Source organism: Cibotium barometz, chromosome 30 (assembly GCF_041138505.1).
Source record: "Cibotium barometz isolate CiBa-2024 chromosome 30, ASM4113850v1, whole genome shotgun sequence".
Taxonomy (NCBI): domain Eukaryota; kingdom Viridiplantae; phylum Streptophyta; class Polypodiopsida; order Cyatheales; family Cibotiaceae; genus Cibotium; species Cibotium barometz.
The window spans coordinates 44,414,455-44,486,543 of record NC_141075.1 but is presented as its reverse complement, the minus strand read 5'-3'; the positions used below and the strand labels follow the sequence as shown (position 1 = coordinate 44,486,543).

The following is a 72,089-nucleotide window of genomic DNA, read 5'->3' as shown; positions in this document are numbered from 1 at the left end:
GTCCTAAGTGATGTAATTCATGGATATATTATGAGAGTAGTCATTGTAATAGCATTAGGCCTCTTATGAGCCTAAAGTGCCCGACCAGCCACAGTTTAAGTGAGCATGAACACTTATGGCCATGTATATAAGTGAATTTCTCTCATAATACAACAGACTCTCTCCCATTGTGCAATTTAGTCTTGCTCTTGCTAATCTCTCTCCCTAAAGCATGCTAGTGAGTGTGTGTGAGTGAAGTGAGGTGAGAGGAGAGACGATGACCCATAGTGCAACGCGGCGGTGTGACAATGTTCATGGGGAGACACGGTGGAATTCCTTCTTAAGGAGTTGTAGAGCTTGGAGACCTCAAGGGTTACGAGCTCGGCCATTGGAAAGATCCTTACAACAGTTTTGCTGTTCACCAGGTAATCTCTTTTTGGATGTGTTTCAAGGAGGGTTAGGGTGAGCCATAACACTTGGTTCCAGGACATCAACTAAGTGGAAGGAGAGCTGCTATACATAACTTTTTGTGATTCCTCTCCTCAATTGTCATAAACTTGTGATTTGCATCAAATGTACCAACATATTATAGCTATTGGGTGGCAATTTTCCTCTCTTGCAGCATCGATGTTTAATAACCTTGATCTTTAGATCTTGTAACATCCCGATAGGTTTGATAATAGTTCTGTGAGCCATCTTAACAATGATATCTGAGACTGCGGCTTGGCCATCTTCTCCCAGCATTTCTTGGTGATTATGCTCACTCCCGTATCACCATCTAGGACTCCCATTACTGTGATGCCCTTGGCGGTGTGACTGGTAGTAATGCATTAGACTCATCACCTTCAAAATATTATCCCAATTTATTAAGTGGAACTTTAACCATAGAATTTTCTTCTTCCACTAGGTCTATTGATTCAGGCATAAATTGAGGTATCTCCATTGTATATTAGGGAAGTGCCTTATGATTGTTAGCAAATGGGGGTAATCCTACATTGAGTTCTCCATTAAGAAGAGCTCTCATCACTTCAAACAATTCAAAATCTCCACTCAATCGGGTTGTTATAGTTGTACGTGTTAACGAGGCCATAAAATCCAACAATTTGGGGATGTTTAGTGGTGCATTCACATGACCTCCTTCCCATAAAAAAGTGTCAGTGAGATTTGAAAATCCATCTTTGAGGAGATGGGCTCAAGGTTTCCATATGGTAATTGTCCCTTCAAACTATGAGAGTGTTGGAGGCCTCAGTCCCTTCCATGTTGACAATGAGAACATCTAGAGGTTTGTGAGTCTCAGTAGTAGTCGTTAAGGTACTAGGGTGTACAGTATCTGAGACTCTCACTTGCTTGGGTTTCGTTTCAATCTCCTCTTGTGTTTTTGTAACTAAATCACTAAATTCTTGGACTTTCTCAATCTCCTTTTATGAGGGTCAAGATAAGAAACTAAATCATTAAATTCTTGGACAGTTTTGTCATATGTGATTTAGTTTCACAAATTATAAGTTCCTGTGGGGTCTCCTTTCTCGTGTTCTTGGTTTTGGGTGGTATTTCCCTACCGATTTCAGAATCGGCCCTTATGTCCAAGGAGTCTAAGTCCTCATCTAGGTCCCAAATGAAGATTGGCTCTTGAGGCATTACTAGGTTTGTCTTTTTAGTCTCTTTTGTTTTCCCATTCTTAATTGACTTTTTTCTCCTATGGCCCTTCTTCTTCTTAGACTCTTCTACTAAGGCCACAAATCATTGTTCGAGAGCATGTTGGTTTTGAGCTTGAGGTCGGGTGATAGCATTCAAAGTTGTGGGATCTATACCTTTCAAGATCTATCTTTGGGTTTGATTATTCACCCTAATCATGTTTAGGGTGTGATGATGGGTCCCGTCTATGGGCTTGTCACCACAATCTTGTTAGGGCAGTCCTTAATCCAATGATCTATGCCACAATAGTTACAAGTAGTTGGTGGCATGTTTGAGGGTACATCCTGGTTGAGTTGAGGAAACTTTATAGAGCATTCCAAAACTTGATGGGGATCTTGACAGTGGTAACATTGAAGAGGCATTCTCATTCCCATTGCATTAATGTCCCAACCTCTTCCAATCACGGTGGCAAGTTGGTAAACTAGCTTGACTCCCCCTCTTCCATCCACTACATAATAGTCGAGATGAAGCTCCATGGGGTCCTCAAAGAGGTGTGGGATGGGTTTGACATCCACCTCATATTGTTAGTAATAAATAGGATCCTCAAATCTTACTTAATTTAAGAGGTGTCACCCTTGCGATCTTAAGACTGGTGGAGGTAGTAACACATTGGGTGCATTGTGCATGCCCTTTGAAAGGGGTTGTTACGTGGAATGCTCAACCATGGCTTAGGGCTAGTGTTTGTTGTAGTTCCGGTAAGGCTAATTGTGGTCTTATTGTGTTGGTAATAACATGTAGGCATGTTCGGGAATCTCGGGCTTCGTGACTATAGTGCCCACAAAAGCTACAGTTGCCGTTGTAAATGAGCTCTTAAAATTGGACATTCAGTGGTGGTGTGTCCTTGTTGACAATAAATGGAACACCAATGAATCTCCCTCCTTGGGTACATGTGCACATGTCCAAAGATTTACTAGCCTTCATTTCTTCTTGGGAGAGCTTTTGAGAAGTCGGTCCAAGTCATTTTCGCTAAGGTATTACCTTTACAGGTTTTACAGTGCTGTTGATACGATTGTTGGCTGTTGTTGTTGATGCAACAGACTTAGAATCTGAAACACTGAATCCCCTTATCATTAGGTTATCCTCAAGCTAGATGGCATTAGATGTGACATCCTCCCATGTGGTCTTACCTCTAAATGACCATTCCATTATGAATATCTTCATGTTTAAGATAAATCGATCAAGCAGTTGATTATTGGAGAAGCACTCATGTAGGGCATAATGAGAGTTTAAATTCTTGAGATGAGTATAAAAATCTCTCACTGACTCATCTTCTTCTCTCTCAGCTTTGTGTAACTGTGAAGCCACACTCCACAAAGCTCCCTCATGCATAAACTGCTTTAGGAATAACTATCAAGGTCTGGCAAGGTTTAAACATTCTTCAACTCTCAGTGTGTCCGATACCAATCCAGCCTTGCCATCTAGTGTAAGGCTAAAGGTGTTGGTCCTTGCAAGCTCATTCCTCTCACCTAAGGCCTTGCAAGCTCGATTGAAGACCTCGAGATGTCTTCTAGGATCGCCCTCTCTATTGAACTTGTGTGTGAGCTTAGAAATTTGTGTAGCCTTTTTAGAGCTACTCCATCCATTATCTCTCATGAGTGGTCCTATACTTTTGACTACTGCTCTCCCTAATGCTTGCGCAAAAGCTACTAGACTAGTTGGGAGGGCTGCTCCTAGAAGTATCGATATAGAAAGGGCAACATGTGGTACAAAGGGTACTTCATGTAGGTGTAATTGCATGAATCCCAGAGGAGTAACATGAGTTTGATAGGTGGGGGGTCATACATGAATTCCCATAGGTATTGATGACATATGAGCCAAGGGCACTCCTGGTCTAGTCATTTGTGAGGATATACCCCTTGCTATAGGTTGCATTATCAAAATAGAGGAAGATGCAAGAAATCGAGGATGTTGGGTGGTGAAGGTTCCCCCTTCTGTGGCCCTAGAAGATGATATGGATGTGTTAACTAGTCCTGGAACCATTGTTAGGGACTCCTGCTAGAGCCACGATAATCATAATTGTGATCGAGGGCATGAAACTAATGGTTAATGTTACATGGTTGGTCACAGGTGGTGCTATTGTGAGTGGTGTAGTACCTCATCCCACCACAGAGTCTGGACTTATGCTAATAGCATTTTGAGTTGGTACCTCTCTAGTACGGTCTCAGAATGTGAAGCCCATGCTAGTAGACTCTTGGAGTCCTGTGTAACCTTGAGGAACAATATCTGCAGTTGGTGGGGCTTGGTCCACTGTGTAGCCAAGTGTGACCACATATGTGGGATCAGTAAGGCTTATTGATGGCATCTCCATCTCACTCAAGGTAGGACCTCGTGCATTGCTTGTCCCAACCTATGCCAGAACAAGTTGCATGGGCATGGTGATCCCCTAACTAAGCCTCTCCTAATCTACAATAGCATGAATATATTGCATGAACATCCAAAGTGGCTCTTCCTCGTGCATTGCTTGTCTCAACCTATGCCAGATGAAGTTGCATGGGCATGGTGATCCCCTAGCTAAGCCTCTCCTAATCTACAATAGCATGAATATATTCCACGACCATCCAAAGTTGCTCTTCTTGTCTATGGAAGTAGAGATGGCTTGCTTGATTTCCTCCCAGCTAATAGCATAAATGAGGCATGTCACCCTGGTATGTCAAGGTATCCTGAGTGGCATCGAATTTCTAGCTCTTGGTTTGCAGTAAGGTGTTTGAGAATCTTGCACCTAGATCCACCTTGGTTATGAATTCTTGTGGTCTGACGCTCTCTAGGCTGTTAACGAAGGCCAGCATGATCACAAAGATGCATGCCTTCATCACCCGCTATGATCAAGTTCCCGATCCTACAATCATGGCCACCATCATATTTTTTAACCTAATCATCACACTCCTAGAAGTCTTTCCACCACAGTGGGAACACTACCAGGAGGGACCTCAAGGCCTTGCCTTCGACCTCAACAAAGGGCCCACCTTGAAGCAGCTCTTCAGCTACTCTACGAGTGCATTCAATAGATGCCTGCTTGGCATCTCCAGAGTCCATACCTTTGAAGATATGATGGAGACGGCCTTCTGGATGAGCTACAAGGCCTTCCATGGGTCCTCACATATCTAAAATCGCGGTACGACTTCGTCCGGACCTACTCCCTCTACAACCACTAATTCCACTTGCCAGCTTCAAGGACATACCTGAATTACGGAGGGAGGTATGTTAACCACACTGGTTATATTATTTTTAAGTGTGGTTACACTTCATGTAAATCATTTTAATGTAACTATGCTAAGCACTTCATGTAACTATGCTAAGCACTTCATGTAACTATGCTAAGCACTTCATGTAAAAGATATATGGGATGACCAAGCTTACGACTTGTGTAATGCTAGTCATGAGAATGAGCCTAGGTGTACATAGAGCTAGAAGAATCAATTTTGGGACCCCAATTGTAGAATGGGCGGATGGCCATTGTAAAAAGAGAGCTCATGTATATAAGTAACTTATGAAATATGAAGAGGGACAATCCCATTATCACAATTGAGTCTCTCTCTCTATGGTGGTAATCTTGTGTATGTCTATGCTTGCTTGCTAGATTGTGGTGTGTGCATGAAGGTGAGATTCTCATTGCTTGTCTCTTCTTCTTCTCCTCCTTACTCTCTCTCTCTCTCTCACTCTTGCACACATGAAGGAATTGAGTGGGAGTTGATGTCACCATCGTAGCCCCTTCTCTCTTTTCTCCTTACTCTCTCTCTCTCTCTCACTCTTGCACACATGAAGGAATTGAGTAGGAGTTGATGTCACCATCATAGCTCCTTCTCTCTTTTCTCCTTACCTAGCTTCTGGAAGCTCCACTTGAGTGACAAAAGTGGTGATGGAGTGAGCCCTAGCAACCTCACACCGAGGAGTTAACCCTCATTACGGTTTGCTAATCCTAGTCCCCGAACGACCCTTGCATAGTCTTCTTTCTCTTCTCTTTCTCTTGTGCAAGGAAGCATGTTCATTTTTGTTAACATCAGGTAGTTAAATGTATCTTTAGATACGTACAAGGCACTCAAGACCTTTGATTATTCTATGCCAAGGGGGATGATTTAGAATTGCATACTTTCTCTTATTCCAACTAGGTAGGTGACTATGATATATAATAGCCCACATCTATAAACTTCTTCTTCCTTGGACACTCATGCATCTCTTGGCCAAGCAAGAAGCAATCACATGTGGCAACATTGATTTGTGCAGCCGAATATAGAGCAACATTCACAATTAAATGTGTATGGTTGAGAAGATTGATGGGGAGGATCTTTGTGTCTCAATAGACACCCCTACTCCAATTCTCATTGACAGCAACCAAAGTGCAATGGCAATTAGTCCAAAATCTTGTCTTTCATACCAAGACCAAGCACATTAAAGTGCACTACCATTATGTCAGAGAGAGACTCCATGCAAGTGAGATCAATTTGATCTATTACAGTAGACATGACAATGTGGCAAATCTTTTCACTAAAGCCTTATCATGTGAAAAGTTTGTGGCCTTCTGCAAAGATTTGGTCCTCATCCCTTTAGACACTAATCTAAAATCTCTATAAACGTCACATTGATACTACATGGGGGTTTGCTAGATATTTATGAAAGTACTACAATGCCATGGGAACTTTTGACCCACTGGTTTTTTTCCCATGGCCATCCAAGTCTGAACAGACAAATTGGGGCTAGTTAGTATTATATAAGCAATCACATCCGTTGTTTAGGGTTGCTACTACTCATTTTATACTTTCACCTTATACTAGCTTTGAGCTCTTTCTCATTTGCTCCTTTGCTATTTAGCTAGCCATTCTCTCTCACACTCTACACCATTATGTTCTTCTCATTGAGCATTGTGTGTGTGTGTATTCAACTCCATTATAAGATAACAATCCTTCTCCTTTCCTCTTTACCAAAGCACTCATGACAAGGACAATTCAAGACCCACTCTACCCTTTGGCCTCTTCTCTGGTATGCCAAGGGCTGCCTCTCAATAATCTAGATTCTAGAATGGATGAACAACAGAAGTAGATTGCCAATGAAAGGATAGGGCTATTGATTCACTTACAATGGTTGCATGTACTCATGTTAATCATTATGTTTCCCCAATATTGATATACGAGAAGTTAATGTTAATGAAAAGGTTAATGGTAAAGCTTATTCTTCCCATGGTTCAATGGCTCCAATGGTGCTTGCTTGAGTGTCCCTTTCAAGTCTCTTCAACAATTGGCTTCAATTTCCCTTCAAGATTGTATGTATCCCTTCTTTCTTTATCCTCCAAACCTTATGGGAAAGCTTATCCATGGAAGAAGCTCATGAAAATGCTTCTAAAACATAGCAAGCTAGTGCAAGGCATGAAGGTTAATGGATGAATCCCAATAATTGGAAAAGCTTACCACCATAAGTGTTTGCTTTAGTGAAACCCCTCTATAAAATTGACCAAATCTTGAAACCTCAATATAAATGGAAAGAGGAAAGCTATAAGAACAAGATTATGGCCCCAATTTTTGAGAAAGATCATGGAAACCCTAATTTTTAGCAAGAAGAGAAAAACCCTAAAGCCCATGTCCATCACATGTATGAGTAGAGGAGAACATGGAGAATAGGAAATAGCCTTCTCTTAAGAAAATTAATCTTATAATGAGAAACCATAATCACCAAAGACATGCTTAAATCAAGTAAGAAAGAGTGCAAATGGAAGCTTACATGAGGGAGAACCATTGCACAAGCTTAAATCACAATTAAGCACCACCACTATCACTTAAAAAAACTCAAGGAAGGATGCCACAAAAACATAGCCTCACAGGTCAAATTGGCGAAGGAAAGTGGTCAAGAAAAGGGCTCTACATGATGTGTGAGAGCTTGGAAATGATAGCCCTAAGCTTTGGTAGGCATAGGAGGTGTGTATGATGCGCTATGACCATGGAAAACTTCAAGCAAGGAGGGAAAAGCAAAAGACATGAGATGTAAAAATTTCCTCCCAAACTTCCTCCAAATTTGGTCCACGTCTAAAAATTTGGTCCAAACTAGGTTAAATTTGATGATAATACTCAATTTTTACATGAAAACATTCAAAAAATGGCCAAATAAAGTAACAATGTGCTCCAAAACTCCAAATCTGTCTCCCCCATCACCATCACATGAGATATACTTATTGGCAAGTTTATATTTGTCAGAAAAATCAAGAAAATCAAGAAAAAATCATGCCTTTTCTTGAAATTTTTGCAAGAAGATACCAAAAATGCAAGAAAATCTCTCTAACTTAAATCAAAATTGAATCAAAGCCAAGATCTGATACCAATGCAAGAGAGAGAGTAGAGAGAGAGGAAAAATAAGCACTCAAGTGGAGTACCATACATATGAACTCTATGGGGGTACCACCATGTCTAAGAGCTTGGAGGTCATCCTTTGTATTTTGAATATCAAGATTAGTTACATACACTTACATAAGTTCACTTATGTAGGCCTTAGTGTGTTCACATGGCCTTATTGTCTATGGTCCTATTTACATGACCGATCGCCAATGGCACATTGGCCCAAACAATGTGTTCCTCTACATTGTTGTCATATCTTAGAAAGCCCTCTCTTCAGTGAAGCAAAAGCATAGTGTAGACTATATTTAAGGTTTGGGATGTGTTACGTTATTTTGGGCATCTAAAATCATTTCAGACTCCTTTTGGGCCTACAACATTTTTGCAAACACTGTAGAAGTGTAAACAGTGATAATTTTTTACTATGCAGTGTTTGTGCATGTTTCACATATCTATTATATGCACAATGGTTGATTTGAAGTGTCTACAGAGTTTCAAGATTTGCACATATATGATGGTAGATGTATGTTGATGTGATTGGTTCACATAAAGTGGCTACATAATAGGTTTATAATACCGTTGGTTATTGTGTATGTATCTATTCAACAGATTATTAGAGATTGTAGGATTGATGTGAGTGCAAAAGTTACTGCAAGTTCTATTTAATACAAAATACAAGAACACCTTCCAAGCGTGGAAGTTTAGGATGACAAAATTCCTCGTGGGAAAAGGATATTAGGAGTTTATTATAGGTAATGAGAAGGAGCCTAGGCTTTTCAAAGAAAATATAACAGGTACATGCTTTTAAAGCATGGCATGAGAGGGCCATTAAGGTCATGTATTGGCACTTCATTAGTGTGTCTGATTCTATGACTGGTTATATACAAGATGCAAATGACACCTAAATGTGTGGGATACCTTGGTTAAGTTGTATAGCACAAGTACTAAGACTAGGAATATGTAGCTAAAGCAAAATCCCCATGATGTACAAGAAATAAGATATGTATTAATGATTAATCATTAGATTAAAGGGCTTACATATTCCCTAGCCTCTATTGGAGCACCAACTAATGATGACTTAGTGTTGGTTACTTAGAATGGGCTTGGAAAAGACAATGATCAGTTTTTGGACGTCTATCTAAACTCAAGCAATTTTCCAAACTTTCAACACCATATAGCCCTTTTGATTAGTGAGGAGATGAATGTCGGGAGTAAATTATCCTCCAATAATATGTAGGAGTAGACTTCTACTCTAACACATGTAGAGGTAGAGGAAAATCTTCACCTATAGAGGCCGAGATATAGGCTAATATGGAAAAATGAATCATGGGGGACAGTAACAACAGGATTCCAATTCGCAAACAAGTGGAAGCAGCCACATTAGAGTCAGGGAGAGCCAGAGATGCCAAGGTGGATGGCAAAGAATTAGAGTGAAAATAGCATGGACTGCTATTATTGTGGAAAGCCAGAGATCATATAACAAAGAATCATAGTGAAAATAGTATGAACTACTATTATTGTGGAAAACCAAGGAGCATATAGCAAAGAATCAAAGTGAAAATAGCATGGACTACTATTATTGTGAAAAACCAGGGAGCATATAGTAAAGAATCAGAGTGAAAATAGCATGGACTACTATTATTGTGGAAAACCAGGGGGCATATAGTAAAGGATTGTTAAAATACCATAATGATATAAAAATTGGAAAGTTGCAGCAAGGAACTATGCCCCCAAAGTAAACATGTTGAAGATAGAAGTGAGCAACTATTTGTGATGTAGCATCATATGCTTAGTTCCACGACTACATATACATCATATGCTTAGTTCCACGACTACATATACATCAAATTCAAGTGATGTATGGTATGTTGATTTCGGTGCATCTAATCACATGACCAGCCATGGTGAATGGTTCAGAGAATTGAGGAATTTGGAAAAACTAAGTTTAGGAAATGATAGTGATATAGCACACCTTATTATTGTGCATGTTGGTAAAGTTACTTTGTCTATTGGTCAAATAATCGAGCAAGGTCTACAAGTGAGGTTTTCCTTGTGGATGTTATGTGGAAGATTTCAATAACCACTGTCACTTGGTTGCACAAAGTTGGCATGATGTTTACATTGGATATAAGCATGCCTAAAGTGAAGGCTACACATGCAGTACGTGTAGTTGGCAGACATTAATATTTGGCATAAACACACTGGAGTTGCCAATATTCAACAGTTGAAGAATCTGCAAGCCTAAAGTGTTATTATAGGTTTGCTAAAATCCAAAGTGGATGGAATGCATAGAGTATGTGAAATGTGCCAATTGGCAAGCGGGATAAACATGCATTGTTGCATATGATAAACATGTAAGTCAAAGACCTTTGGAAGGGAACCAACAAAGATGACATTAATCAGAGGATGCCATTATTATGTATCTTTCATTGATGGACCACACTCGAAAAATGTGGGTATACTTCATGAAAGAGAAAAGTGAACTATTTACTTACTTTTAGAGCTTCAAAGATATGGTAGAGAAGGACAAAGGCATGCATATAGAATGTCTAAGATCAGATGGTGGGAGATAATATTTCTCTAATAAATTCAATGTCTACTTGAGAGAGCAAGGGATAAAGAGGTAGTTTACATGCAGGTACACGCCATGGCAAAATGCGATTATAAGCTGAAAAAACAAGTATATTTCGAAGGTTTCAAGTGCATTGATAAAGAGATGCCTCATTTTTTCTAGGGTTAAAGCAGTAGCAACTCCAGTTTATATTATGAACAAGACACCCACTACAACAATTCATGGTATATGATGCCTGAAAGAAAGCTTAGTGGCAAAAAACCAAATTTGGCACACTTGAAAGTGTTTGGGTGCATTGCTTACGTACATATACCAGATGAGGTGAGAAGTAAGTTGGATCCCAAGGTAGGAAAATGTATGTTCGTTGGTTATTTCCTTGAGCACAAAGGTTATAGATGTTATAACCACACTACGCGTGAGATGTGAGTGAGCATGGATGTTATGTTTGATGAGATGAGTAGCTAGTATATACCAATGAAGAATTCTACAAAGGCTAAAGCAAAGAATCAGATTGGTGTCTTAAATGTTGTGAGCACAGGCACTCAGTGGACCTAGAAAGTCCTCTAGCAGCGGCAAGTCTAGTGTGGGACCTTGGTCAAATCGATGCCTTTAATGTTGTGAGCAGCAATCACACACACTTACTAGACTGGGAAAGTAGGTCTAGTGTGAGACCTTGGTCACGTAGGTTAAGGCATAACGTTAGACATTTTGAGGTGTCATATGGTGGTACTACAAATGCTAAAAATTTAGCAAGTTCACATGTATCACACAAGGGAAAAGAAAAGGTGGATCAACCTTTATAATGCCTAACGTTTTAGCAAGTCACTCCTTTGTTAATGGAGATAGTGACTCAAAATCAAGCCTTTTAATGAGGAGTTTAGGATCCTAACTGTTTGTTACACTTAGTGTACAAAGAGCCAAAGTAGTGCTAAGAACATGTGGCACTAATCCACATGTACGCAAGTCTTCTAGAGTCAGTATCTAGTAGATAGGTTGAGATATGATGGGTATATAGTCCATCATTATGCATATATGGGTATACAGTGATCCACATGTACACATGTCTTCTAGAGTCAGATATTTAGTGAATAGATTGAGATACGATGGGTATACAGAAAATCATTATGCATATATGGGAAAAGCTATACAAGAGGTAGAGCCCACATGTTTTGAGGAGGCACTTGGATATAAGCATTTGGAAGATGCCATGGATGAAGCTATACAAGAGGTAGAGCCCACATGTTTTGAGGAGGCACTTGGATATAAGCATTTGGAAGATGCCATGGATGAAGAGATAGCTACATTAGATGCTAATGAGACATGTGATTTGGTGCATTTTCTTAAGGAAAAGAAGGCAATTGGATGTAAATGGGTCTACAAAGTGAAGCATGATTCAGATTGTTCTATTAGCAGGTATAAGAGACAAGATTGGTTTGCCAAGGGATATGCACAAACATATGGCATTGATTTGAGGAAACTTTCAGACCAATTGCTAGGATGGCAACCGTGAGAGTAGTCATTGCTATGGATGTAGCTAAGAAATCGTCTTTACATCACAGATGGATGTAAAGAATTCATTTTTACATGGTGACTTACAAGGTGCAACCAATTTACATGGTGCAACCATTAGGATATGAGGATCATGCACACCTGGGTTTTGTTTGCAGGTTACACAGAGCCTTGTATGGCTTAAAGCACGGCCCAAGAGCATGGTTAGACAAGATAGGGGAGTGCCTTGTCACTATTGGTTTTCATATATCTAATGTTGGTTTTTCACTTTATGTGAGAAAGGTCGACAGGAGGATTGTGCTAGTGGTCATCTATGTTGATAACTGTGACAATGACTTTCACTTTATGTGAGAAAGGTCGACAGGAGGATTGTGCTAGTGGTCATCTATGTTGATAACTGTGACAATGACTTTCACGAGGTAAAGATGCTTCTTAAGGATAAGTTTGAAATGAAAGATTTTGGTGAGCTACGATACTTCCTAGCGGTGATTCGATCACGTGACGGGATTTGGCTTTTGCACGGGTAGTATGCTTTGAACATGATGTCCAAGTATGGGGGGATGACAAGGTGTAAGCCAATCTCAGTGCGATTGCACACAACACGAAGTTGTTTACAAATACAGGTGATCTCTTGGAGGGCCCTCCTACGTACAGGTGCATGGTAGTAGGCAATTTAATTTACAAAACTATCACTAGGCCAGATTTGAGCTATTCCATTGGATTGGTGAGTCACTTATATGAGTCTCGAGGGAGCCACATTTAGATGCAACTAGGAGGATATTGAGGTACATAATGACACCTCCGCATTAATGCCACTGGCATGGTTGGTTGGTTAATATGCCGGTGGTTATGGCATACTTATAGTGCCAACTCATATAGTCGGGTTCACACCATGGACCTCGTATGTTTTAGTAATAGAGTACTATCCCTTATAGCATGCATGCTTATCTTTATGTTATGGTCATAGAGAAGTGAAGAAGAAAGAAGAAACTTCAACCATCCATCTCTCTCTTGTGTGCTTATCCACTCGTGTGTGTGTGCGAAGAAGTTTGCTTGCAAGAAGCTCAAGTCCCTCGCATTCTTATCATACCTCTGCCAAGTTTTTTGAGTACACTACTTAGTGGTATCTAGGTATCCTCCTTCTAGAGATAAGAAAGCATAGAGATAGTTTACTAAGAACTATATAGATAATTAGACATTCACAAAACCACCTTACTGCTGTTTACCAAGCTATAGAGGATTGCAAGAAGAGAGTTAGGGAACCTTCTAGCTTTGAATGATAAACCAATCTAGGGTATCCCATGAGAGTATATACGTGTGCCCCTTGGAAACTTTTCTACCAACACACAACTCCATGTCTAGCCCAGTGGAGTCACGGAGGATGTTGCCACCACATTGATAGAGACAAGAAATTAGAAGCCCTATACTAAATAACCTTAGAAAAACACAGAGAGACAATAAGCCACAATCATGCTGAGGTATCAAGCTGCACCATGGCCCAGAGACATATTCCAAAGGAGAAAGAGCAAATATTACATGGATACTTGAAAGTATTCATCACAACCATACTTAGCATTTTCCTATTAGTAGGTAGTCGATAATTGCTATAATCCTTTGACATTTTTTCATAGCAATGGGCATGATAGATACTCTTGATGTATTTATTACCTTTGTCCTTGTATTTTTCTACAAAAATTACATGGGTACTTAAAAGTCCTCTCTAGCTTTTGGAGTCAACCATTCTCAACTTCTCTTATCAGGTAGTCAATAAGTTGTTTTATTACTTTGACATGTTTTCATGCCAATGTGCATGATAGATACACTCTTGAAATCATTACTTTAGTCTCATAGAACCTTTTGTAAACAAACCCATCAAACACTAAGGAGCTCTTGAGGCGGACTAGACAACATACACAGTCTGCACCAAAGGCACCACATGCTCGTGGGATTACTCTAGATAAAGCATAGGGAGCCTATATGAGATGATAGATGTTGCGCCCTCACTATGATCATGTTGTTATAGGTGCTTCCTGATATCCATACTGTGCACCAGCAAGTGGTTACTTTTATTCTCACATGACTATTTTGTATTTTTCACATGATCTTAGCATGTTTTTTAATTATACCACCCTTAAATCTACCTTTTACAGTCAATCATTTAATTGTTTGATCTTATTTCCTTTTCATGTTTCATTCCAATGTGCATGGTAGATACACTCTTAATGTTTTACCATAGACCCTTGTGGCCTTTTGTAAGGCATTAATATAGTTTATATTTTTTTTAAGATTGACACAGAGCACTTTGCAAATGGATAGAAAAACTTTGCTCCTATCATAATAGCTCTACATCTTTATTAAGGCTTCATGTGAAGGTTTTCCTTCCTCCTTGGCCAGTAAGCAAGACACACCTTGGATCCTAATAACCATTGGAATGTCATGATTGGCCAAGATTTATAAAAAAAGCCTTAGAGGCTGAGATTAGCTCTTTGCAAAGAGGCAGAGACAGGGGCCATAGTCGGACCACATTTTCATCCTCAGGGCTCCTATTGAGGAGGTGCAAGCAGGAAAGCAATAAGTCTACTGCTGCTTTTAAGAATTTCGAAAGGTCTTTGATTCAATACTGTTATCATGTCTCTTGGTCTGCTTGCAAGGTCTCCACTTTCCACCATAGATGATATGGGGGATAATGGCATTATATAAATATGTGACTGGCCAAGTTCTAGCACCAAGTCTATCATGCAAGATTATCTATACAATCGTTGAAGATCATCTATACAATCAAGGTCAGATAGACTATTCTCCTTAATCCTTTTTGGATTGTACATTGATGATATTTCAAAGTTCATGCATACATCGGAGGGCACAAGATCTTGACTAGCTCAAGCAATGACACCTATCCTCCTATTAAAAAACGACACAGTCCTTATCTCAAACTCAGTAGAGACATCTTGATGCACTTAAAATCTTTTGTGGTGAGAGAGACCTCACGATGAATCTTGGTAAAACAAAGATCACATCAAGTGGCAACCAAAAACAATCTTTCTCATACCAAGGTAATGTGATTTAGTTACTTCATACATTCCATGGTTATCTATATTGATCCTATTTTTAGTATGTTGCTGGCTACATAGAACTGAGAGGGTATGGCACATTGGCCCACTTGAAGACATTGCTTCCGAGCTCATTTTCAAGAGCCAACTACCAAGAGTTGGCTCTTTGACACCTTGGTGACATCAACCATGATGTAAAATGCCTCTTCTTGGGGGGCCATACTTAGGAGAGGAAAACTAGATGAGGATAGAGATTGCAAGTGATGATGTGCTCACGTATGATCCAGAGTAAGCCTTGATACCACATGAGATTCTACTAGCTGAGTTTGGGGCAGCCCTAGTAGTTCTTGATACCCTCTTCCAAACTATCACCTATATATATCATGCATACACACTACACAAAGATTTGGCTTGGCACTTGAGTCTTCATGACAACTTGGAAGGTAGAGATGGAGGAGCATTTTCTGCCTAGATGCCCATTCTAATATAAGATACGCCCGAGATTTCATTGCCTCTTTAGAGAGGGGTTTGGTCCTCTTTCACATGTGTTGCACTACAAAGATTTGAGATGTTGGGACTTACATGTGCTAGCGCTGCACCGCCATAGAAGAGGCCTTGATGAGGCTACATGCAAGGGGGTGGGATGAACAAGATACCATGCAAACCTGCATTACAAACTTCTTTGGCCCCCACCAAATCCCATTTATAACGATGCCAGAGGGAGCAACATATCATACACGACACACTAGATCTCAACATGAGAGCGGCTCTGTGTACACGTGGAGTCACAAGAAAGAGAAGCAGTCCCTCAACAAAGCAAGACATCCCCACCCCCAAAGATTTATACCCTCTTCCTGTCAGCTCCAAATTTGGGCCATATTCAAGCACAATAGAGAGGCACCGACACATGAGGTTAACGTTGATACTATGTACTCTGCCTATGGGCAGGATAAAAGATTCTGCCTATTTTATTAAATGTAAAGGGCTTGCATAGTGCACATACCCTATTTTCGATAGATAGGTTTTTTAATTTTATTTACATGTGTTTGCACTTAAGTCTGCTCATACCTTTTGATCTAATAGACCCTCCGGGTCGTTTACTTAGTATACGTTCTCTCTCTCTCTCTCTCTCTCTCTCTTTTCAGATTACATATGAAACATATTAACACTTTTAGTCTCATAGACCCATTGGGTCTTTAGCAGACTCTTTTTAAAAAACATTTCTTTGTGTGTGCGTGCAGGATGTTAAATAATGTCACTAAAGTTAAGAACTGTGTGCATGCAGACAGCTGGCCATTTGCTTTGCATGACCTCTTTATCATAACTTTTGCAAAGAAACAGGTGGTCTTTTTATTTGGAGCTAAAAGGCATTTCTATAACCTCTCGAACACAATTAAAAATGGGTTGCCTTATTTCTCATGTACGGATTTGAGAGTTGTCTCAAAGACCAAATACTACCTTACCTGCACCTGTTTAGTAACTAATGTCCTCTCAGACCATAATCCCACTCAAGGGCTTTGAAAGCAATGCATCAAATTTGGAGAAATTTATGAGGTTAAGTGTATCAATTAAGACCCCAAGGCTCGACTTCGTAATTTTTCATGATGCTTGCTCCCACGATTTCCTGAAAGTTTGAATCCTTGGATCATTACACCCAAAGAACTCCTCACTTCTTTCGGCCATGTCTTCCCAGTTCTGTATCTGTCTTGTGTTCTCCCTCCTTAGTTCCAGGTCTTGAATTAAAGGTGACCTTGAGGTGCTAGTGTACAAGGTGGCACTAACCCCTTGAGGTGACCTTGAGGTGACCTTGAGGTGCTAGGATCCCAGACTCCTCGCTTCTTTCCTAGCCATGTCTTCCCAGTTCCATATCTGTCTTGTGGTGTTCTCCCTCCTTAGCTCCAGGTCTTGAATAAAAAGGTGACCTTGAGGTGCTAGTGTACAAGGTGGAATGCTTGAGGGTTTTACTTCAGACCTCTTAAGGATATCTTTGCTTTTTCGGTCATCAGTAAAGCAAAGAACTGCACTCTTGCAGAGTACTTGCGCCTTAGAGGGAACCACAGGCTTGAAGTTCTGCAGCTTTGAATACTCACTTAGCAAATGAAACATGTAATCATACACATGATCCATTGAAAGGTTCCTCCAAACAAAGTCCTGCCCTGCCTTTCCTATTGCCTTTGCCTGGCTCAAAAAAAACATGCAAATGTCACTTCTAATGTATTACAAAATCCATCACAGAATAAAAAATAGAAGAAGAAAGCCGTGCATAAGATTCAAGAATTCAGATGAGGTAAGGCCTGCTAAGAGATGAAAATAGTTTTGTTTTTAGTTCAAAGATTAAATAAGGAGGTATAAAGCGGTAAAATGGACAAATACATGATCCTTCTTGGAGACAGAAAGACAGGCTTCACACAATCAAAGCAAAAAAGTGTCCCCTATTTTCACTCTTCATACAACCAAAGCAAGAGTGTTATAAAAAGCCACTTACTTTCTCTCTTCACACAATACAAGGATTTTGGTTCTTTTTATTACACTGCCCGCCTGGGTAGATGGATTTTACTTCAGTCCATCGATGGCACCCCTGCCGCCCAGCCACATTGGCAGGCCCAGGGTGTGCCTTCCTCCTCCATCAACGACTTCTGGCAGTGGCTATCACACAAATCAAGGGTTTTGGTCCTTTCTTCAATTACACTGCCCACCTGGGTAGACGGATTTTCCTTCAGTCCATTGATGGCACCCCTGCCGCCCAGATATATTGGCAGGCCCAGGGTGTGCCTTCCTCCTCCATCAAGGACTTCTGGCAGCGGCTATCGAGAAGCTTCCAGCCACAGAAGGTGACACTTTTTCTTTGACTACTGACCCACAGGAGCCTCATAGTTGGCACTTGGTTGGCAATCCCTGGATGACGGGCCAGTTGCTGCCTGTGTGGCGCTCCCAAGGAGAGTGAACGGCACTGCCTTTGGGATTGCCCCAACGCCCAGCACGTATGGCAACGCACTCTTCACATTTGATCCAAGTGCCGCCCGCAGTCACATGGGGTACAATCGCCTGGATAGCAGAGGCAGGCCAAGCCCGAAGGCCTCTGAGCATCTGGTCTTCCAGATATGCCACGCTGTGATACTAACAAATAATCTCCCAGGTGGTGTCAATACTCAGCAAAGGTGGTGTGTATCGTAACTGGGGGGATATCCTGAAGCAAACATCTATGAGGTATGCCCCTACGGACAAGTATAATAGGATCTACTCCCCTGCCCTCAAAAAAGTTGTGGACAAGACCGAGTATACCATGCAATAGCACCCCAAGCAATACAGATAGGATCACTCCTCAATCTGCCCAAGAGCTGGGCTATATATACCCACATCCTCTGCACTACTTTGCACCCCCATAAGCAATGATACACTGTCTCGGATGGAGCTGGCCATCTAGGACAAGAGGGGTCCACGCCAAAAATAGATCTCCATTGGTTGGTAGGCAACCTACCATGTAGAAACAGCCAGAAGTAGGATATTTGGCTCCTCCAGTGAGAGTGCCAAAATCTCCTCTCAATGGGGAGGTGTACTGAGGCCTAAGAAGGTGAAACCGATCCCGTCAAGTGGGAATAGACTCCGTTGGACACCCACACGCGTAATAGCACAACTTAAATTTCACAATATAAATGGACAACTCAATAACAACTGAAAACTGAAATGAAATGAAATGTTGATCAATAGACACCAGCACTGGGGTCAGAACGGGCCGACCCCCCCCCCCTCAATATATGATATATTATTGGGAGTATTTAAGTGATACAATGTTCCATGGGTTCAATGAACCAGATGATGTCCATGTACAACTGAGATGAATACAATTACCAAACAAGAGACTTGAAGTAGACGTTCGAAGAAGAGCGATCCACTTGAAGAAGTCTAATCTCTACGGTCCTGTGCCTTCACTGGAATCCGCAGAGAGCGCCCACTGGTGTTCCAAGACCACTCACAAACAGGCGCTCCTGTACTAACGCCTGGCTCTCCCGATCTCGGCACCTATGGACCGTGGTTCTCCAGAAGCTTGGACTACCCGGCACCGAACGGGTGTTAGCAGCAGAGAGTATCCCTTGTAAGATTTACACCAAAGACCTTTGCTTAAATCTCAATCCACTTACCTTGCAAAATAATGGATATGGCCTTCAAAAGTACTAGGCTCCCACATATGAAAGGAGAAGTCTCTATTACTGCTGTTGCTGCCAGCCCGCAGTGAGAGAGTCACCTGTAGCTCGCTAGTGGGAGAACAAATATCAGAGGCGCCTGAGTGCAGCTGCATAGGGGCTAGAGAAGGACACCTCCCTGCTGGCAAGAGAGGTGAGTCTTGTGTGCAACCGCCTGCAAGGTGGAGAGGGTGGCGTCTGGGCGCAGCCGCCTGCTGGCCAGAGAGGAAGGAGATCTATACGCAGCCGCCTGCAAGGTGGAGAGGGTGTCGTCTGGGCGCAGCCGCCTGCTGGCCAGAGAGGAGTGAGATGACCTGCGCACAGTCACCTGCAGGGCAAGAGGGTGGCGTCTGGGTGCAGCCGCCTGCTGGCCAGAGAGGAGTGAGAGGACCTGCGCAGAGTCACTTGCAGGGCAAGAGGACAACCGCCTGCAGAGCAAGATGAAGAGGTCGCCTGCACAGCCGTCTGTGGGTAGCCGGATGAAGCGGTTGCCTGCACAGCCGTCTGCGGGGTAGCCCGATCAAACGGTCGCCTGCAGCAGCAAGAGCAAGAACAGTCGCCTATATGTAAGCGATGGAGAGGTCGCCTGTGCAGTCAAATCCCCGGGAGAAGGTGGCCATGCATAGCCGTCTATATGCAAGAGGAGAATCACCCTGAGCGATGGAAAGGGCACACGTCCAACAGCTGGCCGGCCCACCTTGCTTGCATGGAGGCAGCCAGTTCCAAAGGTTCCATGGTGGGGGGTGGGTAGGTGGCCATGCACGCACCCCCACACACATGAGGATAACCCAAACGTGGGTGCCCAAAATGAGTGCCCACCCTTCTAAAGGTACCATGAAATATTGGGAAGGGTGCCCACTCATTAATGAGTGTGAAACCGCAACCTTATAAAAAACAAAGGTTAAAAATAATGCCATGAAATAAACAAATGCAATACACTTACCACCTGTTCACACGCAATAAAACTCGTCAAGACAGAGCAAACTTCACGACTCACTGGGGCAGGCGTCCCCGCTCAGTAAGTGGCACGTCAAACAAGCAAACACAAGAATACAAGTCACGCGAAAACAGTTCCAAACATGCAAAACATGAATGCATGTGCAAACAATATCATGGACATATCTCCCGTTCATGGAACAAGTACTGAACATTTCTGTCGGGCACAATGATGGCACGACAGAAAACATAAATCCCGGTCTTCCTATGGAGTGACAGTCCCGTAGGTAAGACACAGATCCAGGCACGAGCCTCCCTATGGAGTGACAATCCCATAGACAAGACACGGCACAAATACTAGCTCTTCCATGGCGTGACAATCCCATGGATAGAACACAGTCCAGGTCATACACGGATGGCACCAGTGTGGCTCCCGTCCATACGACACCATCCTGCTAACACACGGGTGGCACTAATCTGGCTCCCGTCCATGTTATGCAAAAATACTGGCCCCTTCACATGAGACACCGGCCTGGCCTCAAGCGAACAAGACACAAATCTGGGGATGGACCAAATGGTCGGCTAATTGGTGACATCCCCTCGGGCTTCTAAAGAGTTGTCCTCAATCGAAAAGCCTCAATATATGCCTACAACAGGTGTGGGTAGTCAACAAAATAATCCTCATTTACCCACTTTGAATCAATGGGCAAATAGTTCTTGAACTTCACAAGGTATCGCCGGAAAAGCTTTCTTGCAGGTAGCTTTCTGTCCTTGTGAAAGACAATCTGTTCTGGCTGGAGGATCTCCTCAAGCTCATCAATCTCTGGCGGATCTTCAGTGACAGGCTCCTCAGGATCTGGCCCGACATATTTGCGAAAAAGACTCACATGAAATGCATTGTGAATCTTCCAATGACTAGGTAAAGCAAGCCTGTATGACACTTCATTGATCTTTTGAATCACCTTGAAGGGTCCATAATAGCGAGGAGAAAGCTTAGGATATGATCCTTCTCGTCCTGGCCTCTTCCGAAGCCTAGCTTTCTCAAATTTCAGCAAAACCCAATCACCTTCTTTGACTTGCATGTCCCTTCTATGCTTGTCAGCAGCGATTTTATGCTTATTTTGTGACCTTGCAATGGCTGTCCGTACCTGTGCAAAGGCTACATCCAAGTCACGAACATACTCATCAGCTGCAAAAATCTCATCCTTTGTACGAAGGATGGGTGGCAAAATCACCCTGCCATAAATAATCTCAAACGGGGCCTTTCCCGTGGAGGCATGGATCGTATTGTTGTAGGCAAACTCAACAAGTGAAAGATACTTCTCCCATGCAGTCTTTTGATCTGCCACATAACATTTCAACAAATCCAACACGGCTGAATTTGCAGCTTCACTTTGGCCATCCGTTTGGGGATGATAAGTTAATGAAAACTCAAGTTTAGTGCCCATGTTATCAAATAAAGCTCTCCAGAAGAGGCTCGTAGTCCTGGGATCTCTATCCCCAACAATGGATTTAGGCATACCATGATGCTTGAAAATATTAGCAAGAAAAAGCTTCACCATATGATCAACTTTAATGGTTTTCTTGACGGGCAAGAAATGAGCTTGCTTGCTAAACCTGTCCACAATGGTCCAAATAGCATCATTCCCATGCTGGGATCTAGGCAAGTCCATAATAAAATCCATAGTAATACTTTCCCATGGCTGCGGCGGGGGAATAGGTAATGGCTGAAGTAAACCTAGAGGCTTTTGCCTATCAAATTTCACTTTTTGGCAAGTAATACATGCACGTACATATGCCTCAATGTCTTTACGCATGCTTGGCCAAAAGAAATATCTCTCAATCATGCGTGTAGTAGGCATGATACCTCTATGACCAGCATAAGGTGGAGCGTGACATTCGTCCATAACCTTTGGACGCATATCCTTCACCACACATAAGCAGTTATCCTTCATAAGATAACCCTCTTTGATGACATAAGAGGCATGTGAGTGACCAGCCATCAAATCAGTCCATATATGGCAAAAATCAGCATCCAAATGATACAAATCTCGCATAGCAGATAAGTCCCCATGAGAGGCCACTGAAACTGCAGCCACATAAGGCCTCCTGGATAATGCATCTGCCACCACATTTTTCTTTCCCGGAGTATGCACAATCTGAAAATGAAACATGGAAAGAAAGTTTGCCATTCTCATCTGCTTCTCTGAAAGCTTTGTTTGAGATAGAAAATATCTCAAGCTTTGATGATCTGTCTTGACTACAAATTCAGCCCCAAGAAGATAATGTTTCCATATCTTTAAGGCATGAATTACAGCCAAGAGCTCTTTCCCATAGATATCCATATGAAGCTCAGCATCATGCAAACGACGGCTTTCATATGCAACTGCATGACCTTCTTGATTTAGGACAGCCCCTATACAATCGCCACAAGCATCACATTCCACTACGAATGACCTCTGCAAGTCGGGAACAATCAATACGGGTCCACTTATGATAGCATGCTTGAGTTGCAAGAAGGCATCTTGCTCCTTTGGAGTCCATTGGAAAGTGGCTTTCTTCTTTGTGAGATCATGTAGAGGGGTGGCTATCATAGCAAAATGCCTTATGAAACGCCTATAGTATAAACATAATCCCAGAAAACTACGTACTTGATGTACGTTTTGCAACTCTGGCCAATTCCGAATGGTGTCTATCTTTGCAGGATCCATTGTTACTCCATCCTTGGATACAATGTGACCCAAATAATGTATCTCTGAAAGAAAGAACTCACTTTTCTTGGCATTAATGAAAAGTTTATGCTTCCGCGACTCTTCGAACACTGTGACCAAATGAGTTCTATGTTCCTACTCATTCTTGGAGAAAACCAAGATGTCATCAAAGAATACACCTATGAATTTGCGATGGGGTCGGAATATCCTATCCATCATACGATTGAATGTGGCAGGAGCATTGGTGAGACCAAAAGGCATCACCAAAAATTCATATAATCCAAAAGCTGTCCTGAATGCAGTTTTGTGGACATCTTGTGGCACCCTCGTATTTGGTGATAACCACTCTTCAAATCAAGACGGCTGAAACAAGCCGAGCCATCAAGCTTATCCAAAATGTCATCAATATGCGGGATTGGGAATCTATTCTTGATGGTGAGCTTATTTAAAGCTCTATAATCCACACACATGCGGAATGACCCGTCTTTCTTTTGAACAAGAAGCACGGGAGAGCAATAAGGTGAGGAACTTGGCTGAACCAAACCTTTCTCTAAAAGCTCATTTACCTGCTTCATGATCTCTTCTTGTTGTGCAGCACTCACACGGTATGCGGGTTTGTTAGGTGGAGAACTGCCTGGCACAAGATCTATGCAATGATCCTCGGGCCTTTGGGGAGATAATTCACCTGGCAATGCATCAGTAAAACAATCATTGAATGCATGAAGAAAATTCAGCCTATCGTGAGTCAAAGCATCCACATTTTGATGACTTGGTACAATGCTATCACGAACAAAAACCAAGTATGCAGAAAGACTCTTTTTCATTGCTTTATTAATCTGGATGTGAGATACAAGTGGGATGGAATCCCCTTCCTTGCCGGCATCAATGATATGCATGCGGCCTCTATGCATAAAAGAAATCATGTTTGTCTTGTACTCTTTGCGAGGCTCAAGCCTATGATGCCATGGCTTGCCAAGCAATACATCACATCCATTAAGTGGTGCAACTAAGAAATGCTCATGATCAAGGTAACCCTGGATATGTATGCGCAACTTCCCTATTAGTGGGGTAACCTCCACCTCTTTACCAACAAAGGCAGCTTCTGCTTCAATTTGAGGTCCCATGTTCTCAACCTCAATACCCAAGGCAGCTGTCGTTCCATGGTGGGGGGTGGGTAGGTGGCCATGCACCCACCCCCACACACATGAGGGGTTCCCTTTCCCACCATGACCCAAACGTGGGTGCCCAAAATGGGTGCCCACCCTTCTAAAGGCACCATGAAATATTGGGAAGGGTGCCCACTCATTAATGAGTGTGAAACTGCAACCTTATAAAAAACAAAGGTTAAAAAGAATGCTATGAAATAAACAAATGCAATACACTTACCACCTGTTCACACGCAATAAAACTCGTCAGAAGACAGAGCAAACTTCACGACTCACTGGGTGGCAGGCGTCCCCGCTCAGTAAGTGGCACGTCAAACAAGCAAACACAAGAATACAAGTCACGCGAAAACAGTTCCAAACATGCAAAACATGAATGAATGTGCAAACAGTATCATGGACATATCTCCCGTTCATGGAACAAGTACTAAACATTTCTGTCGGGCACAATGATGGCACCACAGAAAACATAAATCCCGGTCTTCCTATGGAGTGACAGTCCCATAGGTAAGACACAGATCCAGGCACGAGCCTCCCTATGGAGTGACAATCCCATAGGCAAGACACGGCACAAATACTGGCTCTTCCATGGCGTGACAATCCCCTAGATAGAACACAGTCCAGGTCATACACGGGTGGCACCAGTCTAGCTCCCATCCATACGACACCATCCTGCTAACACACGGGTGGCACCAGTCTGGCTCCCGTCCATGTTATGCAAAAATACTGGCCCCTTCACATGAGACACCGGCCTGGCCTCAAGTGAACGAGACACAAATGTGGAGATGGACCAAATGGTCGGCCAATTGGTGACAGAAGGGGAACTCTCTTGGTTTGTCCAAGCATGAGAAACTTGGCGTTACGCAAAGTGTGGCTGAAGATGCTCCTCATATGGTTAGTACCCAAAGGGGCAGCGCAGCTCTCCCAGAAAAAAACCCCAGCCACAAGTGGTAATACTCATCTAAAAATGTACCAGTGCTACAGTGGTTAGGTATAGCTGCATCAATTTGTGCAGTCCATCAGTGACTCCCTCTGAGATTCCGGGCAGATGTCTCTCTCTGATCATCCGGAATACTTTTAAAGTTCTTCGAGTGAAGTACTATCGTTGCACATCTCTCACAGCCAGGCCACTGCATATATCCTGCTACACCCAGGGGTCTGCCAAAATTGTTTCTGATATGGTTGTTCCACATAATTGACTGCCTATGAGCCTCATGTACTGAGCTTGGAGGTTTAAAATATCTGCATGGTACTCCAAGCCCGGATGATGGAAGAAACCATTGGGGAGGACGGGGGGCACGGTAATCTGCCTTGGAGAAAATAAAACATGGGTTGTGCCTCCAGTCACCACCGTTGTCAAGCAAACATCTAAGAATAAGGCACATGAAGAAATCCTTCTAGGGCTCAGAAGCACGAAGGAATGCTCTAACCACCAACTCACAAAGCAGAGCTTCACACTAGATCTCTGGATCAATTATGTTCAATCCCCCTTCGTGCTTGGGAAGGATAATAGTTTCCCAAGCAACTCTGGCCTTGGTATCTGATGTGCCATCAAGCCCTGACCATAAAAAGCTATGGATCATCCTCCGCAACTATCTAATGCATCTACAGTCATAACACCAACAAGAAGTGGCATACCAAGCTGTGGCAAGCAACACCTAGTTTATCACCAAGGCTCTAGACACAAGATCGAGCTTCTTGGAGCTCCAATGAACGAGCTTTCTCTTTATGCTCATGAGCACAAGGGCAAACTGCTGGTGGGAAACTGTAATGTTTATCCCGACCTTGCATCCAAGATATCTAGCAGTGTCACCTCTAATCCATGTGAAGTGAACATTGTGCCCCAATCACTCTTCTCATAGTCACTGACCCAATGTTACATAGCCCGTCGTGGCTATGGGGAGCTCGACCGGCTTCGCCCACCGTAGCGTTGGCAGCGAGCGAGCCGGAGTTCAAGGGAGAGAGTGCCAGGGCGTAATACCATGGGCGGCCGGGTATTATTGGGTAGGCATGCCATCATATATACCAGGCAGTGGGGAACCTTATCCCCATTCCCTCTATGGTTGGGTGGTGATCCAGAGCTCTCCTCCCTCTGTCATTACAGGAGCGTAACATTGGTATCAGAGCAAGCATTCCGTTTGTCAGGGTCCGCGCATGACCAGGGGCTAGACCCACTCCAAGGTTTTTCAATCATTCACAATTTCTCAAAATCTTATCCATTTTTTATCGGCAACACAGCACAACTGTGTGTGGAGGAGAAAGCAGTTGTCACCGAGGGGATCACCTTATCCATTCGGCAGCATGGTGTGTGGAGGAACGGGGCGCATGAAGCTTGAAGCCACACAGGCCGTATGCACAGTAGCTGAAGCCTCCAAGGGGAACAATGTATGGGATTTTTTAAGGAGGCCGTTTCAGCGCTTGGAGAGGCTACAGCAAGTTTGGCATCTATCATCGTTGTCTGTGCATTCCAGTGCCTCCACATGGCCATTCTCTTCTACTTGCAACCCAGTGCCATCATTAGTTGCTGCCGGCACGTGCTGCTGCACTACCTCGCCCAGAACGGCCATCTCTGGCCAGCGGGAAACTCTACATTGGTGAAGCTGCGCAAGGAAAACGGACATCACAGGGGGGGAAGCTTGAGCAGCCGGCCAACACTATGGGAAACAAGCTCACAGTCGCATCATGAAGCTCTCCTTCTCTAAGCGCAAGAAGCAAGCAAGCCTCTCTCCAACGTGTGCAGTAGCAAGGAGGGAACGCTGTCACCTTCTCTTGCCCTCTTCCAACGTGCGCAGCCGCAAGGAGTCTCTCTCTCTCTCTCTCCAGTATGCGCAACAGCCTAGAGAGGCGCACAAGACCTCTCTCTCTCCAATGCGTGGGCAGCCACCAGCAGAAGAAACAAGATTCCTCTCTCTTGCGTGGGCAGCCGCTTGGGTGTGTGGAGAGCAGAGGCTGCCATAGCCGCCAAGGAACAACCATCTTCTGCGCAGCAGTCCAGCAGCCACCATTCGTTGGAGGGGACCGACTGTGTGGAGAGGAGATGGTTGCACCATCTGGGGGGGTCAGGAGCTTGGAGCTTGAGCAAATTTGAGGAGTCGCACACAGAGACATCCATTGTTCTCTCTCTCACACACCCGTGTGCGCAGCAACCATAGAGGGAACACTATCGCTCTCTCTCTCTCTCTCTCTGTCTCTCTCTCTCTCTCTCTCTCTCTGCGCCGTAGAGTGCCGTTCATCCCTTCACGCAGCCTCACCTCAACGCGCAGGAGATTGCCATCGACTTTGTAGAGCCTCGACCGCCGACACATTGACATCGATGAGACCGCACCTCCAACAGCCTGCACACTCTAGGACTTCGATAGCTAATTCCAATTTCTCCCCTATGATTTATTTATTTATCACATTTTATTATTTATCTGTAATTTTTTTTATTAAAAAAGACTTGAAAAATACGATTCCAGCATGGCTAGTGGGGCAATTCGCCACCGTAAGTGGATTAGGGGGTTCTCTCATATGTTGTTCTTCGTGTCCGGCTTGTCTTGACCGTATTTGTCACGCAGTGACCACTCGCCAAACTGAGATGACGTAATCTCCTTCGAGCTCGCAAGGGATCAGGGATGTTTCCATTGATGTAGCTCCTGATGTTTCCCTATCTGTAGATGACCCCGTAGGTCCATCCACCCGAACAACGTGGACGAGCAACCCTTGCAGGTGACGACACAAACAAGAATTACTCCGAGGACGGTCTTCTCGATAAGGATGCCTATGGAGATGATACTCGACCCACAGATGTGGAGTTAGAGGCTGACATGGATATATTGACGGGGTCCATAGCCCGGTTGTTTGCAAGGACCAACGCATTGGAGAGAAATCAGGGCCACGAATTCCCACACAAGTGTACAGTGAACTCCAAGAATAGATGATAAGCTGCTGGACACACCGCATCCATAATCCCCAACAGTGGACGGTGAACACATCACGTCCCAAAAGCGTCGAACAATGAACTCAAAACAAATCCACTTCATAATCTCTACTACACAAAAGATAACCATGTTCTACCAGATGTCTAATGCTTAGAACTCCGAATCACGGTCCCCATGCACCAGTAAGTGGAGCTGTAATCAGCCCCCTCTCCCGCCCACAAGCCTCCTCTGGCTGGAAGCACATGGGAGAGGAACTGCATGTGTACTAGAGAGTACACCATATGGGTCCTCCTGAGCCGAAAACGTCCTGGGAGCCCTAGAAGTGGTACTAAAATCTGTATCGATATCCTATGTCGTGTCTTTACCTTTTCTCTGAGATGAAGCCTTGCCCTTGGTATTGTCCTTCTTCTTGGACTAACAATCGTTGGACAGATGTCCTTTTTTCCCGCAAGACAAGCAGCGGCTCCGACCTTTCTTTTGAACCGAGGAAAGTGCCTAGTCAGAACTGTTGACTGACACCTTCAACTTACCCTGTGAAACAAGAATGGACGACTCCTCCAAAAGTAGGGAGCTAAGATCATCAAAATCCAACTGAGTGGATGTGACCTGGCACCGCAAAGATCGAGAAATCACATCGTAGTCCGGGGGAAGCTTGGTGAGGATAAGGACAGCCAGCTGAGAAGAGGACAAAGCAGCACCCATAGCCAATAACTGGTCATGAATAACCTTGGCCTTCATAAGAAACGACTGCATGGAATTGCCTTCAAGGAATAACAAACCATAGAGCTATCCTTGCAAGATAATTGCCCTCATCGACGAATCTCGAGACAAGCACGGAAGGCGCCTTCGAGTCCCGATTCTCCTAGTCTTGTAATTCCGCAATAAACTCATCCTCTTGATCCTAAGTCCACCTCCTAGAGTTTTGAGAACGCTCACGCTTCCTTTCAGTGCCTTGAACAATATCCCACAAATCCTTGTGGATGAACCAGATCCGCATTTGAAGCTTCCAATGGGCAGAGTTGGGTCCTTTCAACTTGTCATCCTTGTTCGTACAGGGGGGGGGAGCCATATCCACAGCAACAAGAAACATAGATCTCAGCTCTCAAACACTTCTCTCAAGTGCTTTCCAACAAAGTGAGGCTCCAAAACCAATCAGCCCCCTCTCAAACCTGAGAGAGGAGGAGGCTGGACAGCAGCAAAACAGTCCATCGAAACCACTGGGAATCTCCTACCGGAAGGGTAGGGACTCATGGAGGAAGAAGGAAATGTACAGCCACTTGTCTGGCAACTCCACATGCAAGAGAACTCACCAACAACTGATCCGGAGCAGAATTTGCAGCCAAAACTCCAACGCTTGCCTCTGTAGAAGAAAACGCAGCCAAGAACCTAGCCGGGTTGCCTCTGAAGGAGAAAACGCAGCCAACAAACTGGCCGGCAGTAAGGGAAGGGCTGGCTGGACCAGAAAACGCAGCAAGGCAAGAAAACGCAGCCACTGTTTGGGACCGATCTGCACAGCCAGGAGGAACTAGGGCAAAAAACACAAGACAGATGAGAAGGTGGGTAGATTTGCAGATGATGGAGCAGCCTGAACCTAAGTGAGTGATACCATGTTGGAGAATGCACAGGCGGAAGCATAAACAAGACGAGAGAGAGTAGAGAGAGCTTGTGCACAAGATCACCTTTTATATTTGCTTGATGGCAAATGGCCAGCAAGAGAATGTTGGATTTGTGCAAGGGATTGGATGAGAAAGTGAATAATGGGGGAACTCCTTATATAGTGACTTGGGAATTAGTCGGCTGCTCCTAGAGCTGGCCGACTACTCCACGACCACATAAATGAAGGAAAAATATATAAAATACCAAATAAATGGTACAACCCCAAGACACTGAGATGCATAAATCCTAACACTAAGGACTCGGTAAACATCTTTCTACAGAAGTGGTCGGATATCCACGACCTCAAGCAAGCGCCAGAGGATGTGAGGCCCGTAGAGGCTAGCCTGTCATTGATAAGCAAGGCGTACAAATGGTGGATAAGTTTGGCCGAGAGCGCCAGAATTCCGAGTACCTAGGTAGAGTTCGAAACGATGTTTCGGAAAGAGTTTTTGCCTGTGAATGAGTTGTAGAGGTCCTGGCGTGATTGGGATAAATGCTCGATACAGGGCATCTCTCTCACGGAGTACATCTCCAACTATCGCGAGTTTGTGTTGAAATTAAAGGGAATCGATGAGTTCCAGACTTTATGCGGATTCATGGGAGACTTACACCCAAACTATGAGGCTTTTGTAGAGCCTAAGCAGTCGACAGATTTCGGTGAGACCATAAAGTATGTACAGATTTATGGCAACGTTTCACGTCGCTCTAAATCCGGGCTTAGCAAGACAACTGAGGGTAAAGAGGACACCAGCTTTAAGAGAAAATTCTTTCGGGGCGATAGGAAGCAAGGGAGCCAGAATAAGTAGTAGAGAGGGTAAAGTGGACACTGAACGAAAAAACTATGCCATTTTCGAGAGAAAAACCAAACTAAATCCACTAAGAAGGAAGAGTACGAGAACGCTAGAAAGGAAAATCTATGTTTTAACTATTTCGAGGCTAGACATAACAAGGCAGCATGTCCAAAGCTGAGAGCTGGAGGTAGTTCTAGCGATGCCAAGAAGGATGGTGAATCCTCTCGGCAGCTACATACTATCTAGTGCTTACCTCTTAGTTCCATAGAGTTCATAGAGGTGACTGTAGGACACATGGATAGTACCCACGTTTGTAGTGTTACCCATACGATGGGCAGCCATCAGTGGGACCACATGATTTGGTCCGCTTGTATGGCAGGTTAGGTGACCGTAGAGTCACCGTCATGATTAATGATGGAGCCACTCACAACTTCCTTAACTACACGTTAGTTAAGAAGTTACAATCGCCAGAAACCAAGAGCGACCATAAGTACACTGTATCATTGGCTAATGATCACGATAAGACTGTTTGGGACACAGTGGTCTTGGAGATACCTTTAGCTATGCAAGGCTATGAGGCCTGTTTGGATTTTCAGGTCATGCACTTGACCAGAGCTGATATTTATCTAGGCAGGGAGTGGTTGTATAACCTCGGCCCTATCCTAAGTCGTAGCTACCAAGACAATAGCCTAGAGTTTGTGGATAAGGGAAGAGTGGTGAGACTACAGGATGAACAGGAGGTTCCACCTGCACCCATGATTTCATCCCTAGAGTTGTGTCGTGCCATCGACATCGACGATATACAGCAGATATATATTTGTACTCTCGTACATCAATTTATTTCATAGATGAAATAAATGTGACTGATAAAATTTCCGTACTTGAAACTAATTTAAGTTGTGATAACTTAAATAGCCTTGATCAAGACCACTGTTTTCCAAAACCTGTTTTGTCTTCTTGTGAACAAAACATAAATACCAAGGCTAAAACCAAGACAATAAAACAAAACATAAATACCAAGGCTAAAACCAGGACAATAAAACAAAAGCACGCAGTTGCTTTGAGTGATTTACTGCGAGAGTTTAGAGATGTGTTTCTCGATGATCTCCCAGATAGAATTCCACCATCTAGGGAGCTTAACCATGGCATTGATGTGCTACCAAGGGTCAAAACCTATGAGCAAACCTGCTTACAGGTTAAGCCACTCCGAGGTAAAAGAAGTGGAACGACAATTAGCCGAGTATATGAAGAAAGGGTTTATACACCCGAATTCATCACGATGGACATCACCCATTCTTTTGGTAAAAAAGAAAGATGGGTCTATGCGGATGTGTATAGACTACCGTGCTCTTAATCAAATTACGATTAAGAACAAATACCCAATGCTACGTATTGACGAGTTATTTGACCAACTTAATGGTGCGAAATACTTTTCTAAGATTGATCTTAGATCGGGATATCACCGAGTTAAGATAAGGGAACATGATATTCCCAAAACCGCATGTAGAACTCGTTTTGCTTGACGAATGCTCCAGCAACATTTATGACACTGATGGACAAGGTTTTACGTCCATATCTAGGAAAATTCGTAGTAGTTTTCCTTAACGACATACTTATATATAGTAAGTCAAAAAAAGAACACTTACAGCATTTGCGCTCAGTGTTCAAACTACTTAAGAAAAATAAGCTATTTGAGAAGGAATGCAAGTGAGAATTTTTTGCTAAGGAGATCCACTATTTAGGCCATATTATCTCCGCGGATAGATCCTGACAAGGTGGATGCCATTGTCAAAAGGCCTAAACCTAGAACTCTCGAAGAACTGCAGATTTTTCTAGGTATGTCAGGATTCTACCGACAGTATGTAAAGGACTGTGCAAAGATCGCAGTCCCCTTAACCGATGAGTTAAGGACAAAGGATAAAACTATTCGTTAGGGAGATCCTCACCATAGAAGTTTTGAGAAGCTCAAGGTGGCCGTCGTGACACCACCAATATTGAGCATTGTGGATCCCAATAAGCCGTTTGTTTTGGAGACAAACGCTAGTGGAGAGGCCATTTTTTTTTACCCTGTTGCATTTGAAAGCAAGAAGCTTGACCGTGCCCAGCGTAACTAATCGGCTTACAAGCGAGAGTTACTTGCTATTATTCATGCTCTAAAAAAGTGGCGACATTATTTGTATGGCGCTACATTTGAGGTCCGGACGGAACATGAAAGTCTCAAATAGCTTTCAAGTCAGAGTGAGTTAAAGGGTAGAAAAGCTCAGTGGGCAGAGATCCTTGAGGAGTTTGACCTTACACTCCGTTACTAGAGAGGTAAATTTAACGTAACAACGGATGCACTGAGCCGCATGCCGATGGTGAACAAGTTGAGTTTCACCACCTTCAAGAGTGAACTCTCGGAATCACTACATGGTTTATGTGAGCATGATTCATCTTTTTCAGAGGTATGGCACACTGTACGCGACCGCACTTATATACAACAGCAGCCACCTCCCTTGTCAGAAAGGAGTACTAGTCCATAAAGATTAGTCAAGGTTTATACAGGAAGAGGAGCGAGTGCTAGTCCGGAGTGACTTAACGAGTATCTTGGGTTATGTACCGAGACGGAGAGCTCGGGGTTGGACCCTTCAGAACCATTTGACACTAGTTCACTTGGAGGTGATAAAATTCGTCCGGCGGGGTAAGGGGGGGAGGGAGGACAAGTCTAGACACTATTCTATTAACGATGAGTACCTGCTCTACAAAGGTAGAGTTTGCGTACCAACTAATGGTGATTTTCAAGCCCAAATTCTTATAGAAAGTCACGATAGTCGAAGTGCTAGTCATCCCGGGATACAGAAGACCTATGCACTAGTCAAAAGACAATTGGCCCAGTTTGTTTAAAGACATCCACGACTTCGTGCTGAAATGCAAGAAGTGTCACATCAATAAACATGAGCGCCTCAAGGTTAGAGATTTGCTGGCATCCATTGGATATTCCCAAAGGAAAATGGGAATGTATTTCCATGGATTTCATCAGTGCTTTACCTAGAACGAATCGAGGGAATGATTCAGTTTTGGTAGTGGTTGACCAATTGGCCAAGATAGTCAAGTATATACCTACTTAAAAAACAGTGAGAACTCTTGAGTTAGCTAGGTTGTTCATCGAACATCTCTACAAGCTATAAGTATGAGTACAGCTGATCATCCGCCGCAATCTAATGGTCAAACATACGAAAATGTAAACAAAAATCACACAAAATCAGGTGAAACAAGTTTTATTGAGAGGTTTTTGAAAATTTCCGAAACATTTCAAAGATGTCAAAAGCTAAACGCAATTTTTTGGGTTCTATGCATGTCTCTTTTAATTCCTTCGTAGTCCCGTGATGGGAGGGAAGCCCTGATTGAAATTTCCACTAGCCAGGTGCAGAACAGGCTCTCCTCCTGGCTCGTTTACAGGCTGGACATTCCAGTCCAAAACCCCATTTAGGACTCTAGTGTGTTAACACATCCATTCCTTACATCTCAAATACTCTCAACCTCTTGAAAAAAAACCTTTTTGCCACCATGGGCAATCATCACATGCTCAAAAGTAAAGCTTTCTTTCCATAAGGGAAGACCATACACTTGGAAATCAAGCACCCTTTTTTTTGATGCTCAGGACTAGTTTTCTCCATTCAGATATAGGGGATCGATGTCTGAGTCAAGATGAATGCATGTAAAATTAATACTAAAAACTGTATTAAGGATGTTTGTGGTTGGCTGCGGGGTAATAATGCAAGTCATTTAAAATCATTTCATGTCCTACATGTCATATAATATTATGTTTGTGTTTGGGTGCAATCATGTGTAAGTGGAAAGAAGAAAATGAGAACACGCACCTCAGTCTCATGCTCATTACCCCAATCTACTGCGAATTTGATGGAGGTGCATAACTCATCCTGCCTTATTGGCCAATAGTGAACCATCGGAATGAGCGCCCGAGTGAAAAACTCATGGTACGTGGGGCTTGCTACAAGTACAGGCGAATCACATGCAAATATGTACTTAAAGCTCACAGACCATGCATGCCCCTCTGCATATATCTTGAATCTGCATAATATCGCAAAACAAGCAAATCAAATCAGAAACATAGATCATTAGTTTGCAGAATCATAGGCTAAAAACTGAAATGTAAGGACTGTAGTCAATAAAGCAAGGAGTCTAAAAAATCCATCTAGCATATTGATGCAAAAAACCTTTGAAGCTTTTAGAAGCTCCTAACAAAGTGTGAGAGCTGTTGGATCTGACAGAAACTGTGGGAGTTCTGTAGCAAGTAAAAAATTTCAGATGCTTATCTAAAGACAGGCCAAATCCCCACCATCAGCATAATGCTGATTGGCCTGCTCACAACAGAGAAAAATGGTTCTGCTGCTTCTGGGACTGAACCACATGCTGCCTGACTTGCCAAGGGCCTGGGCAGCCGCCTAGAGCATGTCAAATAGGGTGCCAACCCCCATCACGTGTAGGAAACACAGCCATACCAAAAAAACACAGGGCTGTATGCACAGAAAACAGGCCGATGTTTAAGAAAAAGCTTCAATCATTTTATTTTTTTTAAGGCCGATGTAAGGCAGATGGTTTTTTCGCTATAAATATTCGATGAGTTCTTTTTTAAAGGAGGAAAGCTCCAAACAAAGCAAAAGCACACCTCTTTTTTAGGAAAAAAAAAACAAAACAAAAGCATGGGAGGGCCTAAATTTGAGTATAAAAGGAGGGCGAATCTCCTTGGTCAAGAGGGTGGAAAGAACTCAGCAAGCTTCCAAGAGCAGGATCTGTACTTAAGATCATGGGAGAGCAGGATTTTGCAGCACTTCATCTCTACACTAGGCACACAAGATTCTCCTTGAGTAGCAACAGATCAGCTTGGGATTTATCATGGCTGATAAAGCACAGTGTGACCGTGCGATGGGATGAGCCAGCTATAAGAGAATGAGATTGCCTAAAAATTGTCGAAATATCAAGTAAATCTCCTTGGGGAGCACCAGTACTACTAAAGCGGAAGTTGGAGAATGTGTCAACTATAAAAAGTTGAATAATTTATGAAGATTGACCTCCAAACTAGTTATCACCAAATAGAGATAGTTGAGGAAGACATCTTTAAGACGGGATTCCTCACGCGCTATGGCCATTACAAGTTTCTCAAATTACCTTTTGGGCTCATGAATACTCCCATTACTTTTCAGCAGATGATGAATGATCTCTTTAGATATTATTTAGGGAAATTTGTGGTGGTGTTTCTAGATGCTATCTTGATATACAGTCCTGCACGCCAAATGTCTCCAGATCGTAATAAGAGATGGAAGAAGAATTCAACTTTGGATTGCCTAAGCATGGATGACACTATCACTTGTCCTTCTTGGCTACTTTTGACATGTGTCTTCTTGATTTCCTTATTCAAAGATTTGTTGACTTGAAAGATAAACTCAATCCCACCTTGATCCCACATGAAGGCTCCTCAATTACACAAGTCCAAAGTCTCCTTAGTCCACATAGGACTTCTAGAAGGATTCTTCTCTACCAAGAAGAACACCTTGAGTGCATCCAAACCTGCATTTTGCTAGATTCAATAAAGCATGTGCTATGTCAAGCCTTTCAAACACTTTTTCAACTTGTGCAAAGTGATCAATCCTCTTCCCATACACACAAAAATCATCAAGGAATGCCCTCACAAAGTGACCAATAGAAGGCTCAGAAACCTTGCTCATGAACCTTTGAAATGTAGCAGGAGCATTACACAAACCAAAAGGCATCACACGATAGGCAAAACTACCCCACGGTGTAGTGAAGGTTGTTCCTTAGCTGATCCTGCTATGCAATGTGTACTATACCCATCTCCAAAACTGTACCACTCATTGCCAAGCACTTCATCAAGAATTTGATCACTAAAAGAAATAGGTTAATGATTCTTCTTAGTCCACAACATCCAACTTTTTAAAATCCACACATATCCTCAACTTTCCATTCTTATTTATTGAGATTACAATAGGAGAAACTCAATCAGACTCTTCCACAGGAAAAACAAACCCAGCTTGAAGAAGCTTATCAATTTCTTGCTTTACCACAAGTGAGAAGCTAGGGTTCATGCAGTAGGATCCTTACCGTCCTAGTTGTGCCCCATCCACTAGATCCACTTGGTGTTCCATCATTGTGACTTGTCTGAGATGCTTGTAGTCAACTACAAAAAGATCAGCATGATGATGAAAAAGAGAAGAAATTTTTCCTTTCATAATCAGTGATCATGTCTCCTAGCTAAATGGATCGAAGTCGTTCCTCGATCTTTGTATCAAATGAACAATGTCTATCATTTAAAGGCCCCACCTTTGGAATCACCTCAAGTGCATACAAGTCCACCTTTGAAGTCGTTCCTAAGTCTCTGTATCAGATAAATAGTGTCTATCATTTGCAGGCCCCAACTTTGGAATCATCTCAAGTGCATACACGTCCGCCTTCATGTCTTCATCCATCTTTGTGTCCAAGTCACTTCCACTTGTGTATTCTGAAGAGTATCCATACTCATCATCTTCTTCACTCTGCTCACTTTGTGAAACAACAACACTAGTGGGTGAGATAACAATTTTCTTCTTATGGGGATTCATACCAATAGTCGTGTATCCTTCACTCCAATATTCCCTTACATGGACTCTTTTCAAATCAAGGCTTTCCAAGAAGCATAGGATAAAAAGTTTGAGTCCTCTTCATAATTTGGAAATCTAAAGAGGTTGATACTCCCATGTCAAAAATCACCACATTAGTCACAACACCTTCAAGTTTCACACTTGCCTTGTTTTCCATAACCACCATCAGCAAGAACATTCTTTACATGCAAACAATTACATACCACATTAACCTGAGTAGAATAGATATCCACTTCAGCCTCCACTGGCTAAGCTGGCACATCCCTCTTTCTCCTTCTAGCATTGATGCCACTTCTCAACTGCCTCCTCAAAGAAGAAGCCAATGCAACAAGTTGTCCATATGTAATGTTTTCCTTCTGCAATCCCAAATCTTCCACAATGGAATAAGACCTTGATCCTTGGAGAGGCCAAAGTCATCAACTCCCAAGTGCCTTCTTCTTCTTCTTCTTCAAATGTTGCTACTTTCACCTTTTTTCTTCATTTTCCGCTTCCAAAAAGGCTTTTCCTCTTCTATGTCCTTATCCTTCTTGAGTCTCTTCACTTGAGCCCACACATCAACAATAACTTTACCCTTATCTTCAACAACACATTCTTCTTTGGTAGCATCTATTAAATTTACTGGATTGGAGAAAGAAGAAGCTATCATAGGACAATCTCTCTCATAGTGCCCTTTCTCTTGGCACCCATAGTATGTAATGCATTAAAAATCATGAGGGCCATGATTTCTTACTGTGTTTCCTGCTTGCCCTAGGAGAGGCCTTCTTTCATGAGCTTGTAAAAGATCAAGCCGCAACTGATCCATCCTTGCCGTGAGTTGAGACACCACCGCATCAAGTGCATTGGAGGCAGCCGTACTTTGTTGTTGTTCATTAAAGGTGACTACTTTAGGAGCATTAGAAGAAGGTGTAACCATTGATGTAGGCAAAAGCGGCAATACTTGAGGCGTTGATTGCTTTGCATCTTCCTCCTCAAGACTTGATTCCTGACGTAGGGCTATCTTCAGGGCCCCAGCTAAGTCTTTAGCACCTTCATACTTGACCATTTGCCGTATCCAAGACTTCAACGTAGAGATGAATTGCTGCAAGATCAACCCATCAATCCCTACCATGACTGATGAGGCTTCCTTGACCCCAGTTGACCCCAGCTCTGTGCAAATGACGTTCGATGCACTCTCTCGACTTAGTCGTCCGTTCAACATAACCCTTCACAGAATCGTTGCTTTGAGAATGATGTGAGACCTGAATTCGTAGTTGATCATACTTCTCTTCAGATAAGAATTCATCCAACAAGGCTGCACTTAGCTTTATCCCAGTCACTCAACACTTCTTCCTCTTGCTCTTCTACCCACTTAAGGGCCTTTCCCTCTAAAAATGAAGGTAATAATTCTACCTATTCTGGAAACTTCCTATCCCCATTACCAATGCAAGCTCTTTTAAACTCACGAAGATAAGCTTATGGATCCTCTCCATGACTTCCATGAAAGACAGGTATTTTTTCCATTATGACTTAGATGGTGTAGAATAATAAGAAAAAGAAAAAGAGAAGCAACAAGATCCCCAAAAGTAATTATCTCCTATATATATATGAAAAGGACATAACACACCCCTTACTTGCAAACCTATCTGGCATACTGGGCACACTATATGTTGTATCTATGAGTCACACCCACAAGGAAGAATCCTCACTCCTCTCAAGCAAAGGGTTGACATACATATTGGACATAAGAGGTAATTGATGCATAGAGGGGGACAACACATATCTTCATTTCTTCTTGATTAAGGCTCACAACCTTAAAACAAGTTCAACATATGCACATCCCTGTTACTTCATATTTAAGTATAGGAAGGATAGAGGTTGAGGTGATTGTAAGATTTCCCTTAATCTCTTGGTACCAAAAAGAAAACCAATGTGTTGTTGATGACAAATCTTCTGACTCGCTAGAAGATTCACACATAAGGTAGGGGAGGGTTGAAAGGGTTCATTAGGTTAGATGGGAAGATTTGGACAAAACATTGAATGTTTTTTAACCTCCCCTTTGCGCTTCAATCAATGGCAGTGAAGAACCCAAAATCGATGACTTTGAGATAAAACTCCTTTCCTTATCCCTTGAATTTGATAAGGTCCCAACAACGGAACCAAAATATGTACACTCTCACCAATCTAAATTGCTAGGGCTCCTCATTTGTGACCTTATTGGGTGCACAAATGTTGAAGTACAATAATAAGAGAGGAACAAGACTCAATCAGACACATGCTAGAAGAGGTAATAATGAGGAGACATAATAAAAGAAAACACAAACATAAGCATGAATCCCTTCACATATATATGTAGACAAGCTTGTTAAATTAGTACATCACCATCAAGACCCAAGGAGACTAGAATTCCATGACACACATCAAGTAGAAAAGAAATAAGCTACAAGAGTAGGCTACAAGAGTGAACATCTACAGAAACTCTATGCCTCAATATTTCTAATGTGCCACAATGTCTACAATATATCTTACAAGTGAGCAGCAAGAGGCCTTCTTATATAGGAGATTTCTCACCCTCTTCTCAAGATACAATAATAGAGAGAAGAAGTATTCAACTTTGGATTGCCTAAGCATAGATGTCACTATCACTTGTCCTTCCTGGCTACTTCTCGCATGTGTCTTCTTGATTTCTTTATTCAAAGATTTGTTGACTTGGAAGATAAACTCAACCCCACCTTGATCCCACATAAAGGCCCCTCAATTACACATCCAAAGTCTTCTTAGTCCACAGGCTTCTAGAAGGATTCTTCTCTATTATGCATATTTCCACACTCCTCTAGATGCTCTTCACATGCCTCCGCAAGCTTGGCATGTGTTATGCATCTTGTTTTACTAGAATTACCATTCCATGTAGACATAAGCCCCATTAGCTCTCTTATGTCCCTTTCTGCCAGCTTGATCCATCGGTGAGTGGCACTAGCGTTGTCACCCTCTGCATGCACTTTTGCCTCCTCAGCCGGGGCAACTAGTCACGACACCGCTCCGCTTCTCCACATGGATATGGAACCGGTTGTCCGAGTTTCCGCAGGTGAAGTTTCTATCAAGCCTGACTCTGTTCTACTTGGTGCTTGAAGCTGCAGCATTGGTGCATTTTCATCCTACTCCATACATTCCTGAATCTCTAGCTAGTTGTCTGGAGGCAGTCCAGCCATGCATGACCTTAGATACTTGTGTGCTTTTTTCATTGCAATCTTGGAGGCATCCGAGGTTTTATAGAGATCGGTTAGTAGCCGGACTTTATCTTGTGCCAAAGCTTTCTTGGCATTCCGCTCTCCTCTGGCCCAACTCTCGAATTCCAAAAGCATGGCATCCTTGGCTTCCAGGTCCTTCGTGTGCTTATCCCCCATTGCCTAGATCTTGACCTACATCTACGCTAGCGCTGCCTTGGAGGAGGTGAGGGCTATTAGAACTATGGTTCAGCTGATCAAGATACTCCATCACCCAGCTAAGTGGGCCAAAACACTCTCTGAACAAGTAGTCGTAGCTCCCTCTGATCTCATAATATACAGGGCATCTGCATATGTAATGCTCCTCTGTCTCTACCTCTCTGTGGCATAATCTGCATACTCTGTCCTCTCTAGGGGTCCGTGCTGCTCTCCCTGCCTCAATCTCCAAAGTGTGAGAGGAAACTCTGATCTGACCAGTCACCCTCATAGCGTGAGACATGTGTACATCCATATAGCTTGGGTGTATGACAAATCCATCCTCTATGAATCTAAGGAAATGATCTATGTAGTACTGCATCTTGGTGGGAAGGGAACCCGACCAAGTCTCCCTGGTGTGCATCCGGATCAAATCCTGTCTCAGAACTCTATTCCTCTCCTCTCCAGAGAGTGTAAAGTATGGGGAGTCATCATCATACTCCAAGGGCGGTAATCTATCCATGTTGATCCCATGTGCTGAGAACCACTCATCTACTACAGCATACCATGATGGGTGATAGCCCTCTGTGGCAATACTCTGTGAGGACTCCATGGCCAAGCAGGGCAGTCTCTCTGGACCCATGCCTCTGATGCGTATGATGTAGGCTATGGTCTGAAATAGAGCCTCTACCATCATGGGGGGCATTACAAGCTCTGCTCTGACGATCTCATGTGGTACTGGTGGTAGAGACTCTCCAAGACTTCTCATGATCAGCAGCACATTCGTGGAGTAAACTGGGATGGCTCACGTTTGCGACGGAAGATGGAGATTGTTGACAGAGCAGATCAATGTCGTATTTGCTGCCAGCATTAGGACTCATTGCTCTGATTAAGCTGATTTTTGCTGAAAGAAAAAAATGCCCAAATTGGCTTTCCTAAGTGATTTCTTCTTCTGTATTTGAGTCATTTTGCTTGTAAGGCCCATCCTTATTCTTTTTCAGGATGCGTGCTGCTGTACTGCTGCTTACAAATGTCGATTTTTGCTGATGTGTGTGTTTTTTTTGCTGCTATTTGCTACTGATGTGCGTGCTTCTGAGCGCCGCCTTGTGGATGCGCCTTGCTGCTGCGGGCTCCTCTGATGGGCGGCGTTTGCTGCACAATCTGACTGAGCTTAGGATTAGCCTAGGCTAAGCTAAGCTTGGTATGGAGAGGCGGGCAGCATGACAAGAGTAGCGGGAATCATAGGAAGAAGGTGGGCAGCAGAGAGAAGGAAAGAGAACCTCGCTTTGATACCATATTAGAACTATGCTTCAGCTATGGAGGCTTGAATGCAAACATGGCTTTGGTGTTTAACAATAACCAAAGAAAGAGAAGATAATAAAAACACGACTATCAATGTGTGAGACAAGATGAGAAAACTTGCTTGCTTTATTATCATTGAGAAGTATGCCATTAAATAGGCAAGTACAAGATGCTAATACAACTCGTGTGATGCTGAATAGGTGTGAGTAGATTCCTCCATGAATCTCTCCACCTTTTCCCCTAAATTAGCTCCTTGATTTATGTTGAGGTAGAAGCTCCCTTGACTTTTCCTTGTGGTTACTTCATGGTTTTATCTGCTTCACTTTTTACAAGAGTGTGTGCACATGCCTTTATGCTTTTGTACTTGGATAAGGCTTGTTCTCCAACAAGGGCTGCAGTAAGCTCATCCACAGAATCCTATTCTTTAGCTCCTTTCCGAGTTCTCCTGGGCGTGTTAGTGCTTGCCTGCTTCTCAAGGGCGTTTATACTCTACTTGTCATGCTTCTGTTGCTCTCTGAATTCCTGCACCAGACCGTCTAGCTCTTCAATGTAGGCTCTAAGTGCAAATTCTTCACTCGTCGTGTCTTCCAAACACTTGGTGGTGGCCAGCACATGCTCTCTCAATTCATGCTGAGGAATTGTATCCATAGCAGTGTTGGTACACAGCACCAACTCTCTCTCTCTCTTCTTGGCCAAAGCGGTCTTATCCAAATTGTTCTCCGCTTGCCCTTGGAGGCGTGGGTTCTCCTGCATTGTTCGAATCACTCCTTGTGCATTCTTCACAAGCTTGGTGACTTGTTCACAGACTCTTTGTAGTCCGACCCATTCTTCTATCTTCAACTGGTTTTCCAGATCAGATCTCTTCTCTGTCAATGCCTTCACTAATCCTTACGACCTTGTTACTGCCAACACTCCAGGGGATTTTCTTGCAATCTCCCGGGTGTGGCATCCACTTTTGACCATGTTCATGTCGGATACTTCCAACACTCCTGGGGGCTTTCTTTGCAATCTCCTAGGTGTGGCAACTGCTTTCACCATGTTCACAGTCAAATATTGCCAACACTCCTCGGGGCTTTCCTTGCAATCTCCTGGGTACAGCATCTGCTTTCACCATGTTCACAGTCGGATACTGCCAACACTCCTGGGGGCTTTCCTTGCAATCTCCTGTGTGTGGCATCTGCTTTCACCATGTTCACGGTCAGATCAAGTCCTCCAGGAACTGCATCTCTTTGTTCTCGTGTGTCTTGCAACATTATTATAGCTCTAGGCATGCAAACCATTGCACTCCAAACACACTTATTGCTGGAAACAACAGACTCTCTTTCCCATTCTGATTTGCTGCAATCCAAGTCGGATATGAGAATATGAATTAAAAGACAGAATACTTGACTCAACGTAGCAGCTCATTTGGGAGAGAAGAAAGTACTCATTCAAGAGTGTTTGAATACCCCATAAGTGAAAAAGGAAAGGGAGGGCATAGTGACCTCTCTTGCTTGCAGCAAAAATAGCACTCGAAATAAGCGAAATTTTCATCTAAGATCCGAAGAGAAGTTGTATATAACATTGAGAGCTACAGCTTTGCTTTTTACAATGGGTTAATCCAACACTTGTATGAAGAGTTATGCGCTCTGCAAGTCTGGCCAGTTTTGCAGAAATGTGCGCCCTTCAGCTGCACCTGCTTGTGGCAAAAATCATGGCAAATGAAAGCAAATTTTTTACCTGATGTCTGAACAGAAGTTGTAGATTTCTTGAGAGGTACATCTTTGCTTTTTAAAGCATGTGACTCCGACACTTCTATGAAAAGTTATGTCCTCTGCAAGGTTCAGCAGTTGTGAAGGGATTTGCTTAGGGCTGTTGCTTCTTCTCTTATTCTTCTCTACTTCATCTTCCTCTTGAGAATAAGAGGGTAGAGAGTAAAATGGGCAAAGAGATGAGAGTGAAGTGTGCTATCATAATGAATAAGATTCTAAACTAGAACCGCAGGATCACAAAAGTATTTATGGCTTACTTGCTAAGCCCATAAACAAGGCACTAAAGAGCTAAATGGAACACATAATGTGGGACTCTTATGCAAAACACACATGTAGGAGCAAGATCAAAAGCTCCCCCAGCCTCCCTAGAGCACTCCCACCGCCCTCCAGCTGCGCCAAACCTGGAGCAACGAGAGCCGGCCAACTCCGTCTGCCGGTTGATTCATCATTTTTCGGAGCCGGTTGAAATGACCATTGCTGCCTCTCCGGTCACCCCCCCCCCTCCCCGATGTTGGGACAACACCTCGTGTATGCATACATAACCAGGGTCGCGTGCTAGGTCTGCCACTATGCGAACCACCAAATGTCGAATCCCGGAGGCATCCACACTCCCGGTATCAAAGAAATAAGCCAACTCCCAGAGTCGGCCTATCACGTCTGTCATCTCCAGATCGCTCACATGGTGAGAAAACTCAACTGCCTGAGTCTTCAAAATGCTAAGAGCGAGATCCAGAGTCCACTCCCGGTCGCTAGGGCCATAGAGAGGGAAGGAGAAGGCCACCGCTAAATCAAGTGCCTCCCCTCGGGCCGGAGGTATCACTACATGAACTCTGATGGGTGCTGGCTCATGGGGGCCCTCCGCTCCAAAAAGCCGTGTGAAGGAGTAGTCAAAAGCCTCCGAGCGCTGTCTAGTGTCGAGACTACTCAGCCGACTGCGGATAGAGGATATCCGGGAAGCCCGAATCGGCATGGTAGGTCTCCTCTGTGGTGCTCGAGCAAGGTCGGTGCTCAGTGCCCGCCGGACTGCAGGTGAGCGCCAGGGTACTGCCAGGGCCTCCCGGGGAGCTGAGGCGAGCGGAGGGGGAGGAGGGGAGGGAGAGGGGGGTGGAGAAGGAGCCGCTGACAAAACGGGAGCGGGAACGGGAGGAGGCGAAGGTGGAAGCGAGGCGGGAGGGGGGACGGGGGAGGGGGGGTGGGGGCGAAGGAGGGGGTGCTGGCATCTCCTGATCCTCAGTCTGCGCGCTGGGGTCTCCTCCTGGAGGGGAGCAAAGCTGTTCCTCACTGGAACCCAGTGATGCTGAGACTGTGGCTGCTGCTGCATCGGTCTCTGGGCATGCTGCTGTGGTTGTCTCCCTCTACGGCACACCTGTCACACAAGCTGCCACTCTGAGGTCTCTGTGGGCTGAGCAGGTGTCCCGGAGGCTGCCTGCCGAGCCGCATCTGTGGACGGGCCATCGGGGGCCTGCTACTGCGGTGAAGGTCGGGGTCTCCTGCGAGGGCAGGCCTTGGCCATGTGGCTGACCTGCCTACATATAAAACACTGGTTCGGAAGCCCCGAAAACTCCACTCTTTGATCGATCCATCCCCCCCCTATCCTAGGTAGCTGAATGACCTTCGGAAGGGAGGAGATGTCAAGAACCAAAACTCTGACCAAAGGCAGGCCAGCTGCTCTAGCCACCACTGAAGCTGCTGTGGGGCCAGTCTCAAGCACCGAGCCCACCAATGCTCCTATCCTAGAAAGGAGCGGAAGGTACTCGCGGTCCAGGGAAGCAAACTGTGACAAGGAATAGGCGCTCTCCCTGCTCGGCCGCTACTGGGTCGAAGCCATGCTGCCAAGGTCTGAAGAATGCCCGAGCGCCCCTGATGTCAAGGGGACTCATCGCTAGGACCTGGGCCACGCTCTGGGCTGTCTCGAACTCAATCTTGTAGTGTCCGCGGCCCAGTAACTGAACGTCCAGGATCTTACCCACATCTGCAAGAAGGCGGGCTTGGAGAAGATCCCGGATCTCCCCTCTGCTGGGACGAGTGTCGACTAAACGGCAGATGATGGAATGTGCCTGGAGGCGTTCCACCTCTGCGACGAGGCTTGCTTCCTCTTCTAGCAAAAGAGAAAGCCTGATGGGGGTATCCTCAGCGAGGGGGCTGCGGAAGAGTCCCTCTGAGGTGGGGCGGGAGGAACCTCCATCAGTGTCTGAAGCTAAGTCGAAGGCGAAGCGAATGCGGAGAGTCCTGCAAGAACCGAGCTGCACAAAAGGCGGAGCGGGGAGGGGCGGAGAGGGAAAGGCGGAAGACAGAGAAACAAAGGGGGGCGGAAAAAAAAACACAAATAGAGGGGGAGGGGCGTAAGGCAGAGGCGGCGAAAGGGCAGGGGGGGCGGAGGAAACGCGAAAAGGGGTGGGGGGGAGAGGGCAGAGGCAGGCGGAGGGGGCTGGTCGCTGAGGAAGGGGAAAAGCAGGGGGGCGCGAAGGAGACGGAGCAGGGGGCGGCGGGCGCGAAAGAGCAGGGGCGGGGGGGCGCGAGAAGACCAGGCGGGGGGGGGGGGGGGGGGAGCAGACACGAGGGCGGAGAGGACGGGGCAGGCGGGGGGAGCAGTCGTGAGGGAGGGGAGGGGGGTGTGTGTGTGCAGGCGGCAGCGCGAGCAGGGGGGGAGCAAAAGCTTCAGCGAGCAGGTTTCAATTCGTTCTTTTAACCTTCCTGTTCTCTATCTCATGCTAATGTCATGGCATGACCAGACAAATAGATGGAGGCCGGCAATACCATGGTTTTGTCCTCCATTTGCACCACTTGAAATAAGATGCTGACAAAGTGCTTGTGTAACTTCCTTCTGAAGACTTTCTTCGTGGCTTTGTCAAACCGTAGTTGCTTCTTGAACATAGCCAAGTGATCTGCCCAAGCTTCCCATTCTTCTGCCTTAGCTTGCTGCTATACTGCAGCTTGCTCAGCCCAATCCTGCCACTCATCTGCCAGGTGCCTCTCCATGACCTGAAGTTGGGTTGTCTGGAGTCACATATGAGCGTACCTTTGCATATCCAGCAGCATTTGCATCACCTCTGGGAACTCTAAAAAGGAGGGTGCCTCAGCTAGGGATGATACTGTTGTATGGAAAAATGACCCATCTCTTCCCCTCCACATTTGTTCCTCAATTAAGTTCCATTTTTCTCTTTAGGGTGGAGTATGAAGGTCTTGATCATCAGATGCCATGTCTACCACCCGACAGCATTTCCACCTCCACATTTGTTCCTCTGCAAAGTTCCAGTTTTTTCTCTTCAGGGAAGTCTGAATGTCTTGGTAATCAGATGCCATGTCAGCCAACCGACAGGAGAAAAAACATTTAGTTTGAAACATTGTTATCTAAGTCTTGCTTTAATACTAATGTTAGGCTTCTGGTGCAAGAGTGTTGTACTTAATCAAAAATTAATGCACTGAACCGTGTAGACAGCACCACCGGGTTTTGAAATGTGAGGAAAGAGAGAGATCAATCCACATGGCACGAGCATTAGGCCCCCCCCAAACCCAAAACCCCCCACCCCAAAAAAATATGAATGAGACAAAAGCTGTAAATACAAGCTACCTCTCTGTGCAACCAGGCCCTGCTGTCTTGTGTGCCATGAACCTGTCAAAATGCTGCCCAACTTCTCTCCCTTTCTGCATTTGGTCTGCTATCCAAACATGCTTCATTTATTCCCAGTCTCTCATTTTCATGGGCCAGCTGCCTTGGAAACTTCAAAACCCACAACAAGTGTGCACCTAAACTAACACATGCATCCCTAACCCCTAATCCTTCCCCAATAACTATGGCACAGGCATATCTGAGAGAAGATGCATGTGACAACATTTTACATTTTTTCAAGCTCTCTTAACTGCAATACATCCATAAGTAGTTGAACCACTTCCATAACAAGATTTGGCATATTTGATGAGTGCATGCTTCAGCTGCATAACATTGCCTTGCAATTTCCAACTAGCACATAACCAATGGAATATTAAATGTAGTCTTGGCTGACTATGGCCAGCTTTAAAGTGGATTTTGGGCAAAGAGAATACACAGAAACACACTACCATGAATTCAGATCAGCATTGTAAGAAATCAATGCTCCACCCTCATCATATTTGATTGCGTGGGAATCGGATAGATCTACATTGTAAGGCCCCCATTTATGAGGAGAAGGTTTGTCATAAAGTAGCATGGATGCCCAGCACAGCCTGGTTTGGACACCAGGTTGAGGCCATATGTGGCCAGATGGTGGTTGAGAGATGGCTGAGGTGGTTTGCAACAGGAATTTAAAATTATTCTCCATCTCTAGATCTTGTTCTCTATAGACTATGAAGATCTTGCTCTTTTGGAGCGGCATCTTCATCGACTCAAGGTTGGACATAAGAGGTGGTTCATCTAAGGGTGGACATTAAGTGGGGGTGTTGGAAATCATCATAATTGACTCTGCAGGTACTGGCTAACTCTTCATTGTAAGGAGAGACCACGTCATAAGGTGAACACTACATGCTCAAATGCCAACCCCAATTCTAGTCGGGTGGTGTGGTTAGTTGGGTCAGACTCAACGTAAGGTGGCTGAGACAGGCCGACTTAGCATATGACCGCCCTTGGATATAGATGGGTTCGGTAGCTTCCATGATATTCAAATTATCAGTTTTGAGATCTACCTTCAGTGCTCCGTGCCTCTGTCTCAGTGTCTTTCCAGATCGTCATCTAAGCTCCCTCACAAGAGCGCATGGACGGAAGGCAATTGCCATCAGTTGTACTCATTGGTTTGCAACATTATTCTCCATCTCTACCTTGCTGGATTTCTTGTCCTCTGAGAAGGTCTTGCTGGTTGTGCTAACGCACAAGTTGTATTTTCTTAAAGGCATCAGATAGCAGAGACTACTATCAGATCAAGATGGGCATTCACTTCTACTACCAATAATTTTATATGCATGCACCATGACTACTAGGGACATGTGCACAGTAGATGAGAGACTAACCATTGTGAGCCCTAATCTATTAAGGAATAGGTTTATTGAGTGATTTGACTAGTAGGGATGCACCAAGGTAGATAAGGTGCGTGAAGGCAAAGACCTGTGAGAATGTGCACGCTGTGAAAAAAGAGTAAATTATGGACAGTAAACTTGGAGCAAGAGAAATCAGTACTACTTTAGGCCCCAACCACCATGCATACCTACTCAGTGATTTTTTAATGCATTATGGCCTTATATTTCAAGCAAAAATCAAACACAAGGCATGTTCGTACCTGTGCTTACATTGCTCTGAGAGCTTCGAATTACTATAACCAGCCATAACCTCAGCCCACCAATCCTGTTCAAAGAAAAAGTGTGAGAAATTACACAATATAAACCAATAATTTTTTTGTATATTCTGTGTAGCAGATGTACCTGCCGAAATATCTCAGCCCCCCAATCATTTTTCTTAGAGGTATTACACTTCAAAAGATCTTCACGAACTTTCGAACCAACATCAGGATTTCCTTTCCAATAAGCAGTTGGGCGTCTCTCCTCCCACTTAATATTCTTGGAAGCCTTGTAGATGTTCTCCACTTCTTCAGCCCAAGGAAACATATCAATCTGAGGCCTGAGACAGAAATTGTACACTCCAAGTCACCTCTCTCTCTCTCTCTCTCTCTCTCTCTCTCTCTCTCACCACTTTTGGTCTCATAGACCTATTGGGTCTTTTGAAGACATTTAATATAACTCTCTTTTTCTTCTAGAGCTCCGTAGACACATGGAGTCCTTAGTGAGATCCAGATCAGCTGTACTTGCTGGAGGACCAGCACAGAGAGCTCTCACCGACTTCTTCCATACCAGCACTCCGAGGGCCGATCCACCCATCATACCCGAACCACAGGCTAGTGCAGGAGCTCGACCGAGAGGTGTGACACTCGACAGAGCCATTGAGTTATGTAGAGCTCGACACCCCAGACCCCATGGCCCTCGCCCATGGCCACGCCACCATAGGAGGATCCGGGCCATCATCTCCCATCATTGCAGGACCTTCTCGCGCCAGCTCAGTTTTACCACCTTGAGCACCAAGTCACAGCGGCCCATGAGGGATGTATTAGGGTGATATGAGAATTCTCTGCTCATGCACCTAGATCAGATTTTATAGTTGTAGATTTTTGTTATCTTTCTTTATTACTATTTTGTACCCACGATGATGTACCTCATGGATATGATGTAACCTTCTGGTCTCATAGGTCATTTTGGCCTTTTGAAGACGCTAATACAACTTTCTTTCTTTCTTTTTCTTTTCTCTCTCTCCTGCACACCGAGGACGGATTCATCCAGCCACTACCTGAGTGTTCACATGTCCCATGCCATTCGGATTGCGATTGGCCAGATACGGATTTCATCCCACCACCTTAGAGTGGAGACAAGTATACGTGAGCGCGTCTTCAGAGCCGGGGAGCTCATACAGAGACCCAAAGAGGAGAGGATCTACCAACTATGCCACACAGAGATTGAGACACAGGAGCATTACATATGGCACTGCCCAGTATACTATGAGATCCATGGGAGGTTTCACTATCTGTCTCATGAGGGATTTGGTCCACTCTCCAAGATCATTGACTTCCTGAACCAGTATTCTTGCTTGAGCTCCGCACACATAGGGACACCTTCTTGAGAGATCTTCAGCCCCAGTCACCCCAACCCCTTCCTCGCCAGCCAACCATCACCAGTTTCTTCTGGACCATACAGTGGATCCTGTGGACCCACCTTGGGCTGCTCCAAACCCACCTCACCCGAGAGGAGTTACCTCGGACCGGGCCTCCGCCGATGCCCCCGGCCCCCCAGACGTCGGCCACGATCCCCTCATGAGCTCCAGATCCAAGACATGCTCCACCGCCATCGAGCTACCTTTCCATGTGACATACCTAAGGGAGACCTTTCAACCATACTCATTTGCCCCATGCTTGATATTTTGGAAAGTGGTATGCCATCTATTGGGGGCTGATGCTCCTCTCATGTTCCATGTTCCTGGTATTCCATGATGACTTTCCATGGACAGTTTTGTACCAACCCAGTGAGATAGCTATGTTTTGTTTCTATTTTATTTTCCATTCCATGATGACATATGCCATGGACATTATTGTATCACTTTGGCCTCATAGACCCATTGGGTCTTTAGTAGACACTAATGGTGGTCAAAACACAGCAACCAAACACTCTCCTATGCATTGTGTACAATGGGCAGACAATAGAGGCGGTGTCATCTTTCAAATACCTTGGCATCGACATACCTGCCAACTATAGATGGAGCCAATGCATACAGTGGAGTTGATACAAGGTGGAGCAAATATTACCAATTTGAAAATGATTGCAGCCACAATGATACAAGAAGATGGCACGTACACCGAATGTTATTTGATGCTTATGTGCTGCAAACAGTATTGTACGGAGTCGAAGTATGGGGCAGAAGCATCTCACAATCAACTTGGGATGATATTGAGAAAATGCAAAAGTCCTTCCTAAGAAGACATCTGGGTGTCAAAGCTACAACGCCTTACTCAATACTACTCCTGGAGACAGGCTGTCAACCAATTGAATGTCACGCAATGAAGAGGGTTTTCCGATACATAATCAAGATCAAACGTATGAATGATGATAGATTACCCAAGAAGGCTTGGGAGACAAGCAAGAGGCCACAAAAGAATCATAAAAGTAAGATGCTATCTTCCGGATGGATGCAAGGCTGGTTCAAACGATGGAAGGTAGACAAATACCTAGAACTGCCACATGAAAATATGGATATGGAAGTTTTCCATCACGCCCTCCTACAGACACTCCATAACAAGTGCCAATCAGCGGAGAAAAAGGCTAAATTTGAAAACTATTGTGATGCCATTAATCCTGATTTTTGGTCATTCTACACACAAGGAGAGGACAACACTCAAGCATACATAATCACACCAATGCCACCCCATGCACGCAGGAATATAGCATGTCTTCGGACAAGATCACACAAGCTTGAGATTGAAAGAGGAGCATGGCAGAAGGTGCCAAGGCAGGGAGGAGAATCTACAAATTTTGTGCAAGGCCATGGAGACAGAAGAACATATGGTCATGGTTTGTCCTCGATATACACATATTCAAGGCGGTTTCACCAAACTCCGTGAAGGCCACACAAAGCTACCACAAGTATTGCTTAAAGCCACACCCACTGTTTTGGGGGCATTCATCACTCAACTCTTCAAACATAGAGAGGAGCTTGAGTCACATTATGCCACACATGAGCTTGTACTAGTTTGTTGGTCCCATGGGTCATATTTGGCCCCCAACAGACGATAATACAATCTTCTTCTTCTTCTTCTCTCCTCCATGAGGAGATATGCCATGGACATTATTGTATCACTTTGGCCTCATAGGCCCATTGGGTCTTTAGTAGACGCTTAATCTCTCTCTCTTTTCTTTTTCTTTTCTTTTTCGTAATAGAAGATATATTACCAAAAATTACTTTACAAATGGCCACATGGCCACCATGTGATGTACTAGCTTTCCCTCACTAATTACTCCGAACCACAGGTGTAGCTCGAAGTACCCTCATCCAATATATAGCCATGTCATTCTCCACCAAATGAATTGACCGCCAAGGAAGAGACTTGCCACAATAGTAGCCCTTTTATACGACCTATGTGAGCTGGAATACCCACTTTTGTATCAAATATGAAGGCATTCCTAGTTAACCAGATATGCCACAAACCTGTCCAACTGAAAAAATGAAAGAAAATTAAATGTTCTGGGTTATCCGGCCCATTTGGAATCTTGCCAAAAATCCAATTTTTAACCTTTACGGGCCTATTTGTCAACGGAATCCATACACGAGAAAGGAAATCCCACACCTTCTTTGCCACCGGACATGAAATGAAAAGATGCGGACAAAACACACAATTACCAGAAGCAATCTGCCACTTTCGCAACTGGTCCCCCAATGGTAGGCCTCCAACCTCCAACTAGCATGCGCCATAGGAACACCTTCCCTTGATATGGAATCTTAGACCACCAGCCCTATAAGATTACTTCCTTCCATCAGGCCCTACTTTTTCCTGATGTTCCATACCGTATCAGCCTTCTCAGTGATCTAGCGCATGTCTTCCACCATCATATGGTACACTTGATTTGTTGTACGCTGGACAATGTCCTAAGGCTTTCTAAATGCCCTCCAACTGAGAAATATCACCAAACGGTGTAAGGCCAGCCCTCACCTTCTCCCATAACTGTACATATCCGCGTGGAACCCGAAAATACTCTCTCTCTCTCTCTCTCTCTCTCTCTCTCTCTCTCTCTCTCTCTCTCTCTCATCATTGTGTTTTTTTTTTCTGAGAAAAGATCCTTTCATTAGTTATAAAAAAACGCCCACTGGGCTACAAAACCCTTTCCTGCTTATAAGAAGGCAGAGCAGAGAGCCAATCAAGGCAGCTAGGGAGACTCTCCCTAGGTGCAAAAAGTACAAATAACTGAGAGGCTATATCATACAATAGGAGGGGGGAAAATCCAAACAGGTGGCCTGTAGTGCCAGCGGGGGGTACCCGCGTGTAGAGTATAGAAGGGGTCGCTGCGCCAAGTGGTGTGGAAGGCCTGGCGCCGCAAGATCGCTCGATCCGAGTCGCCCCGGATGCGGTTATACTGTCCTCGCAGGGTGTGAATCAACTCCTGCCAGATCCCCCGAACAGTCTCTGCTGGTGGCTCCAGTCTCCCCTCAAAGGCCCTGAAACAACGGGCTCTCCAGGTGAACCATATGGTGAGGCTGCTGAGGAGCTCCCATCGTAGATCCCTCTCCTGTGTCCAGCCGGCGGACGAGAAATCCGGTGAAGGAACAAGGCGAGGCTGGCCCCTAATGAATCTGATGGCCTGGCTGTCTTGCTCCGTCTCGTATCCCAGAGCAGGCCCTGATGAAGTCGACCAAGCAGCGGCTCCCCACATATACATGCCCTCTGGAGAGAGGGGGGCCAAAATGCACAGCATCCTCAACCAAATCTGCTGCGTGTGTGGACAGTCCCATAGGCAATGTCTCTGTGTCTCCAATGGGTGGCCGCATCGGACGCAGGCCGATGGAAGGCCACTGTAGACAAGCCAGGTGCCAACTGCAAAGCCCCTGTGGGCAACCAGTCACTGGAATGTCGAGACCCCGCGTGCCTGTCGGCTAGCCCAGAGCCTGGTCCAAAAATTCTCTGGGAACTCCTGTGAGAGTCCCTATAGCCGCCAATGCTCCGATGCAGCTGGAGAGACCATCCTCCTCGCAGTCAAAATATGCCTCCCCAACCGAACAGTATACTGGAAAAAGGTGATCTTTGTGGCCTCGCGGGACGCATAAGGATCATGCCACTCGTACTCGCCAGGGTCTCACTAGAGCCGGGCCAAGGGGCGTGCAGCACATGCCCATATGCGCCAATCAGAGTCCACATCTGCAGGGTCTGGATCAATAAGCCACTTCCGAGAAGCGGCGGCCACTACCCGTATCCTCTGAAAGATGCACTCTGCAACCAAAGGCGACTCCGCCTCCACTCTCTAAAGTCTCTCCTCATCCTGTATCTCATAGTAGAGGCATCTACCATCCTCAGTGCAAGCTCTGACAGCAATCAAGATCTCCAACTGTGTAAAGGCTCCCATCCACCGTGGGGCCGCTAGCTCGAAAGGCGTGAACCACTCCTCAGTGAGTGCCTCCTGAATGTCATCCATTGGGTCTGGTTTAATGGATGTACTTTGGACAAAGGTACAACCAAGGCTCTGTACAATGCATTGAGAATGAGTGAGGATAATGTCATCTATTATAATAAAATCTAGAGAGTGAGCTGGAGTTCTAGTTGTTGGAGAAGGAAATGGAAGGCAATATGGGAGATTGAAATGCCAGCCCCCCTCTGAAGTAACTCAGCCTCTCCGCCTAGATCTCCTCCGAGAGACTGCAAAAGGCCTGCCAATCTCCAAAACTGCGTGCTGGGCCTGCCGCCAATGGTCCCCAGGCTAGATGAGGCCGAGAACCTAGCATATGACCTTGCACTGTGCGTACCGCGGGGCTCCAGATGAGCGGCTGTCTGGCCCGCTCCTCATCACAAGTGGGAGGTCTCTGAGAAAGCCCCAGTCTCAGCAACTCCCAAGCTCGCAAGATGCTCAAGGCAAATATGTCCTCCCATCCTCTACTGAGGCCTGTCCTCCTCATCTCTATGAAGATCCACCGTATCTCTGGTGCCCAAGTGTCCCCTGCTGGTGGGGGAGCTCTAGCCTGTAGCCGCTGAAATAGAAGCTCCTTCCAAGGCTCAGCGCCTGGAAGCAGCCCCCGAACAATAAGCTTCCCCAACAAAGCTCTACTCTGATCAGCTGGATCTATAATGCCCAAGCCCCCCTGGGCCAACGGAAGAGTAATAACTGCCCAAGCAACCTTAGCCCGGGCCGGCTGACCATCCCGCCCAGACCAAAGAAAGTTCCTGATCAGCCTCTGTACCTGGCTGATGCAAGAGCTCGAGAAGATCCAGCAAGACATGATGTACCACATAGTCGCTAAAAGCACCTGATTTGTCACCACCACCCTCCCAGCCAAGGATAGTCGAGCTGTACTCCAATATAAAAGCTTCTTCCGAATGCTCAAAAGAAGCAGGGCGATCTGCTGCTCAGGTGACAAATCAAGTCCAATCTGGCATCCCAGATACCGCACTGCTGTGCCAAGAGGAATCCATCTAAAACCCGGGTCTGGGCTCCATGCCGGAGCGGGAGCGCTACTGATCCAAAAAGCCACTGTCTTGTGCCAATTGATCAATGCTCCCAAAGCCACACCAAAAACCTGTAGCGACTACTCTGCCCTCTGTAGATTGGCCTCCTGGTCATGCAGAAACAATCCCGTGTCATCAGCAAACTCAAAATCGTGCAGGTCCTCGCCCCGGACTGGGAGCTAAAGTCCTCTCAAACCAACCTCCTCTGCTGTCAGATACATGCTCATACCCTCTGCAAAGGAGAGAAAAAGGAACGGGGCGAGAGGGCATCCCTGACGGACTGATCTGGTCAACTCAAAACTCGGCCCCCGTCCTCCTGCCATCAACACCTAGTTACGAGCTGTGGAATATAGAGCCGCCACTCCTTGAATCCAAAAAGGCTCAAAACCCAGGCGAAGCATAGTGCCCTCTAGGAAACCCCAATCGACTCTATCGTATGCCTTCTCAAAATCGAGAAGCATCACGACCAAGTCCTCACCGAGAAATCTAGCTCGGGCCGTCACCTCCCAGAAGGTGAAAATGTTGTCAAGGATACTGCGCTCCTTGACGAATCCTGTCTAGGTAGCATGAATCAACTCCCCAAGGAAGGGCTGGATCCTCAAACTCAAGGCCTTTGCTAGGACCTTGTAGACAGTATTGAGGATCGTAATAGGCCTCCAATGCCGAATATCATCTGACACTCCCTCCCCCTTGGGGATAAGAAAGATCAAGCCCTCTGAAAAGCTCTGTGGCATCACCCCAGTGTCCAAAACATACTGAAAGCCCCTGCGGAGGCCTGGCCCCAAAAGGTCCCAATAGCGCATAAAAAAGGCAGGCGTCAATCCGTCCTCCCCACGGCAACTATGACGCGGAAGGACCCTCAAAGCCTCAACAAGCTCATCCTCTGAAAGGGGCTCACCCAAAACTATGCGCATACGATCTGTGACCCTCCTCTGCACATGGGCCCACACAATCTGCCTGCAAGCATCACGTGCCTCCGTGGTTGGCTCCGCTGAAAGCAGATCTCTATAGAACTCAGTGGCAATGGCTCTAATCTCCCCGGGCTCAGTGGCTAAAGATCCGTCCTGCCTCCTGAGCTGGCGTACTCCTGCTCGAGCATGGCGGGGTCCGGTGATCTCAAAAAACTCCCCAGTCACACCAAGCTGCGTCCACTGAGAGGCCTGGCGATGATAGTAGAACTCATGTCTCTGCTCCTCTGCCTCTCTAACCTCCTGGCGTGCCTGGCTCAGCTGGGACGCCACCCACTCACATGTAGGCAACTGCTCCTGGAGACGCTGGAGCGAAGCAAGGCTACGTCTCAAGCGACGCCCCCGCTCTCGTGTCTCTCCCAGCCGTGTCAAGGCTATAGCGTGCAAAAAAGAGCTGAGCTCGATGAGTCCCTGGGCACACTGGCCTGCTGTATCCATGTCAGAGCTCTGGCTATCATGCCATATCCTCTCAATGTCCTCAGAAAGACTGGGATCTGTAAGTATCCTCTCTGGGATGCTCAACTGCAAGCTGGTCTCCCGCGTCCTCTCCTCACGTGTCAGAATAACTGGCGCATGGTCTGAAAAAGAGGTGCCAGCGAGAATGCCAACGGAGCCACCATGCTCCCCGAACCTGTCGCCCACATAGAAGCGATCAATCCGTGATAGATTAGTCCCTCCCTGCCGGCGATCCGACCGAGAAAAACTAAGACTGTCCTGAGAGCAGGAGAAAGCCTCATGCTGCCATGCATCAGTGATCCGCAATGTCATACAAAATCGCTCCCAAGCTGCAAGCTCCGTGCCGTGCACTGTAACATGACTGCCTCCCACCCTATCGGCCGAGTCCTCAAGCATGTTGAAGTCTCCCCCGACACACCAATGTGCGGCCTCAGGCAATGCATCTGTAACAAGGGTCCAGAACTCTGCTCTGGCACTAGCATGGTTGGGCGCATAGACATTGAGCACACCAAAGTGCTCGTCGTGCATCCTCAGAATAACATACTGTGCTCTACCAGGCACAATGACCCCACGATCCACAATGGCCTGCCACCATACATCCGCAATGACCATACATACTCCTCCCTGCCCACCCAAGGGGCCAAAACCTGCAGACCAAAATGTGTCCCATCTACCAAGCATCACCGAACCATATCTCCGAATCCTGCTCTCACTCAAATGGTGCTCCTGCATCATCAGAATATCAATACTGCCCCCAACCAGGCATCTCTGAAGCTCCTGCCTCAAGCAACCACGATAACGTACATAGTGTGCGCCGCCAAGGCCCTGTACATTCCATGAGATGATCCTCATGGATGACTTGCTGAGGTGGAGGCTGTCTTAGCCATACGGCGGGCCTTCGCAAGCGGCTTGGATGGAGAGTAGTCCCCATCTGAGCGGCTACGAATCTGCCCACCCGGTGTGCTGCAAGAGTCTCGAACCAGGCGCCGATGGCTGTGTCCCATGGTGACTGCCTCCCGCTCAGAGAGAGAAACGTCATGTATGCATACATAGCCAGGGTCTCGTCCTAGGTCTGCCACTCTGCGAACCACCAAATGTCGAACCCCGGAGGCATCCGCACTCCTGGTATCAAAGAAATGTGCCAACTCCCAGAGTCGGCCTATCACGTCTGTCATCTCCAAATCGCTCACATGGTGAGAAAACTCAATTGCCTGAGTCTTCAAAATACTAAGAGCGAGATCCAGAGTCCACTCCCGGTCGCTAGTGCCGCAGAGAGGGAAGGAGAAGGCCACCGCTAAATCAAATGCCTCCTCCCCTCGGGCCGGAGGTATCACCACATGAACTCTGATGGGTGCTGGCTCATGGGGGCCCTCCGCTCCAAAAAGGCGTGTGAAGGAGTAGTCGAAGGCCTCCGAGCACTGTCTAGTGTCGAGACTACTCAGCCGACTGCGGATAGAGGATATCCGTGAAGCACGAATCGGCATGGTAGGTCTCCTCTGCGATGCTCGAGCAAGGTCGGTGCTCAGTGCCCGCCGGACTGCAGGTGAGCGCCACGGTACTGCCAGTGCCTCTCGGGGAGCTGAGGCGAGCGGAGGGGGGGGGGGGGGGGAGAGAAGGGGGTGGGGAAGGAGCCGCTGAAAAAGCGGGAGCGGGAACGGGAGGAGGCGAAGGTGGAAGCGAGGCGGGAGGGGGGGACGGGGGAGGGGGAGGGGGAGGGGGAGGGGGAGGGGGAGGGGGGGTGGGGGCGAAGGGGGGGGGGGTGCTGGCATCTCCTGATCCTCAGTCTGCACTAGGGTCTCCTCCTGGAGGGGAGCAAAGCTGTTCCTCACTGGAACCCAGTGATGCTGAGGCTGTGACTCCTGCTGCGTCGGTCTCTGGGCATGCTGCTGTGGCTGTCTCCCTCTACGGCGTCCCTGTCCAAGCTGCCAATCCGAGGTCTCTATGGGCTGAGCAAGTATCCCGGAGGCTGCCTGCCGAGCCGCATCTGTGGGCGGGCCATCGGGGGTCTGCTGCTGCGGTGAAGATCGGGGTCTCCTGCAAGGGCAGGCCTTGGCCAGGTGGCCGACCTGCTTGCATATAAAACACTGGTTCGGGAGCCCCGGAAACTCTACTCTCTGATCGATCCATCCCCTCCCCTATCCTAGGTAACTGAATGACCTTCGGAAGGGAGGAGATGTCAAGAACCAAAACTCTGACCGAAGACAGGCCAGCTGCTCTAGCCACCACTAAAGCTGCTATGGGGCCAGTCTCAAGCACCGAGCCCACCAATGATCCTATCCTAGAAAGGAGCGGAAGGTACTCGCGGCAGAGTCCAGGAAAGCAAACTGTGACATGGAATAGGCGCTCTCCCTGCTCGGCCGCTGCTGGGTCGAACCCATGCTGCCAAGGTCTGAAGAAGGCCCGAGCGCCCTTGATGTCAAGGGGACTCATGGCTAGGACCTAGGCCACGCTCTGGGCTGTCTCGAACTCAATCTTGTAGTGTCCGCGGCCCAGTAACTGAACGTCCAGGATCTTGCCCACATCTGCAAGAATGCGGGCCTGGAGAAGATCCCGGATCTCCCCTCTACGGGGGCGAGTGCCAACTATACGGCAGATGGTGGAATGTGCGTGGAGGTGTTCCACCTCTGCGGCGAGGCTCGCTTCCTCTTCTGGCGAAAGAGAAAGCCTGATGGGGGTATCCTCAGGGGCGGGCGAGGTGGCTGCGGAAGAGTCCCTCTGAGGTGGGGCGGGAGGAACCTCCATTAGAGTCTAAAGCTGAGTCGAGGGCGAAGCAAAAAACGGAGGGTCCTGCAAGAACCGAGCTGCACAAAAAAGGCGGAGCGGGGAGGGGAAGAGGGGGAGGGGCGGAAGACAGAGGGGGGCGGAAATAACAGAGAAGAGGCGGAGAAAAAAAAAAGGGGGGAGGGGGGCAGCGGGAACAAAAGGGGGGGGGCGGGGAAAGCACGAAAGGGGGGGAAGGGCGGGGGCAGGCAGGGGGGGCGGGGCGCGGAGGAAGGGGGGGAGCGGGGGGCGCGAAGGAGACGGGGCAGGCGGGCAGGGGGTGACGGGCGCGAAAGGGAGGGCGGGGGGCGCGAGAAGCACAGGGGTGCGGAGGGGGGGGGTGCGAGCAGGCGGGGAGAGGCAGTCACGAGGGCGGGGAGGATGGGTGCGAGCAGGCGGCGGCTCAAGAGAGGGGGGGGGGCGAAGGCTTCAGCGAGCACGATTACATGTGCATAGTGCCAATCTCCTCTCTCATCATTGTGTTGTGCAATCTCTCCCCATTTTGTTGCGCCCCCCTGCTGGTTCGCCGCCTACTGCCCCTGTCGTCTTACCAAATGCATCATGCAACTAACCCGGACCAATGGTTGAACCCTCAACCACAAGCCACTCCCACCCTAACACCATCGCACATCGGGCCGGCTCCCGTCTTCTTCTCCCGTGTCCTTGATCACAGCTTGAGCTGGGTGATTGTGACAATGGTGCAAGACTAGTTTCGAGGCTTGGGAAAGCTTGGAACTAGGCAGGCTGATTGACGAGCTGAGTTAGGGAAATACTAACGGGCGGGCACCCAAGTATGGACGGGCGGGCGCCCAAGTGTGGATGCCCGATGACCGGCCAAGAGCCTATAAAAGGGTGGCCAAGGTTAGTTTATTGTAATATAGAGAGTCTCGCGAGTTTGTGAGAGCTCTATGGTCTTGGAGCCTGGATCTAGTGCAGACGTGCACCTGCTTTATGCAGCTGAGGCCGGCAGCAATCTCGAGGCCCGCGAGGGCAGCTTCGTGGAGGTATGGGACGTCGCGAGGAGGAGATTGGTCGGTACGTCATCCTAGTTAGCTCAGCTCGTGGCTCGGTGGGGACAGCCAAGACTGTGGGCTCGAGGTGAGTCAGGCCTGCACCCCCTTGTTGTTTGTTTGTTCGTTTGTTTGCAGGTTTTGAGTCTCGAACCAAGATCGATCACGAGGGGATCCGTGGGGATTTGAGAGTGGTATCAGAGCATACCTCGTGAACGAGCAAGTCGATAGGTAGAGAAGAAGAGGTCGAAGAAAGGTATGTGTTAAAAAGCTTGCTGTTTTTTCTGTGCATACTGCTGTTTTCAGATTTAGTATGTGTTTTTTCTTCATCAAAGAGACCCATGTTGATGGGAGATGGTAGTTAGGAAGGGTTGATTGCTTTGCATGAAGAAGAGGCCTGAATCGGTTGTGCAGTCGCATGTCCTGTAGAGAGAGGAAAAAGAAAAAAAAAAAAGCACGTTGCACGTTGCTTTTCGTTGAACGAGAGAGAGAGCGAGAGAAAGCGAGCCACGCGCATGGTCGTGAAGAACTGCTGGTCGTGAGCATCTGTACGTTGGGCAAGTGTTGGCTTTTGGTGTCTATGCTGGCGGCCAGGCTTGTAGTCGGCCAAGTATGTGCAGGCGCTCAAGGCTGCGTAGCCAGGCGGCCAGGCCAGGCCAGGCGGCGAGGCAGCGCCTATGCTAGGCGGGCATGTACCCTGGCTAGGCCAACAAGCCGGCACCGAGTCCACGCACGGCAGGCGCCCAGGGCTACGCTGCCGTGCTGCCCAGGCCCACGCCGACTGGCGCAGGCGCACACGCAGGCTGGTGCGAAGGTATTGGCGACGGCAGCAGTGACGGCCGGAAAGCAAGGTTGACGGCAATACTCGACGTCAGCAACGCAGCAGGACAGCGCCGGCTATTCCAGGAGAAAAAAAAAAACAAGGAAAGCCACTTTTTTTTAGTGCTTTCGTTTTTCATGATAGATGGCTCTTGGAGAGAAGTGTGAGCAGGAAATCATCGAGGACTCGGGATACAGAAGACGGTGTGAGCATTTGTGTGATAGGATCCTCAATTACGAATACTACCACTGCATGTTACAGGATGATGTACCAATCTTCTACTCCATTCATGATAGATGGCTCTTGGAGAGAAGTGTTGAGCAGGAAATCATTGAGGGTCTGGTGATCCGGCCAATGAGAGTGGTGGGCAAGACAAAAAAGCACATTTATATTGATCCATCTCAAGGGATGATTATGAACTCTTGGAGCCTTTGGTTATATAATGAGTGTCCTACCATATACTTGTGTTGAAACCCCGGTGAGTGGGAGTGAAGGGATGCTTTTAACCCCATGAATGCATGTCCTTCTTCAGTTACACTGTGCGAAACGCCAGACTTTCATGGCAGCCTGACTACTCAAGTCACTATGCAAAGAACACACTGCAGATTGAACATCAATTGTATTTGTATGCATCGAATTTTCTGCACCACGTGCAAACAAGTGATTCACATTCTTCCCCTTTTGAGTTTGTATTGAAGAGGAGAGTGCATGGCCGCAACAAGTGGCCGCAATAAAAGCGACGAACATTCTGTTTGTATACGATGTCCAAACTTTTTACAATTGAAACAAGGACCTGCAAAATTTTCCCATTTTAGCTTAAAGAAAACTTTCTGAGTTGGGATTCCTTGCATTTCAACATCCATCGCTACCCTATCAGGGGTTTGTTTAGCTGTATCCCAAAGGATACAGAATCTGTTTACATTGCCAGAAGATCAAGGATATAAACCAGGAGATCCACCACTTCCACCCACACAGGGCATCTGTGTTTGATAAAATTCTGATGATCCTTGGTGGGAAACCAAGGGTAAACATTCACCATTTGTTGTCCAAAGAACAATGGTGACTTTAATAACAACATTTGTTTATACTTAAATTCAGTGAGAATCACCTCATAAAAACCTCTTACCGCAAAGTAAACCCCTTTTCTAACAACATTTGTTTATACTTAGATTCAGTGAGAATCACCTCATAAAAACCTCTTACCGCAGAGTAAACCCCTTCCACAAAGCATCCCCCAAGCATGGCTTTTATCCATTGATCAACATTTGCTGCAGAAGGTATTTTACCAAGGAGAAAAAGAATCACCGCTTTTTGTGATAGTCTCGTTACAAATTCAAAGAGAACATGACCCAAAATTTGCAAACGAAAATCCGGCACAGGCACATCCCATGCTTGTCGGATATCTGCAAAACCTTCCTCAAGAGTGTCGTAGAACTGCTGCAGTTCAGGATTGTCACAACGGAGAGGCTACAAATCAGAATGCAATTGTCTGCATTTGGGATCAATTCCCTTCTATGGTAAGTAGCTACGGATTGCGCCATGAAGGAATAGAAAGGAAAAACACAGGCAATAGACACAAAAAACACACAAGACAGCACACAGACACACAAAACCGAAAGAGCAGGCGGAGGCAAAAGCAAAGAAGACGAGAAGAAAAAAAAAATCCAAAGAGAAGGCGAAATATAGAACACAATCGAAACAGTAAGATCAGGAGAGAAAATACAAAGTGAACAGGCAAACAGCCAAGAAAAAAAGAGCGCGCGCGCGTGCACACACGGAGGCCCCAGAAGATAAGAGGCGGCGAGCAAGAAACAGAGCAGGGCAGAGCCGGAGGAGAGACGACTGACGGAAGAGAGACGGGCAGGCGAACGTCAGGCCAAACCCAACGGATGAAAGGCACAGCAGCGTTCTCTCGACGTCACACCACATGTGTGTGCGTGGTCGCACACAGATGCAGCTGCACAGAGGACGGACGCAGGTCGCTCATACATGTACACAAACATACATGCATACATACATAAATACATATACATACATACATACATACATACATATATATATATATATATATATATATATATATATATATATATATATATATATATATATATATATGCATATATATACATATATATATATATATATGCATATATATACATATATATATGTAAATACACACGCACATGTATGTATACACACACATGCACGTGCACATATATGTATGTGTGTGTGTGTGTGTGTGTGTGTGTGTGTGTACCCAACGGATGAAAGGCACAGCAGCGTTCTCTCGACGTCACACCACGTGTGTGCGTGGTCGCACACAGATGCAACTGCACAGAGGACGGACGCAGTTCACTCATACATGTACACAAACATACATGCATACATACATAAATACATATACATATACATATATATATATATATACATATATATATGTATATACACACGCACATGTATGTATACACACACACACACATACATACATATATGTGCACGTGCGCGTGTATGTGTGTATACATACATGTGCGTGTGTGTGGGTGCGCGGGCATGCAACCCCATTTCATTAACAAAAAGTGAGCTTACACCCTCACTGAAAAGCTCAATAAAGGGAGATTGCACCTTTCAAACCTTGTACAATACCCCAGCTACCACAAGAGCTGAACCAGCATACCAAAAAAAAACTAGAAACTAGATATACAAAACTGTTTGCTTTTAGGTAGACGTCTGCACAGGAGGGGGAGTGTGGGTGTGCACGCATGTGAATGAGAAAGATTAAATCAACACACCGGGGGGGGGGGCGTCGCGTGCGCGCTGGGGGGGGTTGGTTTCAAAAATGATCTACTGGACCGAATACAAACACTAAGGCCGTGTAGGCCTAACATGATTAGGAACAATAGAGAGAAATAACCTAATAATCAGCTGTGGAGCTTCATGATCTAAGGCTGAGGGTCTGCTGGTTTAGGGATACAAAATTCCCGGATGAGGGTCCTTCCATCTCAGAAGACTGCCCAATCCCCCGCCTTGCAGGCGCCAAGAGAGAGAAAGAAAGAAGGAACAAAAATTTGTTAGGGTCTATGAGAGCAATCAGTAGTGCAAGTGTGCCATTAATCGGCTAAAAGTTGGGACATGGAGAGAGAGAGAGAGAGAGAGAGAGAGAGGGAAATTGTGCTTTGAGCTTTTTATAGCAGCTATTACATAGAAAAAGATGAAAAACAAGTTTGCACAGAAGCCCCCTGCATGCACGTGCGCACACACACAGAGTGAGAGAGTACCATCCCCAGAAAGACCAGTCGGGAAAGGGAATGTCGAATGCATCCTTGTGGCCACAATATCTGAAAAGTGGTGGTGGCGGCCCCGTGTCCTTATAATCAGGCTTTCTTACCACAGGCCTATCCATGCAGTCAAACATCAAATCCACATCTGGTACCATACCAGGGTACTTTTCCAAGAGTTGCAATAAGCCCCAAAGGGTAAACATAGCTCTGGGTAGCACACAGGCATAGTAAAATTCTGTGTACAAACGGCCTCCTACAATGACAACCCGAAAAGCAGCATGTTTTTGGGCAGCTTTGAGACTGTCTATGGTGATTCTGCTTCTTCTCCAAGGGGCTAAATCCTCATAAATCCATTGGAAAAAGCTGGGGCAGGAATGTGTGTGATTAAACTGAATCACATGGCGTTCCCGAGGCTTAAGAGTGTGAGTTAAGCAGCTCAAATAATTGCACTTCACTATTGTAAGGAACCTAGCTGCACCGTTCCATGTATCCGTGGGAGGAATTGAGAACATATGCCACGGGGTAGGTTTCAAGTTGTCACCTGCTACTGTTGTCGTGTGCATGGCAATGTATCGCGCCTGCATCACAAGTGAAAAAATCTAATCAATGTATCAAATTGTATCTCAAAATCTATCATCAAAATGCCCATAATACTTCAGAATAATAAAATTGAAATCAGGTGTCTACCTAAGGCTCAAAACCTAACCAATCAATCAATTGGGTACTATAGCTCAAATTTTTATCAATCTAGCCACCAGGTGTTGTCTACTATAGCTCATAATCTTATCAATTGATTGATCAAGTGCCCTTAATGGCTCTAAATCTAAACAGGCAATCAAGTGTCTACTATGGCTTACAATGTAATCAATCATTCATTCAGTCAATAATCAATTGCCTACAGTACCCAGACTTCGAATAATTCAGTATCCAGTAATCCTTAAAAAACTAACCAATATCTAGTCAATCAATCAAGTGTCTAGTATGGCTAAAAACATACCAATCCATAGTACCTCAAAATGTAAGCAATCAAGCACTCAATCGAGTGTCTACTATGGCTGAAAATCTAACCAATCATTCAATCAATGAAGCAATCAAGGGCCTATAGTAGACTCACCACGTGTTTACTCTGGCTAAAATACGACCCATCAATCAATCAAGTGCTTATTATGGCTCAAAATATAATCAAACATTTGATCAGTGAAAAAATCAAGGGGCTATTATGGCAATCATGCCTAAAATCTAATGATCGTTCAGTGCCCCAATGAATTACATGCCTAAAACTATAATCAGAAATTTGATCGGTGAATAAATAAGTGTCTATTACAGTAGGCATACATGTAGCATATTCAAATCAGAGCAATCGATCAAGGGCTGGAAATCTAATCAACTGATTAACGAAAGTCATGAAACTCTAAGCAATCAAATAGCACTCAGTTGAATGCACTCACCTCATAGCATAATAGAGTGGCAGCTGTTACGATGAGAAGCAAGAGAATACCGGCGGTGACGGATGCAGAGAACCTTGATCTGAGGAGTGAAGCAATGACACTGAATGCCCTTGCAGGTTTATGGTTGGGACGCAGTTTGCGCAATGCCATGGTTATGAGAGCCTAATGATGAGGCTAAAGATGGCAGATCAAAGGTCAAAATCATGGCCTATCTAACATACACTGTTTTCAACCGCCTTTGCAAATGGTTTTTTCGATATTTTCCACCCCTTTTGTAGAGATCAGCACAGCCCACCTCATTTCATAGCATCCTCAGCAGCTGAATCCGAATCGCCCACATGACTATTTAAGTAGAATCGACCACAAACTGCACTGCCCCCTTTATTATTTGAGTTGAAATCCCCAAACCTGAGTTAGGTAGTGCAAAATCACCATAACCCACTTCGCTGATTGGCCGAATTTTCCCGAAATCGGCAGCTATATGGATGAAATTCCCCACTGCCCACTTGATTAGCTGGGTTTATGACCCCTAAACATGCGTAGACAGTGCAAAATCATGCACAGCCCACTGAAATTGTTTTAGCTGTTTGCCTAAATTTGCCCCGCCCAAAAAAAAAACGAGGTAGGGCGGAAAAAAAAGCACAAGCTGCATGCACATCCACCGAGGAAGCTTCATAAAGACAATACATTGATTGTGTCAAGTTTCAACTGGACCCAGCACAAAATTTTCATGTAGCAGGGACTCTTGAATATGGATGCCAGCTGAGAAAATGTTGCCACGCACACCATTTTAGTACATTAGAAATGCACCTATTTTCCCACAGGAATGCACAGATGCAATTGGCGGATAAATAGATGATCCACAAACAAGAAAGGCATTGTCACATTCAATGACCAAAGCAAATGTGAATCATGTATGAAAATAGAACTTGTACTTTCACACATAAGAGGATCTTCCACTAGGCAAAGAATTTAAAACGAGAGAGAGAGAGCTAATAATATTGAATTACTATTGCAAACTAAACTTATGGCATCTGCCTACCAGTGTGCTCCAGTAGGGAGCCTTGACGGCAATCTAGGTAGACTTTGAGAGGGAGGATGTCATGTACTAAGAAAGGCTCCCAACGAAATATGGATATGACTGGAAGTTGCCAAATCTATCTATAAATAGTTCTCAAATATGAATACGACTGAAAGCTGCCAAATTTATATATAAATAGTATCCAAGGGCAATTGTATCATAGGTAGACCCAATTATTCCAGTTGGATTGAACTGACCACACCCCTCGAGTGGGATAATATTAGACTAAGCATTAGCACAACTTCCAGACCCATCTGAGGTTGTATAGTGCTCGTTTGAGCTTGACAACATGAGGACGATGTGTCAAGGGTTAGAAGATCTGCTTCTACCCTTGAGTGCAATATACTAGCCCGCACTTACGCATCCTACTTGACATGGTGCTAAACCTACACATAGGTCATCTCTTAACCATCAACCCCAATGTCTAAATCGGGCCCTATTGGGCATCCAAACATGCTCAAACATAAAGTGGCTTCTCCTCATAAAGGGGGCCTTGCAACCTACGCACTAACAGTAACGAGGGTGGAGCATTGACTTCCAACACCCCTATAAGTGAACATGGGGGCTAAGTCTCGATGAAGATGCCCATCTAGCAAATCTCTCCCAAGAGCCTTTATGAAGATATATTGTCGAATTGTAAACCAGCTCAATCTCTCCATCCATAACTAGCTCGTGCACAAAATGATATTGTATGTCAATGTGCTTTGTATGAGCATGGAACACCACGTTCTTCGTAATTGCCATATGTTCAAGTTAAGTGCTTACCTTAGCCTTGCCGAATCATATGTTGTTGGATCTTGCCTTCAAGCTACAATACAACTCCCCACACTAGCTTGTGTGTCGCGTCCTCACTCCATTGTCGCATCCTCACTCCATTGTCGCACTAGAATACTCCCTAGATTTGGGTGCACTAGCTCGTGCGTCGCATACTCACTATGTTGTCACTTTCAAAATATGGCACAGTGGAAAGAGATAGCAAGACAAAGCACAATAGACAATGCAATAGATACACAATGGAGAGAATTTAGAATTCTGATTATACCAAAGAGGTACAAGTGATGGTGTTGTCCACCCATGCGCTCTCAAGTAGACCTTAGATGGCAATCTAGACAGACTCTGGATGGAGTATGTATGAGGTGTAGAAGGGGGTGGATACGCACAAGCATTGGATACCTTAGCTCATGGCAACCATGTCCATATATAGTATTGTAGCCGGTGTGGTAGACGCATATACAACGAGGGCGGTTACACTGCATAGACACGGTCACCATCCCCGCGTGTCAAGAACACGACCCATCGACCATTGACCACCGCCCGCTACTACTGATGGACCTAGTATCCAAGGAATATTCTAGGGAATATTCCTCTTACTGTCACCAAGCCGAGGCGATGCCCGGGACCGTATCTAACGCTTATATCCCTGACCATCTCCTAACCATCATCAATGGTCACAATAATGACCCCATCGGCATCTAAGCTGGGTTTCCCACTAAAGACATATGCACCATGGCTACTCCTCATAATGGGGGCCTAAAAAATGTGCATTATACATCAAAGTGAGATACATGCTGAGAGGCGGGCATTGAGTGTATACTAACAGTCACACTAGAATGCTCCATAGCTAGCTATGAGAGTAAAGGAAGAGAATGGCCTTTATGGTGATTGTCTCTCACAAAAGGCGGATGAAGAGGAAGAAGCTAATGAGAGGGAGCAACCTAAAAACAAACCTATTCAAGCAGGCAAATCATCTAGCATGAAAGCATCCAAACAAGAGTAGAGAAGAGAAGAGCTCACAAGCTCTTTAGAGATACCTACAAGGTCAATGGTTATCTAGGCGATAGGCCCCCCTGCCATAGGCTAGGCTTGCCACAGCCATGGTCCCCCCATCTAGTACTAAGCTCTACAAGGTTAGTTGCAAGTGTATGTGTCCATGCCTGCCCATAGTGAAGCACGCAGGTGATGTGCATGGGCAATGGGCAGAAGGTGTGCCCTATGCATGTACTCCTCTAACTCAGAGATTTCTCCAACTTAACTGCTTTCTTCAACTCTTTTTATTACTTTCCTCAACATTTACTTGACACCCCTTTTCTTGGGGAGTCCAGATTGTGAGATGGTAATGTGTGTGAACTTTGCTCGACCACTCTTATCTAGGTGATTTGGTGTTATTGAGCACTTCGGAAATAGGCTATGTGGAGCAATGATTGTTGTGGTCGAGGAAGAGGCCATAAGAGGTTCGTACTAATTTGGGGAGGGTCTAACCATCCATAAATATACTTGGATAACAATCGACGATGAGACTTAGTGCAAGTGTTTGAAACTTTTGGTGCCTATTCTTGCTAGATGTGTCTACTAAATTTAGAGCCCATGTGTCTACTAAATTTAGAGCCCATGTGTGTATATTGAAGGTGTCGTGCATGGGAATGGAGCTAAAGGTGTGCCCTCGTGTAGAAGGTCCTTTTGGTGCATGGGAATGGAGCTAAAGGTGTGCCCTCGTGTAGAAGGTCCTTTTGGTGAAAACTCTGACATATTGCTTTCTTAGTTTTCTGCTTTCTTTGACTCTTTCCATGCAGCTTGTTTTTACGACACCCTTGGACGAGGGTTTTATACCGACTTCGAGCCCATAAATAATTGGAAAGTAGTAGACAGGGCCCGACTTGGGGGTGAGACTTACGAACCCGCATTGGTTTTGAAGATACTGTTAGTCTCGTAGAAGGACATGATGAGGGGCTTACAGAAAAGCCAACAACTGTCACATGATATCAAAGGGTTTTTAGAACCCTATATCTGGCATGTCTTCGAAAGTGACCACCTTGTGGCCACAGAAGTATTGACCATGTCGTAAAGATGTTAGCGAAAGGTGGGACCTTCATTGAGGTCAAAGACCAAATGCTCTTTGCATGTCCATTGGTTCTTAGGTAGCTCCTCAAGGATGAGGATGATAAGCTAGAAGAATTAGCATGCGACGACTATAGCAAGGTCTAGGAACCTTTGTGTAGTAGAGGTTATTTAAATTCTTTATTTGGAGATGTATCTTCGTGCTAGTATCTTTGTGGTGGTGAATGGTGTGGATCCATCAATGTTCTGTTGATACGGACTTCTCTTAGTGCAACCATGTACTCTCTTCACATTTAGTGGTTGTTGAGGAGATAGGGCATGCGCCACATGAGTTAGACTCCCATGTGACTTGCGGATGTGTAAACCTTTTGGATCGACAAAGTGCCAGCCTCCTCTGTTGTGTCGTAGGTGGTCAATCTTCTACTAGGCAAATAGTTGATCCATGTGTTGATTCAGTAGATGGACTTTAGCCATGTCAAAGGGTGTATCAAGGGTATTATGGAGGTTGCTTTGGAATGTGAGGTCTTGGGTGGGTATGTGAGTTGTTGCATATGGATAGGCAAGGACACCCCTTGGTCCATATGCAACAACTCACATACAATGGGTGGGTATGTGAGTTGTTGCATATGGATAGGCAAGGACACCCCTTGGGTCCTTCCCATCAACTTCACTAGCTTCTTCTAGAGTGGTTGGCAGTGGTGCTTTATTGAGATGTCGATGATAGGGGACTCGTGGATGCCGTTGATGAGGCGGTTAAGTTGTCTGATAAAATCTAGGCTCGAGGTTTAAACTATGGATGAAGTAGGTAATCTCATGGAGGAGCATGTGGATGGATAAAGGAGAGAGTTATGGGTGGGGTGTAGATTTGGATCGGTTGGAATGGTGGGTGGGGTAGCTTCTAGATCACTTATGGTTAGGGTTGGATTTGGCTCTTGTTTTATCACTAAAAATCTTCTTCTCCAAAATTCTGGTTCCTACCTTATTTTCCTTCTAATAAATCTTCAAGGTCATCCTCGTCTGCAAGCTTGTGGCTTTGGAAAAAGGCATAGGCCTTCTGTAAAGTATCTCATGTTGGATGGTGTGAACGGTGGCATCTCTGGTGGTGGCCAGGGCTTTGATCGAGGTAAGTGTAGACTATTTGATACAGTCGGAGTATGCCCTGCAAGTTGTATTGATTACTATGTATTTTGCAAAGCTGGCTGTAGGTTGACTTCACTCCTTGGCTTCATGGTTTTCATGGCGGAGTGAAGTAGATCTTCATTGATGGGGTAGTTGAGGCCATGTGGTGCTGCCCAAAGTTCGAGGAAGTGATCTTCCTCAGTAAAGAGTATAGATTTGATGAACAAATGGCACCATGTGGCGAAGTTGGACACAACAAGATGGGACTCAATGAAGTACATAAGCATCTCATAAGCATCGTGTGGAATAAATGGCACCATGTGGCGTGTTTGGACACAACAAGATGGGAGTCAATGATCGAGGAAGTGACCTTCCACGGTAAAGTGTAGAATTGACAAATGAATGGCACCATGTGGTGAGGTTGGACACAACAAGATGGGGCTTAATGAAGTGCATAAGCATGGTGTGGAAATGGCTTGGTCGAAGAAGAAGAGGGTGGCAAAAGTGTGTGGTGTTGATATGGTGTGGAAGGTGGGGGTTATATAGGGTCAGATAAAAAGATTTTGACATGAAACAAGTAAGAGACAGATGATAAGGAAAAGGGTATCCATGGGGGACCAACTCATGGTTGGTGTCAAGGACAGTGACCTATGAGAGAAGCAAGTCTAGCTTTTTTTGGTAATGCCCTTCCGAAGGGATATCATCCAAGGCAATGGTTTCCAACTTATGGATTTTGGTGTGTGCATGGGCGATGAGGGCTTCTTTATGCTGTAGGAGTTCTTAGTCTATTGCTTTCAAGTTTCCCACTTGATTATTTGAATTAAATCCCGGTAGTGCAAAATCACCATAACCCACTTCCTTGTTCAGTTGAATTTTCCCAAAATCAACACAGCCTACATAGCTATTTGTATGAAATTTCCCACTACCCACTTGATTGTCTGGGTTTATGACCCCTAAACTTGCATAGACAGTGTAAAATCATACATAGCCCATTGAAATTGTTTGTCGAAATACTTAGTTGTTTG

At 45.3% G+C, this 72,089-nt stretch overlaps 1 protein-coding gene across 3 annotated transcripts; it reads right to left on the bottom strand.

The window, feature by feature from the left end:
* Positions 1–16,441: 16,441 nt before the first annotated feature.
* LOC147621536 (uncharacterized) lies at positions 16,442–66,940 on the bottom strand. 3 transcript variants are annotated; one of them, XM_086824297.1, is made up of 6 exons: positions 66,030–66,940; positions 64,579–65,159; positions 48,967–49,162; positions 48,825–48,889; positions 34,335–34,545; positions 16,442–17,294 (listed from the first exon to the last, which is right to left on the bottom strand). In XM_086824297.1, the coding sequence occupies exons 1-6, from the start codon at positions 66,177–66,179 to the stop codon at positions 16,932–16,934; spliced, it is 1,566 nt and encodes a 521-aa protein (XP_086680423.1). In that variant the 5' UTR covers positions 66,180–66,940; the 3' UTR covers positions 16,442–16,931. The 3 variants fall into 3 exon arrangements, with proteins under 3 accessions (XP_086680423.1, XP_086680424.1, XP_086680425.1); XM_086824298.1 differs by having other exon boundaries at positions 66,080–66,842; XM_086824299.1 differs by lacking the exons at positions 16,442–17,294; positions 34,335–34,545 and adding an exon at positions 40,528–43,165 and having other exon boundaries at positions 66,030–66,853.
* Between the last annotated feature and the right edge of the window lie 5,149 nt (positions 66,941–72,089).

Bases quoted from the DNA above. Each gene is read 5' to 3' on its own strand.
- LOC147621536 (XM_086824297.1), bottom strand. From the start codon at position 66,179: ATGGCATTGCGCAAACTGCGTCCCAACCATAAACCTGCAAGGGCATTC. The intron at 48,890-48,966 runs GTACATCTGCTA...TTCTTTGAACAG, and splicing joins GGGCTGAGATATTTCGGCAG to GATTGGTGGGCTGAGGTTAT. The intron at 17,295-34,334 runs GTGCGTGTTCTC...TTTTTGAGCCAG, and splicing joins GTAATGAGCATGAGACTGAG to GCAAAGGCAATAGGAAAGGC.